At 43.1% G+C, this 72,089-nt stretch overlaps 1 protein-coding gene across 1 annotated transcript; it reads right to left on the bottom strand.

Annotated features, from left to right (window-relative positions):
• Positions 1-17,881: 17,881 nt before the first annotated feature.
• Positions 17,882-55,912, bottom strand: LOC114674380 (putative cyclin-Y-like protein 3). Its single transcript, XM_077984764.1, is given in 12 exon segments — positions 17,882-18,121; positions 19,918-19,991; positions 19,994-20,127; positions 22,136-22,182; positions 29,410-29,434; positions 30,919-30,944; positions 33,540-33,702; positions 38,054-38,220; positions 42,281-42,400; positions 42,997-43,048; positions 48,312-48,412; positions 55,892-55,912. Coding segments are annotated over 12 exon segments (1,170 nt in total).
• Between the last annotated feature and the right edge of the window lie 16,177 nt (positions 55,913-72,089).

Here is a 72,089-nt window from a genome sequence, read left to right as displayed (position 1 = left end):
CTAATTTATATAATGAATAAGTTACTTGTACATTTTCTTTAGTATTGAATTACCCTCCCCTCCCATCTCAGGTATCTAGGTCCATAGTCTAAAATTGTAACACTGTTTCCCTAAAATAGCATGTAGGTATTCTCTTACTTGGTCTTGAGAGACAATTTCTGTGTTATAATCCAGAACATTACTAAGCACATAACAACTCATGCTCTTTCTGGACTCATAGTCAAAGTACTCAAAGAGTGGATGAAAATGTTTTAATTTCAAGACTGTTAAAATATTATTGTAAGTGTCAACTGGCATTTTCAAAAGTCTGGTGAGTTCCTTTGAAACTGCACTGCTGGTAGCAACACTACAAAAAGAAAAACAGAAGTCTTAATGAATAAAATTAACTTTCTCTATGCACAAATAGCACTTATTCCATAAGAATTTGAAATTTTTCATTACACATTAAAGGAAATGGGTCAAGTGAATCATACCACCAGCAGAGTATAACAACCTCCTTTCAAGAGGATAAAAATGCTTATCTAATCACAAATATATGTTCATCTATTATTTTTCTGTTGATACAAAACTAGATACAGTTTCCAACTCATGAACAGATGGTATAGCTGGAGTTAAGATGACTGTCTAGACTTCGATGACATTTCTAAGGGAAGTATTTTAACTGGTAGTTTGGTTCCCAGGGGGCAGCCAACAAGTATTGTATATTCACGATGAAAACAAGTAGGAAGAAAATCCATGCAAAACCAGCAATTCGACACAATAGAAAAATATATAAACTATTTCTTCTGCATCAGGTGTTGGTGATTAAGGAAAAGCAGGCTGACTGACTTTTAGGTAGTGGTTAGTAAAATCATTCTGTAGATATTGAGGCATGTTGGGACATTTATTACAACCTCATTAGAGGTAGTTATTTCTAATTATTTTCTCTATTTTTACTTTAAAATTCACTTGGGTGGAAAGACATAAATACATCACTTAGTTTTTTTAATTTAAAATTTTTTAATTTTTAATTTTATGTTTTATTAGAGATGGGGTCTTGCTATGTTGCCCAAGCTGTTCACAAACTCCTGGGCTCAAGTGATTCTCCTAACCCAGTCTCCTGAATAGCTGGGATTACAGGTGCAAACCACCACACCTGGCACATCATTTAATTTTCTCTCACACTTATTCCGTATCTGGACTTGTTTTCAGTTCACACACACATAAAACCAAAAATGACTGAGAGAAAAAAGGTAATACAAAGCGGGGGAAAAAAGAAGAAATTTTCTTGATGCAGGTAAACCACTACAAAGGAGATAGAAAGGAGGGAGATTACGTGATGTAAAATTCTGTAGAATATGGGCGGGGGAGGCGGGCCTGGCTTAACCCAAGTCCAGAGCAATGGGGAATGGGACAGGAAGGGAACTGCTGGGGAGGGTAACAGGATCAGAGCTGCCCACAGTGGCCACTAGAGGACGCCATAGGCCTAGGATAGAACAGCTGAGGAGGTTTCAAGTTGGAAACAGTACTGTTGATAGGTTCTTGGAAGGTATCAAAATCAAAGCTCAAAATAGAAAAGATATTTAAACAAATTTAATTCTGCACCTTTAATATACATACGCCCCTCATTTTTCACCATGTATTCATTCATAGGAAAACACCAATTATGGAAATAAATACTATCTGACAAAGTTTCCTTACCAGTTTAAGAACCAACTCATTCATAAGAACTCATTTCATACTCAATACAGCAAGCTTGTCCAACCCGCGGTCCACAGGCCGCATGCAGCCCAGCATGGCTTTGAATGTGGCCCAACACAATTTTGTAAACTTTCTTAAAACATTATGAGTTTTTTTGTGATTTTTTTTAAAGCTCATCAGCTATTGCTAGTGTTAGTGTATTTTACGTGTGGCCCAAGAAAATGCTTCTACCAATGCACCCCAGGGAAGCCAAAAGATTGGATGCCCCTGATACACAGAAAGAGATCCAAATTGGAGACACTGGTCCCTGAAGACTTCATATGGTCCATAGGTACCACAATTTCATTAATATACACAACCAAGTAATTGGTCACCACTTTCTGCCCCTAGTAGTGCTAAGCATGACAATCTTAATGCATGATTAAAACAAGACCAACTCCAGCAGTTCAAAAAACAATTGAGAAAGAAAAGCAAATCTAGGACAAAAATGTCTTTATGAGGATTTTTACAAAAATGTAACTTACTGTTCAAGGTTGAGCTTATTGAATATCTCCACTGTTGTTTCTAGAACTTTATCAACATAGTCCACACGATCAGGGTAATATTTCATGGCAAGATTAATGAGAGAGACACGTAAAGATACAACATCCTCTGAAGGCATGTCTTGTCTAGACCGGAATGTTTAGAAAACCATACAATTTATTTTAAACAATCGTAAAAGGAAGGCAGAGAAGTTTCAAAGTTTTGAGAACTTAGGAGAAACCTACAGAAACCTGTATCACTGTAGCCCCCTGCTGTGAAAATACATCAAAAAGTTTAATATCCCCTTGGATTCCAGGTCTATCTTCACAGTGGGCAAATAAAGCTAATCTAAAAAAAACCAAAAACCCTTTATTTTAAAAGATATAGGGTTTGGATAGTGAGATCATGGATGACATCTTATTCTTTATTACTTTTCTTTATTTCGTATGAGCCCAAAAGATTTTTAAGTCGATCGTTCCCTCAATGTTTTGAGACAAAGTCTCCCTCTCTCGCCCAGGCTGGAGTGCAGTCATGCACTCTCCTCTCAAGGAAACCTTCACCCGCTGGACTCAAGCTATCCTCCCACCTCAGCATCCTGAGTAGCTGGGGCTAACAGCATGTGCCACCACGCCCAGCTAATTTTTGTGTTTTCTGTAGTGATGGCATTTTGCCACGTTGCCCAGCATAGTATTGAACTGGACTCCAGCAAGCCTCCCTCCTTGGCCTCCCAAAGTGCTGGGATTACAGATGTGAGCCACTGCACCCAGCCTCCTCAATTCATTTTTAACTAAACAGTTTTGCCAATGAAACGTTTTTACATCAGCATTCATATTTCATACCATACTAAGTAGATTTTCAACAAGATAATTCTCTCAAACTCTTTGAAGCATAATTAAGTAGATATGGACAGAAATGCATTAAAGTGACAAATATATTCAACAACCATGATTTAAATAAATAATCTTTAAAAAATAAGAGCACATAGACTATTTTAAGATACTGCATTTTTACTACTTAAAGTTTGAAATACAACTAAGTCTAAAATTCATAAAATTAACTTTTATTTCCCACATCTTAAATTACTCAAAATAATGTCTGTTTCATTATCATTATCTGTTTGTCACAGTCACAACTACATCCACATTTTGTTACGCCCAGAAGCATCACTACTGACAGAGATGGGTAAGTGACATTACAGGCAACACAGGAAAATCCAGTTACTAGCTTCCTTTAAGAGGGGGCCCAATCAATATGGGATTTTTGCTGCCCAGGATTGAGCTGATAATTTGGAAAATTTTGTAATCTAAATTCTCAGACTTTAAACCTAATTACTTAGTTTTTTAAAAAACATACAAAATGTGTCTGCAGAGACAAATCTTCACTTAGGTTTCTGGTTTCATGACAATGCTTACAAGTAGTGGGACAGACATTCTGTACTACTACACAACACAGCTGCAAAAAAGTCACCCATTGACCAAGCGCGGTAGCTCACGTCTGCAATCCCAGCACTTTGGGAAGCTGAGGCAGGCGGATCATTTGAGCTCAGGAGTTTGAGATCAGCCTGGCCAACCTGGCAAAACCCCATCTCTGCTAAAAATACAAAAATTAGCCAGGCATGGTGGTGCATGTCTGTAATCCCAGTTACTCGGGAGGCTGAGACACTAGAATCACTTGAACCCTGGAGTCGGAGGTTACAGTGAGCCCAGATAGCGCCACTGCACTCTAGCTTGGGTGACAGAGTCAGGCTCTGTCTGAAAAAGAAAAATCTAAGAAAATAAAATTTAAAGTGGATGTACTAAACTTATTTGATACTTAAAATTTTTTCTTTAAGAAAATGTGATGATAGAGTGATTACTTGAACATTTTCAATCATCTGTATCTTATGGCTACTCTAAATCAAATGAGTTCCCACTGCAAGATATGGTAAAAAACAAAATTTTGTTCTTCAATATGATCTTTGGATGTGTACAATTTAAACAATAAGTCTGTACAATGTCTTTAAATGTCAATTAAATGCACAGAATAAATATGTTGATTATCTTCATGTCTCCTGCACATTTCAGTTAAGCCTCTTTCATGTCTAACCGAGGCATGTACCTAGTACTCATACTCACAAAGCTACATTATTTATAGTATAATTAAATTAAGATCATTGGTATGATAAAGATGTAACAGAAACAAATAATTCAAAAAATGTTTAAAATTCATTATTCCCAAGTCCGAGCATGTGTCCTCCAGTGCCGGAAGGTCTTACGTATCAATTAAAGCAATGATTATGTTTTTCACGTTTACATTCTGGTGTAACTCAGCACAGGCCCAAAGAAAAGGATTCTAAGTCTGGAGGTGAAATTCACCAGGGAAAACCTGAGAATCAAGTGATCAATACAAGTAAAAGTATTTCACATAATATTCTGAACTCACATATGGTAAAGTTCACATTTGTGGGGAAAAAACACTGTAATCTTATACAACTAATAATAATAATCTTATACACATTACTTCTGAACCTCTCTACTAAACACAAGCTCAGACAGAAATATTCCAATAAACAAAGTGCACCTACAATTAAACTAAAGCTACAGAGACCGAGAAAACTCAGATGACTCATTCCTACAGTTTGGAGGAAAACAAACCACATTGATACAAAGACCAAGTTATAAGTCAGAAACAGAAAATCTTGTTTTTAAATTATTTTTAGAAGAAGCAAGATTACATAAAAAAAGAAGCATTAAAAAATGATTTCAATTTTTTATAGAAATGGCATCTTGCTATGTTGCCCAGGCTGGTTTTGAACTCCTGGCCTCAAGAGATCCTCCCACCTTCAACTCCCAAAGTGCTGGGATTACAAGTGTGAGTCACCACACCCAGCAAGGAAAGTTCTTTATTCAGGAAAGCTTATTTCCTATTCCTTCAAAATGTTTTCAAAACAATTAAATTTAATGAAAGATAAAAAAGGTCCTTTAAAAAAATGAAATAAATGTTCCCACCTACCTGAATAATACACTCCATGAGATATTCTTTAGCCAGAGCATCCGTACAGTTTACAACTTCTCCAATATGCCAGTCAAAACAATATAAAAGAGAAAAAAAACACATGTAAGAGTTAAAATCTGTTTTCAAAATCTTAAACTAGTAACACATTTGTACTACTAACTTGAACATCGTATTTGAGATTTTTCTCACCAAGACTTCACTTCTAAACTTTAAAAGCTATTTCCTTTTTGAGACAAGGTCTTGTTCTGTTGCCCAGGCTGGAGTGCAGCAGGACACTCTCCACTTAATGCAATGTCCACCTCCTGGGCTCAAGCCATCCTGCCACCTCAAGCCTCCTGAGTAGCTGGGACTACAGGTACATTCCGCCATGCCCAGCTAATTTTGGTAATTTTTGTAGAGATGGGGTCTTCCTATGGTGCCCAGGCTTGTCTCAAACTCCTAGACTCAAGTGATCCATCTGCCTTGGCCTCTCAAAAGTGAGTTTTTTTCTCCATGGCTTGTGCTTTTTTGTGTATCCTCAGAAATCTTTGTCTAATCCTAGGTCATAAAGATTTTCTCTGTGTTTTCTTCTAACAGTTTTAGGTTCTATATTTAGGTCTCTGATCAATTATTGTGTTTTTTCTATACGGTATGAGGGATGGGTCAAGGTTCAGGATTTTGTGTTTGTTTGCATATAAACATCCAATTGTTCCAGAATCATTTGCTGAAAAGGTTGCCTGTGTACTTTTATAAAAAATAACTGATCATAAATATCTGGGTCTATTATGGATTGTCTAGTCAGAGATGTGTAAACTGAGCTGCTGCTTGTTTTTACAAATAAAATTTTACTGGAACACAGCCATGCCCATTCACTTCCATATTGTCTGTGGCTGCTTTTGCACCATATCTGTAGTGTTAGTAGTTGTAGACCAGGGTTGTCCAATCGTTTGGCTTGAAGAAGAATTAGAAGAATTGTCTTGGACCACACATAAAATACACTAATAATAACTGATGAGCTTTTAAGACAAAAAAGCAAAAAATCTCATGTTTTAAAGTTTTCAAACTTGTGTTGGGCCACATTCCAAGCTGCCCTAGGCCGCAGGTTGGACAAGCTTGTTGTACAGCGTAAGTCTTGCAAAGTAAAAAACCATTTATTATCTGGTCCCTCACAGGTAAAGTTTGCCATTCCCTGTTTTATTCCCCTCCACTGATTTGTGTGTCTATCCTTTTCACCAATACCACACAGGCTCTCACTGTAGCTTTAAATCATGAATTCGGGTTGTTTGGATCTTTTAACTTTGTTCTTCCTTTTCAAATTTTTGTAGCTGTTCCAGGTTCTTTATTTCTTCATGAGTCTGCTGGGATTTTGACTGAGATTACATTAACTGAGATCAATTTTTTTTTAAATGCTATCTTGACAATATTCCATCTTCCAATCCACAAACATTGCATATATATCTTTCTGTTTATTTAAATCTTCTTCAGTAAAAGCCATTTTAAGATTTTTTTCAATGTAGTATTATATAACAAAAATATTCTGATTTTAAAAATCAGATTTCATTTTATCTCAGAACATAAGAAGAGGTAACAAAAAGATATAAACCTGTTTGTAACGTTGCACATTTACACCTTCCAACTGACTGAGGCGCACCACATTTGTTCCCACTAAAATTCTCAGTTCTTGTCTTTCTCGTTCTCTTTTTTCTCTATCTCGGCTATGTCCCTGATGCTGCATTCGCACCCAGAGTTTGTTCATTTCTGCAAAGTTGAGTAGTACAAAATCCATGGAATCACTGATGTCACCAGTTGTTTCTTCACTGCAAAGAAACAGAAAAGTCTTTACACAGTATTTACAGAACCAACTTACTACTATCCCTCTCCTTTGTGCATTTCCTACTTATCTCTGTAGTACACGAATGCTTTATGAAAAACCACTTTCAACTTCACGGGCTTAGTGTTAAATTTCAAAGGGAACAGACTCTAGGGAAAAAAGTACCTGGAGAGGACACTATAAATTTAAAGGACGAATTACTTTCCCCAACTCCCTATCCTGGGCCAACTGGACTTGCTCTTGTAGCAGTTTCCTTAATTCAAAAAGGCTAGAAGGATGGGCATGGTGGCTCATGTCTGTAATCCCAATGCTTTGGGAGGCCAAGGCAGGAAGATCACTTTAGGCCGGGAGTTTAAAATGGCCTGGGCAACATAATGAGACCCCATCCCTACAAACCAAAAGCAAAAACAAAAGGCTAAAAAAATTAAACCTTAGGATGTACTGCTAACTGCATCATTTTACTGTTGAATAATTTGTTTTTAATTGGAATGTAAGCTTTGTGAGGGAAGAGACTATAGATTTCCTGCTTTATTTTTCCACATCTCCTAGGATGGAGACGTCAGTAGCTTCCAAACATTTTTATTGATTGCCTAATTAAATGCTCAAAATGGACAGTCAAAATGTAATACAGGAAATAACTTCATCAATTTCTCTACATAGTTAAATTTTTTATCTTTTCTGTACTGTTTAAAAAAATTAATGCAGATATATTAAAAACCATTGAATTGTACATCTTAGGAATAAATGAAAATATTAAGAAGAAAAAACCAAAATCTGTTGGGGCAAACTGAAAAAGGATTAAAAATCAAAGAAAATAAATGAATAAACTCTTTTAAAAAGGAATGAAGTTCTTTAATTTGGGGACCCGTCATGAAAACAGCTCACCCACTGAGGACCACAATTGGCTGACCACCTGCCCCTGCTGTGGGATTAAAGAACAGTAGACTTTGATGCTAGAATACTGATTACACAAGAGACAGGAGTATCTCTGAATGGCTTTTATTTTTTCTTTTCTGGAGTTAATAGCTAACTTGTAACAGATAATTCAAATCACTTATATTCCAAGGTAACTAGCAGTCTATAAATTATAAAAACTGATAGACATTAAAGGAATAATTATGAAATCCAGCTGGCTCACAATTATATCATTACAAACTCAGTTTCCAAATATAACCCCCTTCCAAAAGTTGTATTTTCAAAGAATATTTAATGTAGTGGAAAAATGCTCAATTACATTACATTAAAAAGCAGATCCTAATAATCCAAAGATAAAATTGGCATGAGTACAATTTAGATCATACCACATATACTGAGGAGTTCTATATTACAAAGGAAATCTCTATACAAATGCTACCTAAATGCTGACTGGGTGGAAGAATTATTCATACTTTATTTCTGTACATGTTTCCACACTTTTATATATTCTATAATGAAATAAATAGTGCAAAAAAATCAAGAAAGAAAATCACTTATTCTGTTGGCTCTCCTTCATCAGGGAAGATATTTCTGGTACACTGAAGAAGGTAATTTCGAAGAATCGGACCCCTCAAGGGATGCTGCACACCATGGCACATTTCTACCCAATCTTTCAAAATGTCCTTCCTGGACTGAGGAAATGACTTGACATATACAACTCCACCTGTGACCAAAAGGTAACTATGAGAAGTATGAAGAAATGCTGATTAGAAATAAAATATTCAAATTAAGAATTTGATTATTTCCAAACACATTGAAGAAAACATTAAATAAGACAGGAACCATGTTGTTTTCTCCTGCATGATAAGGAAAATATGTGATTTAAAAGATAACCACTGACTGACCTCTATAAAAACTATATACATACACACATGCACACACACACACAGACATATACTGTATATATGCAAGATAGATACTACCTTTAAACATATTAGGAAGAGAATAATTGTCGTATTAATTTTTCTAACAGTCAGGACGTTAAACAAAATAGCAAGCACGTCCATTTTTCTATTTCCAAAATTCCTCAAATATCTCCAAAAACGTAAATCTAGTTACTCTAAAACAAATAAGAGAGTACCTACCAAAATGTTGGTCCTAATTTGTTAAGAAATTACCCTTAAAACATTTTTTAAACTGATAATCATAAAGGACATAACATAAAGTGGGAAGTACAGACACAAAAGTCCTCAGATTTGTAATTACTCACAGGCTTGGGATAAGGTTTCCAGCATATTGTACAAGTTCACAGAGATCTGCCACTTTCCTTCCTTTAGCAAACTCATCTGTCAGGCAGACCTCCAAGTAGCGCAGTTCATCAGAAATGGTCATATCTTTTAATTATGATTAAGGACTAAAAATAAAGATAAGTCAACCTAAGCAAAACTTTGAAACTTGTTGGAGTCATTATTAACTATTGGGCAGATATCTTAAGTTTTAGTCCTTTAAGAGAGTATTCAAGTGAAGACAGAATTTTAGCTAGACTTTTCTTACTTTAAGTATTTTAAAGCATGTGTGGTGAAACAAAGCAGTAAATACAATGGTTACCTGTCAGACTGTGAATAGGTTTTGAAATGGCAAATGGTTAAATTCCTGTCCATTTGAGGCTGCTGTGTAACAACATCTAAGTATTAAAGAACCAACTGCGTCATAGCCTGAATATCCTCACGAAGGGTCTGAAAATTGAGATGCACCGACAACACACTTAAAGACGCTGAAGCATAGGAAAGGAGTACTCTCAAAGTGTTTTTCTCACTTAGCACATCTGCGTGGAGAAGGAGTGCCATGTGACTCAGATAAAGAAGAATAAGATAACTCCAGACAAACTTCATACAGAACAAACAAAATTAGCCTTATCAAGAAAAAGGTATGGTCCAAATGTTTGCTCTTCAACATTCAAAAGATACAAAGTTGATAGTAGCTCTTTGGTGATAACAGAGAAGTCCAGAGTTCACCAAGCACATTAGAAGCATGTTTCAGAGCATCCATAAGCTTGTTTTTGTCCTACAGAAATACCAAGAGAATAGATGAGAATGCTTAATTTAAATAAACATTTATCATGGTTGTACAAACTCTTTACATCAAGGACTTGTTACATAGTTTTAAAAGTATACAGCACTTACATGATTTTAACCACATTAAAAAAAAATCAACTTTAGATCATTTCACCTTGCCGTCTCTACTAAAAAGAAAAAGATCCGTGATTCTTAGTAAGACTTACATAGCTAGGACTGCAAGCTTCTTAATACAAGGCTCATCTGTTCAGCCTATAGAGACTAGTAAACTAGCTCCTTTCATCACGTTTTACCTGCAATCAAGAGAACTGGCATACTGATTCAGGTGAGGCAAGATACTATCCTGACATGGCTTTGTCATGGGGTAAAGACTCTTCAGAGCTGTCTGAAATGACTATCCATGTAAGTTTGCTTTCCTCTTGCATTTTTCAAACCTTCACAATGCCCGTATGTTCCACTTAACTCAGAAATGCAAGCAATTCAGTGAGACAGAGGAAACACTATCCATATACAGGAAGAGAAAGAAGCAAGCAATAGCAAACCCATCTTCTCCATTCCAAGACATTTATTTTTCATTCCCAATTTGTTGGGAATGAAACCAATAAAAGACACCAGAGCATATCATTATGGTTTAGAAAACATAGGAAGACATTTTACAAAGATAAGACAGCATCATCTTCATCACAGTAATTTATAGCTTAAAGTACCAACCAATTTGGCTCAATTCCTTACATTTTAATCCAGAGAATCTACAGTATCTACACAGATTATCGCTTACTTTATCCTTTAGAATATGAAAATATATAAATAAGTTTTAAGTATAATTTTTAAGCTAGCTTCTACAATAAAAATATCTATTCAGGAAAGAAAGTTTTCAAGATATTTAGAAAAAAGCTGAATAATTCAATTGCAAAGCATTTAAATCCATTCATTCAACAAATATTTACAGAGTACCTATTATATGCTAAGTACTCCTCAGGTCTGAGCTATAGAACCAAGGAGGCTAGTAATTCTGGTCAGACACTGGTGTGGTAATATTACAGTAATGCGTAAATAAAAGGAAGGGTCTCTTGCTCTTATGAGCATGTATTCTAGTAGGGAAGACAGACAATCCCAAACCATAAATATACATGTGAGTAAACAGGGCTCTTTGTTGAAATTGCTCCACACAGTGCTTGAGGGACATGAGACTGAAGATACACACTGGTGGACAGTGAAGATTAGATTTACCAGAAATAGTGGTGCCACCTAACTCTAGAAAACACTGCACATGCTTCCTTAGGAACACACGAACTGCAACCGTGCCTCCCACATTTCCATTCTTACCAGGCATCACTTCATTTGGAATGACTGGACCTTCACAGCCTGTATGGCTTCATCCAAGAGCTTCTCCGGCTTATCCTGAGGGGACTGCTGCATTGTAGGCTGAAAAAATAAAAAATGCCACTGACGTCTCAAGCACATTCTTGTAGCAAATATGTTATTTCTATAGTTCTAGCCATAGTCCTTCTCCAAGACTGTCACAGAAGGATCAATCCAGCTCTATACCTCAGACCCATTTACCAATTATTAACAGCTGCTGCACGCAGAGCCTTGCCCCACCACTGAAGTTAACAGAGTAAGACTGACAAAGGAGAACAGTATGTGTACAAAGAATTGCCTCTCTCTCAGAAACGGACTCAACATTGTTGTAGTAGGCTGGCATCAAAGAAATTTGCAGTGGTAGTTCATGGCTGTGTTCTGCTAATACACTCTGAATCCAGCCCAGACAAAGCCATCTGACCAATCGAAATCTTGTGATAGGTATAGCCGAAACCAGTCTCTAAAGCCTCTCTTTTCCCCTAGACTACTTATCATCTGCATTTCAATCTATTAGACAAACTAAGGAACTAGTTTATGAGATCACTGACCATTAATATGTACTATTTACTATGACATTTACATCCTCATTACTATTATTTATTCCCAAGTAAAGATCTTTTACTTTAGAGAGTCATTGTGTGTTTGTTGTTTAGGTTTACACATATGGTGTCGTAAATGGGACCTGAAAAATTTGCTATGGGAAGGAATTGGTGATTCTCGGAGCACGTATGCAGTCCTCACTTTGCACCGCTGAGTGCTCTGCTCCTGTAAGTCACCATTTCTGCCCTGGTGAGTCTTCCCTCAGGTTAAGGATCTGTTACTTTGATACAGGATTTTTGACATTGTTGGGATCTGGTTTGAATAAGGCTACTTTAATAAAAGGCCGTCTATCCCTCCTAGCATAATAAAAGGGCTTTTGTCTATTCTGGTAAGTCCTTTCTGCTGTCAAGATAAATATCTTTCTGGATTGAGCACTCTCGTTTTGTGCCAGACTTACCTTCTGTCTGTGAAGCATTTATTTTCTGGTTTGCACGCCTAGTTTAATAGTTTGCTTGATTTACATATTTTTGTGAACATTTTAATCCTGGTTTCCTGTGAATTGGTTTGACTTTTTCCCCTTGCTTGTTTCAAAAAAATGGCACTAGTAAAGTAGTTGCCACTATTGAAAACACCAGTCTAAACTCCTGGTATTTTCTTACAAGATTTATAGGATTTTCTTTGCTCTCTAGCTATTAATAAGAAACAGAATGTGATTCTCAATCATTAAGGCATAGAAGGTTTTTCTGAACTCCTGATGATTACATATTATAATGTATTCTTTGGCACTTTTTAAAATTAATAGGCAAAATTACATCAGAAAAAAATGTAGGTCTAAATGGTCGTTATTTTTAAAACTCACAACTATAGAGTTAACATATGGAGTCCTCTAGGTTGTCTGTCTCTCTAATGTTTCCTGCCGGCTCTGTATCTGTTTACTTTTCTACTGAGATAAAACTCACTGCATATGGTATTCCAACCAAGATTTTTTTAAACTTTATTTCCATGTTTATTACATGTTTACAACTTGATGTTAAGTACATATTAGAATAGACTTAACACACAACTTGGGAGAAAAGCTGACATTCTCCACTGAATGGGTTGAAAAGGAATGTAAAACTACAAAATACTTAAGTGTGAGTTTCAAATTATAGCAAACAGAACAATGAATACCTTGTCATTTTTTAAATTTTCCAACATTAATTTCATTATAAAAATTGATAATTTAAGAAGGGAAAATAAGGGATACTCACAAAAGCCATTTTACTTTAGTTATAGGGCACAAATAAGAGTCTTAACACAGAAATCCTACCTCCAATTTAAAATGTAAATACTTGATGACATAATGAATCAAGGAGGATTAATTAATGTGAATTGAAAATCTAATGACTTAAATCCATAAATGCCATTTGTTTTTGTCTGAAAGAGTTAGGCTGATTTAAGGGTGACACACAGCAGAGTTCTATTTGACATTCGTGTTAACCATTTGGTGCTCAGAATGAAGATGGCCAAATACCAAGTGCTTAGTGACAGAAAGTCAGAATTAATCCGTTCCAAGTGACGGAGAGCCAGTAGAATTAATCTCCATCTCCTGATTTATGGTGAACAAATGGATAGCTTTTTTCACTGCAAGTTTCAAAATGAAACTCTGTTCTGCAGCTGGTGAAATTCACAGAACATAGAGAATACTGTCTGTAGTATAATTTCAATGTTTAAATGGTTTAAATACAAAATTATGGGTGATTATCAAAACTATTATTGGTAATAGTTTATTTTGATTCTGTACACACCCCTTAGCACATTTTGTGAAGAAATGTGTTTTTTAAAATACTACTTATGTTTACTCAAATACATTAAAAATCATTTTAAAATTATTTTCTACCATGGATTGCAGAAGACTCTTACTAAAAGTGAATAACGCTTATTGTTCTCACTGTTTATAGAGAATCATCTGAAAAACATATTCTTTCTAATACCACTTAGAAAAAACATTTAATGAAGATAACTCACTTCTAATTACATTATTCTAGCGATAAAACATTTCTTCATGTAGCTATTTGCAACACATGATTTATGGGTTTTCAATTTTTAAATTTCTCATTTAATGTCATGTTAAAACGCTTCTAAATCAGTGTTCCAGTATCAGATGCTTAAATGAGAAAAAAAGGACAAAAGAGAAAATTCCGTATCAATTATTTAGCCTCCTCCCTTCCCTAGAAAACATTTCCCTTTAAATGCAAGGCACACTCCATTTCTTAGAACAGAGATCAGGAAAATTTTGTGTGTTTGTAAAGGGCCAGATAATAAACATTTTGGTCTTTGTGAATCTCATTCGGCTTCTATTGCAGCTGTTTACCTTTGGCTGGTGTAGTGGGAAAGCAGCTGTAGACACACTGCACTTATTAAAAAAAAAAAAATCCAAATTTGACCTTCGGGCCAACTGCTGCCTCAGAAGAACAGATCTGCATATATAAAAGAATCATTTGAAAGAAACTGGTCTCTAGTCAGATGCGATGTCTGATTCAGATTCAGAATCTAGTAGCTAATCACTCTAGAACATTTTGATGTCAAGCACTTTGAATTTAGCCAATTTTCTGTTTTAGTTAAGATTCTTCTATTGAAACACATGTCATGCTTTTCAGTGGAGATAATTTATCTTTGTTTAAGAATGTGCTTAGGTATTATTTATTGAGGGGATTCTGTTTAAAATTAATAAATAGTGTCCATACAATTTAATATCCAATTTAATTTTTAAAGATAATAAAAATATAATAGAATCAAAACATTTAAAATAAGTACACTCAGTACCCACTCTGATAATTCATTTAAGTCACACCAACTATAGAATATGAAAAATAGGCCGGGCGCGGTGGCTCACGCCTGTAATCCCAGCACTTTGGGAGGCCGAGGTGGGCGGATCACGAGGTCAGGAGATTGAGACCATCCTGGCTAAGACGGTGAAACCCTGTCTCTACTAAAAATACAAAAAATTAGCTGGGCGTGGTGGCGAGTGCCTGTAATCCCAGCTTCTCAGGAGGCTGAGGCAGGAGAATGGTGTGAACCCAGGAGGCGGAGCTTGCAGTGAGCCGAGATCACGCCACTGCACTGCAGCCTGGGTGAGAGCAAGACTCCGTTTCAAAAAATAAAAAAATAAAAAAAGGAATATGAAAAATGAATTCAGAAGTGTAATTACTTTAAAGTACACTACTTCCACTTTTGTCAGTATTTTACATTTATGTATATATTCTATAGTGGAAGCAGAAATTCTCTCTAAACACATTATCTCCTAAAAATCTTGAGGTGCCTATTAGAGCCACAGGCAATCTCTGACATACAAAATTGCAGTACAGGCCTTTCAAACTTGGCATTTCACTGATACAATACAACGACCAAGATATTTAATCACTGTAAAGTGCCTAGACATTCCAGTAAGAATCATTATTTTCTTTAATGTGGCATGATTAGTATGTATTCCACAAGGGCCACTGCTGTTAGTAATTCTATAGGGTATGTCCTGATATAATTTTCAAATTGTACAATAACATAAACAACTTTGTTAAGGCCATGTTTTATTTGCTGATTAATGGACAAAAGGCAATGTAATTTATTTTCAACTATTTTCTTGAAAGTCTGTGCTCATAAAAATCATGAAATGTTGGAAGGACAGTTAAATTACTAAAACTTTAAATATATCTTACACAATCTTGTTTGTACAAAAATACAAGTTAAATATAAACAAAGCAATCATGAAAATTTTATGCAAATCTGTTTTATGTGAAACAGTTAAATATAAAAGTTATATATGTCAGTTATATATAAAAGTTTCTCAGTTCTGTTATTTGTGAAAAGATCAATACCAGATTGAATGACTATCTATTGGCAAAGGGCCCTAAAAAGCTTACTTTAGCACTAATCTTTTACATGGTTAAGGGCATTTCCTAATTTGAGATCACCTAAACATTGGGGAAAAAAATGAAAGGGCAGTATGTCCATAAACCAACAGATAATTTGGCTGGAGTGTATCATAAAACACAAAGAAACCCCACACATCTGTACAATAAACATGTATTACACACACACACGCAACACGCACCCAGTCATAAAACAAAGCCTAATGAGATGCTGCTTCCAGTTCCGTATTCACCTGTGCATTTTTTTTTTCATCAGTTGAGTAGCCTTTTGTCACCTTGCCATTCTTGAAGACAGTGTGGAGATCATGACCATATTCCTCACGGTCTCCTTTTCTTTCCTCCAGTGTAGCAAAATTCTCTGCTGGCATCCTATGTAAAGATAACTGTCCCTTTGGGACTTTTGTTGGAATTCCACTCGCAGGAGCCTCAGGCTGTATCTACCTGGCCAAGTTCACCTCGATGGTGGAGGCAACCAGGCCTGCCTTGGGAACCCAGGGACCTTAGCCTCAGTCTCTTCATATTTAGAAAAGGACTTTTCATATTTTGAAAAAACTGAACACAAGGAGACAGCAGCCCTTAGTGATGAATGAGGGCTGGAGCAGGTTTGGGGTGCAGCAGCTGTGTGCCAGGTGGGCGTGGGCAGGAACCTCTCAGACTCAGTTTCCTCATCCCTGAGTAACAACAAAAACAGTAACAATAAAAGTGTTGACATTTACAAGGTGTTCAAAAGATTATAGAATATTATGTGTAGAAATCAGCTGCACCATCCCTGATAAAGTCAGAACCCAAGAAATTCCAGCTCCTACTTCTTCCATCATCATCTCTAGGAAGTAAGGTTATGAGAGTTTTACTGAGCAACACTTTTTCCTCATTTCTCTTAGCAACATCACTAGTAACTTTTAAACACCAGCAAGCCAAATGTCCGATGCAAATGAAATCCTGCCCTTAAAGAACCATGGCTGGGTAGATGGGCCCAGGTGTGGGCTCCATGATGGTCAGCGGAGGGCAGGAGGCTGGATGGCCCTGGGCACTCTGCCCGGTGGGAAATTGAGCCCTCTCCTCCCAGAGACTCAGGCCAGAAGGAGGCACTGAGGTGGCCTTCCAGGAAGCAGAAGGCTAGAAGGCCTTGCAGGGGACCCTGACTAGCCTTCAGGGCAGCTGAGAGGGCTGGGCCTGTGCCAGCTTCCCTCACTTCCCCCTCTCCACAGGAGAACCTGGCAGCAGGTGGCAGTTGGGTCTGAGGCTACCAGTCACTCACCAGAGGCTGTGGGTACCTTCAATATGGCCTGTTTTGAAGAAGTGGCTCAAGTAGGAGCTTGCAGTGAGCCGAGATCACGCCACTGCACTGCAGCCTGGGTGAGAGCGAGACTCCGTCTCAAAAAATGAAAAAATAAAAAAAGGAATATGAAAAATGAATTCAGAAGTGTAATTACTTTAAAGTACACTACTTCCACTTTTGTCAGTATTTTACATTTATGTATATATTCTATAGTGGGGAGCAACTTTCTCATTATCTGGAACGTCTCACTCCAGGCCCAGGTGTGGAGGGGAGTGACAGAGGGAGACACGGGCTTGCCTGTGCTTGGGACCTCATCTGTGATGTGTTTTCTTCCACCTCCCCATGGACAGGCCCAGATGCCCTAACGATCAGCCCAGTATGGAGCCTACAGGAGTGTGAACAGAACCATCTGGCACCCAGGAAGGAAGCGGGTGCCTGGTGAACACAGGGCCAGGCCCCAGTCCCCTGTCCAGAAATGTGCTCCTTGCGGCCCAGTCTCGAGGTGGAGGTGTCTTGTGTGCACACGCAGTCCATGGTGTGTTCTCCCTGGGGGTCATCCAGCTGCACATCTAGGACAAGGTGGCCATTACTCTGGACACTGTGACAGGCAGGGGATGGGGAGATGGGGTAGCCCACGAAGCTCAGTGCCCTGCCTTGGGCCCCTTCTGCTCCGAGGCCTCCCTACTCTGGGTTCTCTGCACCCTGAGACACTGCCCTGAAGTCAGACAGAAGCAAATGAGCTCCTCTGCCAAGGCTGCCCTCTCCCATGCTGACTGATGACTCCCTAGAGGGAGACTCAGGCACCAGGGGCTGGGGACAGTTTCTTTGGGTGGATGCCCTGGAGTTCAGGCTGGCCGGTGCATCCCATTCCTCCATGTGCATGAGACAAGGCACGGCAGAAATGACACAGGCACCACCTTTTCTTCTGCATTCCTGTAAAGTGGTTTCTGCAGGTCCTGCTGATACGGTTAAGTAGCTCCACTAGGGAAGGGCTTTGGAAGCGGTGCTGGTAGGTTTGGGGTTGCGGTGAGAGGAACTACAAGGTGTCCAAAAGGTACAAGGTGTCCTACAAGTTTCCAGGGTACACCATGGAACTATAAGGAGAGGGTGGTCACTGAGCAGATGGCTGGGTGTCTGCCTACAGACCCAGAACCGATGACTTATCAGGGAGTCATGGCTGGCTGGCAGGGACTCACTGATTCAGGTGAAAGCCCGGTGTGTATACGGTGATGCAGCGTTGCAGGTCCTCAGCCATGATCACAAACAAGCAGGTGAGGTTTCCGTGCCTCCTGCAATCTTCAGAAGGTGGGTTTTGGCTGCTTATGGTGAGCACTTTCAAGCACTGCAAGGGATGCAGAAATGGCCCAGGGCAAATGCACCAGGAGTCCTAGAGTGTGGCCCTCCACCCCACCAAAGAGCCTCTTTCTTGCTCCCCCTGGCAGTCCTACATTCCAGTCACAGTTCTGGGACTGCAGGGGACACCATGGCTGCTCCTGGCTCTGTGGATGGATGGATGTACTCAGGTGGTGTGCCACTGAGGGGCTCCATCTTCAAGCCCTTCTGAGGGCCCCAAGGGCACTGTTCAGCACAAGATAAGGACATTCAGGGCCAGCTGTCTTTCTCCCCAAATGTGGTCCTGGACTTGGTACCTCCCCACACCACTCCAGTGGGAAGCCCTGGTCCTCAGCCCCTTCGTCAGTCCCTGGCCTCCATGCTCCCTGCTCTTCTGTCCAATTCCCAGCCCCAGTGCCTCGTTCACCTCCCATGTCACCCCCAGTGAAAATGCTCAGGAAGGACAAAAAGCTACCCTCAGCCCTGTTGGAGGCATCAGATGGGTCCACGTTTGTGCTCTTGTGCAGGTCTCCACCCTGGTCCACTTGGAGGTGGGCCTCACACAGAGTGTTGGGCTCTGTCGGGAAGTGGGGGGTTCCCAGGGCCCTGCACTCTGGAACAACCACCTAGCACAGAGCAGTGTTCAGGTGTGTTATCATGTGTGCTTCAATTTTCAGCTTTAGGCTTTCATTTTCACATTCCACCATGAACACTGAAATCCTGCTTTACACACACACACACACACACCCCTGCCTGTAGGTGAGCAGGGATGTTGTTTGCAAAGATCCTTCTATCAAATGCCTTTGGAGGACACCCAGGCCTTGGGAAGCCCACAAGGCCACCTCCTCTGTGTGGGCCCGTGTCTCAGGTGGGCAGGGCCGTCAGAGCTTCAGGCCTCCACACCCTCGCCCTGCTCTCCTGGGGCAGCCCCCCATGCAGCGGTGGCCTGAAGACTTCCCAGGGTCCCCAGCTTGAGCACTGCCCCTGCATGTGTTTTGTGGGAATTGGAATGGCAGTTATTTAGGGGGAGGAGAGAGGATCTATGATCAATTGTGTGTGCCGTGGAACTACAGACCTTTTCCACAATTGCTGTTAACAAGCAGAGAGAACCTGGGATCCTGAGTGACTTCTTCCTGAAAAACCTGACTCCAGTAAGAGCAGAGTTTACAACCAATGCAGTCTCACCAAACCCGCTGACGGAGCTGGATCAGGCTGACTTCTGCGCCAGGAGCTGCGGGGCTTTTTGGTTTTCTTAGGTGACTTGTCATTTGTCTTTACAGAATTCCATCGGGCTGATTTCCAGCCTGGCTTGGTACTCCCTGATATTTTTAGCATCAGGACTGTTTTTTAACCCGTGGGCCATGAATTTGGAAGGTGCAGGTGTGATGGCCTGAGAGGCAGAGCTGTGCTCCAATCCTGCCCCCACGTGCTCATCTGTGACACAGAGACCCCAGCAGGGCGGGGACCTCCAGGAGCCCTCCCCTGAGCAGGCCACCCAACTTCCAGACCAACCGCCACCTTGCACAGCACTGAGCCCTCCTGCAGCTCCTGGACACTGTGCGGAACTGAGAAGGCTCCAGTGTGTTGTCTTCTGGCTGCAGCAAGAAGCAGGTGTAATGACGCGGGACTCCGTGGCCCATGAACGCCTGGTGGATCTCCTGCTTCATCTCCTGGGGGAAGACTTCTGCCAGTGATAAGGCCCCTAGTACCTTGAGGAAGAGGCCATGTGGCAGGGAGAAAGGACGTGCTCCCTTGTCCCCAGCCCAAAATACCCAGATCCCAAGAATCAATGCCCAACATACTCAGTTTCCCACTTCTTGGCTTACATTCCAGGTCCTGGAGGTTCACACCATGCCCACCTGCTCGTGTGTGTGTGCTGGATGGAGCCTGGCCCAGCTGGCTATTCCTGAGGCCAAGTGTAACCTCTGAGCAGAGTAGGGGGACATGGAAGAACAAAGGGAGGGAAAAGAACAGCCTTATCTCCTCCCTAGCCCAGTACTCATGGCCCCAGGCAAAATGGCTTTCACCTTCCATTAGAGGAGCTCCAAGGCCCACCCCTGGAGACACAGAGGATATGAGAGGTCTTTGTCTAGTTCCCCTTTGAGTTAAAAGCATGCAAGACCTCTGGGCTGGCTCTGCCCTTGAAGACCACCCAACACCACCTCCCCTCTGGCAGATGGTGAAGTCATGGCCCAGAGAAAGGTGACTTCCCTGAAGGCAAAGAGCAAGAGTCTGGGGAGTCCTGGGACCCCTATCCCACCAGCCAGCCACTCCCACTCCTTTCCCCAAACAGGCCTGGCAGGTCCAGATGGTAGCTGTCCTCTAGCAGTGGGGCAGTGACTTAAGTCTGGACCCCATTCCCAGGTCCAGCACACTGGCTGAATGACCCTGGGCAAGGCACAGGACTCTCAGTTTCCTGCCTTTGATATGGGGTCAGAAGGATCATGGGTAAGACTGGTTATTTTAGCCTCATCCTCCCCAGCAGACTCAGGCCTGGTCTCCAGCATCCCTTCCTCCACCTCACTTGTGAGAGAAGGGCTCTATCCTGAAGGCCAGGGTCTTCACAGAAAAGCCCATGTTCTTAATGACAGTGACTTCCTGTCCTGGGGTCTTCTCTCCCAACTTGACCTCATCCAGTCTACCTTTTCTGAGTGACTTGGCTGCCCCAGCCTCCTTCTTTGAGTTCTCTGGGCAGTCCCTGTTCAAAAGCATGACTGATGGTGGCTCTGGGGGTGACAAGGATAGAGCTGAGTCAGATGGGCTTAGTTGGTGAGGGAAGGCAGTCCACCTCTCTCCCCCTCGGGGGGCATGTGCTTTATGGAACAGTGTCTGCATGCCCTCCTGAGTCTCTGCCCCAGAGTCCCACCCCACCCTTCACACCCCTGCAGTCCACTGCCTCCTCCCTCCCACATCCTGAGCCCTCCCTTCCCATCTGCTTCTCCTCCGCGCACCACAGCATGGCTGCCACCTCAGCACACTGCCCAAAGCACTCTCCCCAGGGTCACCAATGCCAGTGTTAGGGCCCAGCCCAAAGCTCTTCTCCAGCCCTGATGTGTGTGACTTCTCAGCAGCACCCCACGCCACTGCACACTCCCTCCTCCTCTTCCCTGACCAATGCAACACCCCTGTCCCTCCCTCTCCGGTTCCATCTCCTTACACCAGTCCTGAGCAGGGGATGGAAGGAGACAGCTGCCTCCCAGGCATCACATGTGGCTGGCATTTACGAATCACTGAAGACTCATCTTGTGGGGATGGGATTTACCTTCCTCCACAAACTGGCCGCTGCTCTGTGTGGGTCCCCCTTCCCTGTTGAATCACTCACCCTAAATCTCCCAAACGACTGATGGGCACCAACCTCTGTGGCCACAGCCCTGGGATGGGCATTTCTCCTGTTTTAAGAGTGCCGCTTGGAACCCCTCTAATAAGCCCACTGCTCTCTAGGTCAAGCTTGTTAAGCCAGCACTCTCAGGCACCAACCTAAAGCCAGCCTCAGTTCCTACCTGCTTCCCACCTAGCTTTAGATGCACCAAAGCACAGAAACCTGAGGACCCTGCCCCTGCCCTCCCACCTCTGTACTTCTGTCCAGGCTGCCCCTTATGTCCCATTCTTTCAGGCACACACACTCATCCTTCTAGGCCTATGGGAAATACTCCCTCTTCTCAAAAGTCCACCCGTATGACCACTGATGGCAGAATTACACCTCATCCCCCAACTTATAGGCTGTGAGGAGAACTGGGAGTAGGTGACAAAGCCTTCCAATCTTACCTAGGCACCAGGGGAACAATGACAGCCCCTCCATGCCCTTGGGACTGGGACCTCCTCTCAGAAACCCTCCAGCAAACACAGGCCTGCCTGAATGCCCACTGGGCAAATGGGGACCTGAGCCCCAGGCTGTGCCCTTCAGTCAGGCAGGCCTGCTTGGCTCGGCTGGGAGCTTAAAGTTCCCAGCTCTGAGCAGGGTCCGGGCTTCCTCCCAGACAGAACAGCTCACCTAGCTCCACCCATCCCAGCCAGCCCCACCTCCTCTTCCCTACGCAGCTCTCAGCAGTGGGGTTAGGGTGCTCTTCCCAGAACTGTGTGGGCCCAAACCAGACCCACTGGAAGCATGGAGCAGGAGCCTCGGACAAGGGATTCGCTAGTACTGAAAGGCACACCAGGGACTTGAAGAGAAGCCACTCTCCCTCCGCTGTATCCCATGACATAGAAGAACTAGGACCTCCAGGAGCTCAGATATGGTCCCCTCCCCTCCTCCTCACTCCATAAAAGCGTATTTGAGGCCCAGAAAGGTTCAGAGCCTGGCCCAAGGTCACCGGGCAGAAGAAACCCCAGATTCCCCCCCACAGCCACACCCCTACACTGCTGCACTGCCGGAAACCCTGGCCACTGCGGACCTTCAATAACTGCATCTGCTGTCACCCCTCCATGAAACTCCCAAGAACCAGGAGGATGCACAAGGGACTTCCTCTCCCTTCCGGCGACCGGACAGCCCCAGGCAGGGTAACCCCAAGCTCTTGGCAAGTGAGCAGCCCTGGCCAACAGTGAAAACCTGCCTGACTCTAATGACTGAGCAGACAGGAGGAGAAGGGGCAGCGACAGAACAGACGGGAGGAGGAGGGGCAGCCACAGAGCAGGCGGGAGGAGGAGGGGCAGCGACAGAACAGACGGGAGGAGGAGGGGCAGCCACAGAGCAGGCGGGAGGAGGAGGGGCAGCGACAGAACAGACGGGAGGAGGAGGGGCAGCCACAGAGCAGGCGGGAGGAGAAGGGGCAGCGACAGAACAGACGGGAGGAGGAGGGGCAGCCACAGAGCAGGCGGGAGGAGGAGGGGCAGCCACAGAGCAGGCGGGAGGAGGAGGGGCAGCGACAGAACAGACGGGAGGAGGAGGGGCAGCGACAGGGCAGACGGGAGGAGGAGGGGCAGCGACAGGGCAGACGGGAGGAGGAGGGGCAGCGACAGGGCAGACGGGAGGAGGAGGGGCAGCGACAGGGCAGACGGGAGGAGGAGGGGCAGAGACAGGGCAGACGGGAGGAGGAGGGGCAGCGACAGGGCAGACGGGAGGAGGAGGGGCAGCGACAGGGCAGACGGGAGGAGGAGGGGCTTGACAGGGCAGACGGGAGGAGGAGGGGCTTGACAGGGCAGACGGGAGGAGGAGGGGCAGTGACAGGGCAGACGGGAGGAGGAGGGGCAGAGACAGGGCAGACGGGAGGAGGAGGGGCAGTGACAGGGCAGACGGGAGGAGGAGGGGCAGCGACAGGGCAGACGGGAGGAGGAGGGGCTTGACAGGGCAGACGGGAGGAGGAGGGGCTTGACAGGGCAGACGGGAGGAGGAGGGGCAGTGACAGGGCAGACGGGAGGAGGAGGGGCAGAGACAGGGCAGACGGGAGGAGGAGGGGCAGAGACAGGGCAGACGGGAGGAGGAGGGGCTTGACAGGGCAGACGGGAGGAGGAGGGGCAGTGACAGGGCAGACGGGAGGAGGAGGGGCAGTGACAGGGCAGACGGGAGGAGGAGGGGCAGTGACAGGGCAGACGGGAGGAGGAGGGGCAGTGACAGGGCAGACACCAGGAGGAGGGGCAGTGACAGGGCAGACACCAGGAGGAGGGGCAGAGATCGGTTGGCTTTCAAGAAGCAGCAAGAAGAAGGGTAGATAGGAGGAGGAACTTCCCCTACCGGGTCCCCGAGAAAGGCTGCCTGACTGGCACACCCCTGGAACAAAGGGAGAAGCAGGAAGGGCCCCTGCCCATTGTGCAGCAGCGGTTTTGAGCTCTGAGATCCCGGAAGTAGGGAGGCAGAGACCTGGCCCTAGAGAAGCAGCCTGTGCTCCTTGGCCTGTCTAAAATGGGAGGCACAGAGGAGGGGAGGGAAGACAAGGCCAGGTGGCCACAGGCTCCATCCTCCCTCCCCAGGCCTGGGATCCTACCACCTGCAGAGGGCATCCATCCCCTGATCAGATTTCAGAGGCCTCCTTTTGCCCATGAGGGTCTGTGCCGCCTGTCCTCCTTACTTGGAGAGCCCTGAAGGTCTCCTCATCTCTGGGTGAAGGCCTGCGGACCTCCTCAGTGAGAGAGTAGCCAACTTGTTCAGGAGGCTTCCACTGCTCACCTGGTAGGACCCTCTCCTGGGCCCTGGGGTCTCAGGATGGCCATAGTAGCAAAGTAGCCAGCTCTGTGGCCCAGGACTGGTACCACCTGTGTTCCTCACTACTGTCTCTGCTGCTACCCTTGCCCTAATGCAGCTGGTGGGCCTGGGATGGAGCTCGAGCTGGCTTTGCACTTCAGTGGGATCCCACCTGCCAGGACAGCCCCAGGAAGGGTCCACTCCCCTTGCCTTGCATCCAGCTCTAGGTTGGCTAGAAGGATGGCTGTGGGCCAGGAGGCCACAGTGGCTCCAGGATACCAGGAAGGACAGCTATCTGCATTCGGGCCCATCTCCCTATACCCCCAGAAAGGAGCCACTGCTGGCAAGGCCACTGGGGGACAGGAGAACCCAGCGTTTGTGGTACCTGGACCCCTCAAGATTGAGGCCTAGGAGACTGATTGACAGGGCAGGTCCCAGTAGTGGGGTCTTCTGCTCAGCTTCCAACCCAGAGGGTCGGGCAGAACTGCTTTGGCAACAGTTCATGCAGACTGTGGCTCAGGCCCTGAGGGGCTGCCCCAGTCTGCCAGTCACAGGCACTGAGCATCTCCTCTGCCTTATGGGCCTAGTGGCTGGCTGGGACCTCTGGTTCCTGCTGCCTCCTGCAGGTGCCCTGACAGTCACCTCCTTCCTGAGAGTCACTGGTGCTGGTGAGAGGGAGGGGGATGGAACCCCCCATCCCTGTCTCCCAGAGGACAACTGCACTGGTCCCCCAGGCCACTGAGCTCCAACTGAGAAGCTGGTGGCTCCACCTTCCCATCTTCGCAGCCCCTTCCCCACCAGGAGGGAACCAAGTCTCTCCCAGGGGGACCACAGCTGGTAGCAAGAGACCAAGGGCAGCTCAGCTGTAGAGAGGGAGCATGCCCAGCTCACCAGGGTGCCTCGCCTGTCCCTCTACTGTGCTGCCAAGCCCCCATCAGGACAGCTCTGGCATTCATCCTAACCAGGTGAAGTGGGAGCCAGGCTCTCCCTCCATCCCTGCCCCTCCAGGCCCAGGGACCCAGGGTCCTCTCTACACTCCCACCAAGGGTTCTGGGCCTCATACAATGACCAGATGGGAAGAAGGGCCAGGCCTAGGCAGAACCCCTCTCCTACCCCTTCCCCAGATTGAAAAAGAAATAGGTCATTTCACATGTCATAATTTTGTATAAATATGTGTAAGAAATTTATTGAAAACCCATATGAATTAATAAGTTAATCAGATACAATCAGATACAACATCAAGATACAAAGTTAAATTGTACTATTGCATAAAATCAGTTATTCTAAACATTAAATGAAGACAAAATTTCCATTGATAAAAGCATCAGAAAGGAAGAAATACTCAGAAATAAATGTAGCAAAATAAATGCAATGACTTTATGGTGAAAAATTATTCCAAAATGCTAAAAGTAATCAAAAAACTGAATATGTTGAGTGACGTCAATATTCAAGAATAACAATACTTACTATTAACATCAAAATACTAAAAGCTGCTTCTATAGATTCAATGCAAATTCCCTAGTTTTGTCAATAAAAATTGTAAAGCTCTTCCTAAAATGCATGTGGATATGCAACCAAAATAAAATAAATGCAATTTTTAAAAAAAGAAAACAAAATTTAATGACTTGCCCTGCCAATATCTTTTTATTTTTGTTTTTTTAGCAACAGGGTCTTGCTCTGTCACCTTGACTGGAGTTCAGTGACACAATCACAGCTCGCTGCATCCTGGAACTCCTGGGCTCAAGCGAGCTTCCCACCTCAGCCTCAGGAGTAGCTGGGACTACAAGTGCATGCCACTCATTCTGCTAACGTTGTTTTTTCTTGTAGAGATGGGATCTTGGTGTGTTGCCCAGGCTAGTCTCAAACTCCTGGGATCAAGCAATTATCCTGCTTCGGCCTCGCAAAATGCTTGGATTACAAGTGTGAGCCACCATGCCTACACAACCAATATCAATCTTTATTGTAGTGTTATAGTCTGGTACTAACATGAGTATAGATTCATGTAGGCGAATAGGACAGAAGGGCAACTAATAAACATTAATTTATGATAAATTGATTGTGTCACAGATGCCAAGAAATTGTAATAGGAAAATAAATATAATTTCAAAAAATTTTGCTGGGAAAACTAAATATTCACTTTGCAATAGGATAAGGTGGACCCCTAACTCAAACCGCAGCTGCCCAAAAATACTCAAAAAAGGATAATCTATCAACATGTAAGAGGTAAAACACAAAATTCTTTGGAGAAATCATACAGTTAATATTTGTATTCTTGGATTACATAAATATGTCTAAGATATTATACCAAAGACACATTTTTTTAAAAAAAGATGAATTACACTTTATTGAATGGGAAACTTTTGTTCTTAGAACATCAAAAAGAAGATGAAAAGCTATGCTGCTTAATGGGAGAAAATATTTTAAATTGTATATGTGATTTGGGTATATTAGAGTTTATAAAGAATATTTTTAATACATATATATAATCTCATTTATATATGGAATCTTAAAAACTAAACCCAGAGAAGCTAGTGTGTCGAGTATATAAAAAACTCTTATTAGTCAACAATGAAACAACTATTGACCAACTAAAAATGGACAAAATATTTGAATAGACATTTTCCATAGAAGATACACAATTTGCCAATTTGCTCTATTTCATGAATTGCTAAAAAAAAATACAAGTCATACCACAATTAATACTAATTGGGACCCACTAGACAGGCTATAGCAAAGATACAATGACAAATGTTAGAAAAGAAGTGGAGAATATGGAACTCACATATGCTCTAAATAGGAATATAAAATATTCTGCCACCTTGAAAACAAAACAATACGAAATGAAATTGTGGCTATCCCTCAAAATGTTGCACATGAAATCACTATGGGACACAGAAATTCTAACCCAAAGTAAGTGTGCAAAGCAAATGAAATTCCTATAATCATACAAAGACTCTATGAATGCTCATAACATGTGGTTATGTCCATGCAGTAGAACGCTACTTGCCATCCAAGAAGAATGATATGATGCAAGCTACAACAGAAGTGAAACCCAAAAATATTAGGCTAAGTGAAGGAAACCAGACCCAAAAGACCACATAATTCATGATCCTGGCTATTAGAAACTCTGATAATAGGCTCATCTATAGAGACATAAAATTGATTGTTGTCTAGATCTGACACAGCAAAGGTGAATGCAAATAGGATGCATTTTCCTCTTAAAAGATACAAATATTCTAAACTTAGGTGGTAATTAAGCTCGCATGGCTCTGTAAGTATACTAAACAGCTTGGAGTTGTACTTAAAATATGTGATCATATTATATAAAATGTACCTCAGTAAAGCGTTTTAAAAAATCAACACTAAGGTTGTTTTAGACTTTCAGAAACCCCAGTCACAGATTGTGAAAATGAAATCTCTTTCTTGTCCATTTCAAAGCATAATAAAAGGGAGGCAGCAAGCTAACACGCAAAGGTTTGGTCACCGATGCAGGGGTATTAATGGGCAGGAACCATGTGATTCGTTTAACCAGGTCAGAGAAGCAAAATAAATGATAGTAATTTATTGAAGACCACTCTGACTCGCAGATTGTTAGCAATGTGAAAGCTGTACTCATAGGGCTGGGCATATTTCTTATCAAACACAGCTCAAAAGAGCCGTCTCACAGAAAGGTTATCAACGACTCTCCTCTCCGCAGGTGCCTGGAGTTTTACAGTTGTCTACCGCCAGTCCTAAAACTGCATCTAGTCATTCATTCGAAACCCAATGTAACACTCAAATCCAACACCAAACCCCACATTTCATGACTATCACATTCAATAATTTGCCTCGTTTTTTCTTCAATTTTTGGCCAGCCCTCTGCATTCCCTCTGTTTGTAGCCCTACCTGGCGCCGCTGGTTCTGGAGCAAAATTGTCCACCTCGGGAGCTCGGGCTGCGGGTCCGTGTTCTGCACGGGGCGCCCTCGTTGGCCTCGTTGGCCCGCGCAAGAGCTGTGGGGCTGGCTTGGCCCTCGCAGGGCACAGACGGCCCCTGACAGTCCCAGGAGCCCGCGGTCGCGCCCCAGGGGCTCGGATCTGCGCGGAAACTGCGCTTGGCAGAGAAGGAGGAGGGGGACGCCCATCCCACCCTCCGCTCTGCACTGTCGGCCAAGAAAACCCAATTCCAATTCCGAAATAAAAGGATGCAGAGGTGTGCCACTAGCTCTGTCCCTTCCTGCTGCAGGCCCTAAAGGGGTGGCCCCGCTATCCCCAAGGCTCTAGGAGCTTCCCCACCCAGGAGTCCCGAGACTCCCCCAAACTGCATTTGCCAAGCTCCAGTGAGGCAGGCGGGAGCCCAGGCCTCCTGGCCGAGTGGAGCGTGGCGGTGGAGAGCAGGGAGCCGGTTTCATTTCCTTCCTCCGGGACCCAGGAAGGTCTGGCGCCAGGAGAATACCCGGCCCCGGGTAGGGGCGACCTCAGGAGCTCCAAGCATCTGTCTCCCAGAAGCCCTACAGAAGGGCCCTGCAAGACCTGACCTGCTGAGGTCCCTTCCTTCCACCCTTTACCCTTCGGGGGACCGGTTATTCCCCTGTGAGCCCCACTAGGTTATTCCTGGGCACCCCGCATTGGCCTCGGTCTTAGAGCACCCTCGAGTTTTCCCAGCCCAGAACATGGGGACTCCACAATTATTCCCCTCCAAAGACTCCTTCCATACCTGTCTCCTGGCATCAGCGACGCTGACACACCACGGAGACCGCCCAGGCTGCCCCCTTCCCGGCCCCAGCCACCTCGGAGTCTCCACAATGACTTCCCCAGGTCAAGGACTGTGCTGAGACCCTGCACAGCGACCCCGACGCAGAGGATAACCCTCCAGCACTCCCTCAGACATCCCGCCCACCCTACAGGGGAGACCAGGCCCCACCCTCCACTCAGGCCATGGCTTCCTGCAACTACCCCTACAAAGATGCTTTTCCGGAGACCCCGCACAGGGCGGGTCACACAGGGGCGACCCTATGAATCCCTCCCCAGACATCCTCGGGCCCTCTCCACAGGGAGACCGCACAAGCGGAGAACTCCCCTGGAGAGGATCCCCAGACACCGTCCTCACAGCCACCACAACCAGAAAGACCCAAGGGAGAATCGTGGCCACCAAACCCGTGTCCACACACGCACTCCTCAAGGCCGCCATCTCCAGGACCCCCACTCATGGCCACCTCACCCCATGGTGACCTCAAAATGCTCTCCCTGCATTGCAGGGAAAAGAAAGGGAGAGTCCAGCCAAACTTCTCAAAGGAGAATCTATTTTCCTTTCATTTGTTATGCGCTGGAGCTCAAGTGCAGAGCAAGAAGGGTTTCATAGAAAATTTCAAGTTCTTATGTATAGGTTTGCATGGAAATTTAAACATTTAATGATAGGGATAATAGATAATAAACCCATCCTAAATACATTATCACCAGGCTTCAGTAATTCTTATTTTGCCATTTATTTTCAACTATCAACTCCAAATATCCTAGCAGTACTTTAAATCATATCATTAATTTTGGAAGAATTAAAGTAAGTATATCTAACAGGTGAAGATAAGAAAGAAAATATCATTATCACATCTAATACAATTTTTAACAGACCAATTTGTGTATTCACCAAAGAGTAGACTCTACAATCACTGAAGGCTTTGCATGAAGTGTTTTCATAGGTTTAGTCTAATATTTCATCTTCAGAGACAAAATGTCAATATATGAAAATATTCAATTACATATAAAGGGCCATAGATTATGGTTGGAAGAGGAAGTCACAAATCGATAGTGGGATATTCCAAACCACTGCACTGTGAAAGTAAACACAAGAAAGAAAATAAGGATTCCTATTGTTCCTGATAAAAGGAAAGGAAAGGTAACTCCCAGAGAGCCACTCCCTCACTTTGCCATATTCAAAAGTCTAGAACAAGCCACAGGTTTGGCCGTACCCAAGGAAAGATGAGGATTCAGGGTGTAACAAAAGACAGCAGGGATCATGGGGCATCTCAGATTTCTGCCCCCAACATCCACCCTTGCACTAAAACTTGATCTAACATCTCACATTGGTGGGGATCTGGTGTTCTTGTAAGAAAAAAAAATAGTCTCAGAAAGTGTTTCCCTTGTAGTCTCTGAGGCAGTTGATCCTCAGCACTTTCTATTTTGGAAGCCAGAAAATTCTTTCTTGATTGAAAAGGGGGGCAGTCCTTTGCACCACAGGATTCCCATTGTGGACTGCATGTCAGTGGGTGCCACCAGTTATTACAACCAATGTCTGGGCAAACTTCCTCAGGATGCAGAAGCCACTCCCATGAGAACCGCTGTTCCTCTCCATATTTGAACTGACTGACAGATGCAGGCAGCACCAGCAATCTCTTGAACCACTGCGGTGCACTGGAAAATGTGAGTTGTGGTGTTTCCCTGTGTTAAAATTATTGAGGGGCTTTTGTTTTGTTGACAAGTGCTGAGACCATACAATGCACCAGGGCAAGATTAGCTGGGAAAATGATCTTCTGATAACATTTTGAACCCAGATGCTCCTCCTCCTTTGTTGTTTTCCTGGAACTGGGTAAATTCAGTTTTCACTTCCGTAGCTCCCCTAACAATCCCAAGGTCAGGTCTTCTGCTGCTTCCCTAGGTGGTGTGACCATTATCGGCCTGGGGGAAGACGAGCTGATTTCATCTCTTCCTTCATAACCATGATATGGGGGCCTCATTTCACACACACAGATTCCCTCCAAAGACTAGATGAGCAGGCCTGAGCTACCCTGGTGCTTGGCGTAATGAGAGCCTTGCCCCGATGCCACTCTCTCTTCCCACAATTGTTTTTTGGGCCCTCATGCATTCAGTGCCTCAGTGGACAGAGAACCAAACCCAGGTACTTTCACAAATGTGGAGCCAATTCTAAAGTTTTTTGAGCTCCAGCTCAGCTCAGACCACTGACACCTGCTTGAGACTGTGGGTGACTGTGGACACCACTGGCACCTGCTTAAGACTGTGGGTGACTGTAGACTCTGAGCTGGGATGTGCTGTGTCCATGTGACACTCTTCCTCCCCAAGAGTTGTTCAGGAAGGTGGTGCCCTAGGAATGCCATCTGGAACCAGTGGAAGAGGAAGGGCAGGAAGCACCTGGCACCCACTGTTCATACCACCATGACCCATCCACACTGTGGTAACTGAGAGATGTTTCCTCTTGATGGAAGATGTTTCCTCTTGATGAAAATCCTAAACACTAACAATAACAACAAAAAACAAAAAAGAAAAAAAATAAAATCCTAATTTTTTTTTCTGGCAGGACAAGTATTTTCTCGTCTTTATAGTTGAGAAGTTCAGGATGTTATAAGGCTAATTTCTCTCTTTAAGATAAGATGGCATTAGGGCACCGAATACCAATGAAATTCATGCTGACAGCCCTTTTCATAGCAGCGGCATCTTGATGTAAGTCTTTGTATTCACATGGCCGTGACATAGCCTAGGAAAGTCATTCAAAGAGAAAACAGGTACAATGTTAAAAAGGGTTCCAACATGTTTTAAAAGGCATTGCTGATGAGAAGCCACACATACAGATTTCTTTAGATGCTTCTTCACAGCTGCTTTGGCTGAGGTTTACACTGCCAGGTCCTGAGGATGCTACTCCCTGCCCATTCACTAAGGTGAGCTCCTTTAAGGGCTATGAATAGATTGCCAGAACCAAGAGGAATTTATTTTATTAAGTTATTTTAAAATTGTGCTCATCGCTTGATGACACTGTCACAAAAAAATAAAATAGGACTCCCAAAGATTTCAAGAGTATTGTGACAAGCACCTAACAACAATATCTTCTGTTACCTGTGCACTTGTTCCTTCGACATAATAAACATGCACTTGTGCCAAAACAGCCATTTACTCAGCGATTCAAATTCTACCCAATCCTGATTAGTTACCAAATACTCAAAGCAAATTTTAATGAGGCAGGTGTGCTCTGGGCTGTCTTGGAACATCTAAGAAGTCTCATGAGTGGAACACCAAAAGGTGCTACTTTACTTGCACATTGTGGTAGAAAAGTGTATTATTCTAAAGTACCACCAAGATACCAGAGAAAGTGGCAATTTTAAAAGTGTCGATTTCAGTGGTAATTTTCCTGTATACTCACCAAGAGTCATAAGCCATAAATCATATGTTGCCCCATGAAAGTTACCATTTTCATTAAAAACCTATGTCCTTCCTACCCAGTATTTGAAACACTGGCACCTTATACAGTCTAAGTACAAGTCTCTCAGCCACTTCTGCTTTGTCTAATAAACTCATGGGACTGCACTGTGCTATATACAGTAGATGATAACATGAATTTGCAAACTGCATAAGTAAAAGACAGTCAAGAGTGGTAAGTGTACTGTGTATGTAGATATAATTAGGAATACAACTGCATTTATTCACATATTGTTATGTGAATGGGTAGAGGTTATAAATAAAACCCATTAAGAACAGACTAAATTTAATTAACAATGTGGTCACAGCATAAAGGATATCAATAAATTTTTAAGAATATGGATCCTTGACCGGGCATGGTGGCTCATGCCTGTATTCCCAGCACTTTGGGAGACTGATGTGGGTGAATCACCTGAGGTCAGGAGTTAGAGACCAGCCTGACCAACATGGAGAAACCCTGTCTCTACTAAAAATACAAAATTAGCCAGTGGTGGCACATGCCTGTAACCCCAGCTACTCAGGAGGCTGAGGCAGGAGAATCACTGGAACCTGGGAGGCGGAGGTTGCAGTGAGCTGAGATCTCACCATTGCACTCCAGCTTGGGCAACAAAAGTGAAACTCTGTCTCAATAAACAAACAAATAAATAAAATAATATGGATCCTTGTATAAACCATAAAAGGAAAGAAATATGTTGCCTAAGAAATAAGTTTTTTGGTCTGTTAATTTTAAGCCTTTCATTTTCCTAAACGCTACTTAATATGATTTTGTCACAGATGTTGGCTTCTGTGGCTGATGGTAAACTCTGCTAAGTGACTTCACATCCTTACCTTCAGTCTCCGGGCTTTATCTTTGTGAAGAAAATGAAATAGAAAATACACGTCATGGTCATTTGCCAAGGCACGCAGGTCAAAGTAGTATTTTACATAAACACTGGCAGACACATGAATATTAAACTCAAGTAGCTCCAAAAAACACTTCTCCATCTTGCTCCTGGGGTAGAAGAAACACAATTAAACCAACATAGGACAGTTCTAGTCAAGCGGGTTATCTTTAAAAATATCCTTCTGAGCTACTGGGATGCTCTAAATTCTGTTTTGAAACAAATAAAGGCTGCCTGGTTGGGTTCCCACACTAATGTCCAAGCAAGACACAGCTGCTTGGGGTATCTTCTGCCTCCCAGCACCCCAAGTTTGGGATGAGGGAAAGGTGGAAGCCTCTTCTGCATTCATGCTGCTGACTCGGGGCTCATTCTTCAGAGTTCCCTTAGGGCAGCTGCACAACTCAAACTCCGTGCTCATTCACGAGCCCCGCAATAGCAATCCCATGACAGGAATGACGGGTGCCATTTATCAGCTCTGAAGGACCTCCAGGCATTTTTACCAGGATGACAACAGGAAGGGGCTTACTGAAGAAGAGAAGCACCAACAAGAGGACTGGGCGCATCTCCATGGCCACAAGTGGACCCATGGAGAACCAGCCTATTATTTCAGAGGGGGAAAAAATCTAAGGCTACAGGGAGGATTCATCCCAAATAAATACATAAGCAAGCTACATTCCATGGCAACAAGAATCCCCTTCCCTCTGCTCCAGCACACAAGGCTATGTCAAGGGGGCATAACGCAAGATTCTGCTCATCTTAGTACTATGAAGAGGTGAAACTGCCACTATGACGGGGCAAGGATAATCTTTAATCTTCAAAGTCTGAAAGGCAGAAAAATCAAGGAGAGACATTTTGGCTAGACTAAACCCATTTTATGATGTGATTTCTAGGAGGGCCCTGGCCTTGTACACGCAGTGTTGCTCCTGAGTTGGGAATGCAACCCTGAAGTGCTCAGCATCTGTCACCCCTGGCCAGAGTGGGTTGTGGGAAGTTGAATGTACTGGGAGAGGAAAGGGTTGGGAGCCGTCCTCTGCCATATGGTCATCCAGCCATCCTCACCAAGGCTAAATTAATAGGCACACAGAGTAAATCTGGTTGCTTTCAAGTAACCTGTGTCATGAGTTAATTGCTTAAAAATAATCAGTATCTGAATAATACATTTAGTTTCTTGGTTTGAAAGCTTTGATATTTTACCCACTGGCTAAGTCAACAAATGCCTGATGTTTTCCTGTAAGGGGGACAGTTAGACCATGAGCCAAGATGTGGTGATCTCATTTGCTGAACTTAAAACCCAGCTGAACCTAATTCCAAAATTAATTTCCTGTTCACATGTCCATAAGTCTATAGAAATGTAAATCAAATAATATTTGAATAGACAGCTGATCAGGATCTGACTTACTACAGGAATTAATAGCACTTCATAATCCCTTTTTATTTTCTCCACCAGTACATTGTAACTGTGTAGAAATACAGTACTTTACAGAATTAACATGTCTCTTAATAGAGGTTTACTCACTGAAGAAAAGCATTCTGTACATAGAACATGCATCTTCTGGGCTTTGTGGTTTTTTATAATGGCTAGATGATTGAAGAGCATAACCTTTACAGACACAGCAAACTTTCTGAATAATGGCTACTCAGTTTAACTTACTCTTTAGAAAGGAAACATATTCTAGGAAGACATATAGATGTTGGAAATTTTTAAGAAAAATCCGACAGACACCAATTTTTAACTACTAAATTTACACTCAAAATGGGACCATTGCAAACAGTCAACAGCAGGGGCTGAGACAAATGTCTATTAAATGCTTTGACATATGCTTTTCTATGTCCCAAGATCATAAACAGAAGCAGCCTGTTCGGAGCATAGCTCCTGGTGTTTCTCCATTCACACAGCAACAGCACTGTTTGGAACTGGTCTTCTTGGAGCTGGGCTCTGCCCCCACTGCTCCTGGAGCTCACTTCTGTGGAAACCTGCACAGATCCCTGCATGCGCTCTGATCCTGTGACTAGAACTCAGAGCCCCAGCCAGCTGAGGTGCAGGTTTTGAGAACAATTCAGCTGTTCATGATTATAAATTTGAAACCACCTTTGCAAAAATTGTAACTGAGAAAATCATGACAGTGAAAGAGAGCTGATTTAACTGACTTTATCTTGCTTCTAACCTCCAAGCTGTCCTTGTTCATTCCTAGGCAGAGGCCAAACTAACTTCAGGAGAAACATAGTTTATAGTTTAGCTTGGAAACAAAGACAGTAACACCCCTTTCCCAAAACAAATCTGCTTCCTGCCTGGGGACTGGACTGCCTTTCCAGAACTAACAAATTAGCCACAAGATTAGAAAGTATGGTTGAGGAGTCATGCAGCTGAAGCCTGCAAGAGTCTGAACCTCCCCATATTGCTCCTGGGAATCACATCACTATTGTGAAACCTAAGACCAGAACTTGAGATATTTTGCAGACCCTGCACTGGGATCAGGTGGCACCACCTCAGTCAATAAACTTGGCCCATCCGGTTTTGTGGCCCCCACCCAGGAGCCGACTCAGTGCAGGAGGACAGCTTCAACTCCCTCTGATTCCTCTCTGATCTGACCAATCAGCACTCCCCTCTTTCTGACCCCCTACCCACCAAATTATTCTTTTAAAAACCATCCCAGAGTTTCTAGGAGACTAATTTGAGTAATAGTAGAACGCTGGACTCCCATACAGCTGCCTCTGTGTGAATTAAACTATTTATTGCAATTCCCTTGTCTTAATCAGCTCTGGCTAGGCAGCAGGCAAGGAGAACTCAGGCAGTCACAAATCTTGCTTTCTTCAAGGGACCAGTTTACAAAAGGATGACTATGATCAAAGCCACTTTAGCGTTTGGAACTTCCAAAGTACTTCCGTTTGTTTCAAATTCATTTGCTGTCACACTCTTTGTTAAAATGGCTATCAGAAATATCACCATGATCACTTGGTTTACACTATTAGCAAAGTGGTGGCAAAAATGGTTTTTTGTTTTTCTTTTTGAGACAAGGTCTGGCTCCTTCACCCAGGGCTAGAGTGCCGTGATGTGAACACAGTTAACTACAGCCTCAACTTCCCAGGCTCAGGCAATTCTCCTGCCTCAGACTCCCAAGTAGCTGGGACTACTACAGAAGCCTGCCGCCATGCCCAGCTAATTTTTTTAAAAAACATTTGGTACAGACAGGCTTCACTGTGTCACCCAGCAGGACTTCAACTCCTGAGCTTAAGCGATCCACTCACCTCAGCCTCACGAAGTGCTGGGATTACAGGCATGAGCCACTGAGCTCAGCCGCAAAGGGGTGATTTTTAAACATAGATATACCCTGAGGTATATCTACAATAGACACTGTATCTTCAATTGTAGACGTACACTGAGGTGATTGTGAATGACAGTCTTATCTGGAGTCATAAGTAAAAGTCACAACACTAACTCGTGCCAATACCTGGCATGATCTTGATCTGCTGCTGCTGCTCAATGTAAACAAAACTGCTCCCTTGTCTTGCACAGATGCAGCCCACACAGCTGACTTGACTGTTTAGTGGGCATCCACGAAGGCTCTGCTAGAAATGCCTCCCTGCTCACCCTGCCTCCCAGCTCCAGGGCCCTTCCCTTCACAGCAGTCATGAGGCCGGATTGGAAGGGAGCCCTGGTGAAGCTGTGTTTCAGTGTCATGTTGGTGCATCTGGGAGGAACCCCATGACTCTGCAAGGCTCCTCACATGGTCATGGACAATTCCAGGCCCAAAGAGTGCTGCTGCAGATGTCTGAGTACCCATGGAGACTTGAGAGTGTGGTGGGCATGTGGTGATGCCCCAGAATGCTTCTCAAGCTGCGTGGCGAACGCTGGAGCTTCTAACTCATCAGATCAATTTCAAAACATATGTAACACTCTCAATGGGTAGGGGCCAGGGCACAGGAATCTGTGGCTATTTAACTTCATATCTCAAAGATCCTATGAAAATAGATCTTCAGATAAAAGGGGGAAGAAAGGACCAGCAAAAGCAAATACCCAATGGGTGATTGAAGTTGAAGCCATAACTTCCCCATAGTCCAGAGGCCATATGACCTTAACAGTGGCCAATTATTTCAAAGGCCAGATGTTTTCCCCTTAAAAAGGGACTGAAACTAGCAGGCAGCTTCTCAAAAGCTATAAAGATATTTACTCTACCTTATCATTCTGATAGTACACTTGTAAGAGGTTTGCCAAAAAACAACCAGAAAAATACTTTTCAGTTTATCAAGCAAGTTATTACAACAATAACACATCAAGACCTACTCATTAATGCTGGAAAATGCAAACTGTTACACTAAAGCTGGATAGAGAGAAGTCTGTGGTCTTATGCTGATTTCATCTGCACAATGAAACCTATAAAGATATTTCTTAGAGTGTTAATTTGGAGAACAAACGAGGCATGGAAAATGGTTACAAAGATCGCCACAATCTGACAAACTCACATGTTCTCAACTGCAACGTCCTGGGGATTTTGGCTGTCATCCTCACTCCACAGACCACGGTTTCTCCAAACCTTGGAGGCAAGACGCATGGCTCCGAGGACAATCTTTTTCCAATTAGTAGGACAAAGATCGATGTTAGCACTAGTTAAAAGTCGTTCAATGTACACCTGCAAAATAAAGCACTGGTCTTTGATTTCAGTTCAGTGTAAGTGTGGTGATAAGAACATTTAAGAATGATAGATTTCTTCTGGTTTTGACCAGAAAGTAAGTGCCTTTTATTCTTATGTTCTGCAGAGACTTTGCTCAAAGTAAGAGGCCAAATCACAGTCATAATCAGATACCTCTGCAGCCTACTCTGCCCATAGACATTTCCAGGCCAACTTTGGTCACAGGGATGACTGGACATTCCTGGGCATGAAGAGAGGCACCATCAGCACCTTCACACTCATGAAAGGCAGCACAAACTCAGGCCCAGTGCAGATTAAGGTTGTTCAGGAAACGCTCCAGCGCCGTCTGTGTGCTGGGTCACACGTGGCTGGCAGGTAGATAGGAATTTTACAGGTGTGCCATGCTTGAATGTGTAACACCCAAGTGATACTGAGGACACTGCTGTCTTCTCCTTTTCACAATAACTAACCCACTCTTGGGACACCCGCTGAGCAACGGTGGTCAAGAGCGCTTCCCAATGCCTGCTGTGCAGACAGCATGACAAGTGCAGGTCTCTGTGGCTGAGAAATAATCTCCATATTCAGTGCTTCATAAGGAACGCATGTGTATGAAAGGAGGGTCCTGCTCACAGCCCCTATTTTCCACATCTCTGCAATCACTTCTTGAAAACTCATTTCTTGTCCTACAGTAACTGCATTCAGTCAATTTGGTTGACTTGAAGGCAGAGACAGCTGTTGGCCTCTGCATCCCTGGAGTTCCTCTAAACCTGCAAGCAGTTTGTGAGACAATCTCAGGAAGTATTTTCTATCTATCCAATCTCTATCCTATAAAGAACTGGGTGAGGGACCAGCTGAGTGAAGGTGACAGAGGTGAGCTGGGAGGCGTTCCTATCCCAGAGGGTGCTCTGCAGAACAGTATGTCTCCATGCTACTTGACGTCTTTGTATCAAGACCAAAGGAAAACATTTCATTTTAAGAGAGTTCATTTCTTGTCTGAAGGTTATCAGATTGACGGCTCAGATCTGGCAAAGTTCTCCGAACTCAACTGTGTTTTCAAAATCAAATGGATCTTGAACATGATACGTTCTTATGAGAGATTCTGCTCTCTTTCCCCCTAACTCTGCTCTATCGAGTATCCTGGGAATGACCCTCCCTCCCAGGGTTCAACTCCACAGCACTCACTAGAGAGCACTTAAACAGCATTGGCGAGCCCTCAACTTCCTGTCACCTTTACTGGTAAGCTGGACCTGCTGATACCGATACCACTTGTCCTCCTGGGTCAGTGAGGAAGTTCCTTTTTTAACACCAGCTCTTCTATCAGCATGGTGGATCCCATCCCACTATTGCAGAACACTGTTCCCCAAATCACCTCTTCTTGAAGACTTTCTCGCTCTCTGCCAGAGATTTCCCCCAATACAAATGTGTTTCCTGTTCCCATCCTGCTCCCCGCAGCTCCCCAGAGGCATCCTCTCATTTTCTCACAGCATCAGGCCCTGTTGCCAGCTCCTCACCTCCCATCTCTCCTTAACCCACCTCACCCACCCCCAACACTTGCCTGAGACTCCTTTTGCCAAGGTCCTCAGAGTCTTGACACCTACAAACCAGAGCCCTTCACCCCAAGGCTCCACTCCCCAAGCTGGCCCTCATCTTGTCCAGGGAATTGTCATTGGCCTAGCTCCTGGGGACTAATACTTACATGTGAGTTACCCTGCTCCAATCTGGGTGCAAACACTCTGTGCCCACCTTCACTGGTAGGCTGCCTGCTTCAGATTCTGAGCTGCCATGGGTCACGGCTCACCTGTATCACCCTAGTTGTTTCTTGGTCTTCTTCTCTGTCCCAACCTTCCTCCCACCGGTGGTCTACTCTCCCCAAAGCAGTCACCATAACCTCTTAAATTAAGAACACTGCACTCCGCTGCTCAAGATCTACCATGAGTCCCCTCATCAAACTGGAACAAAACCTGAACTTCTTCCCATGGCCTGCAAGCCAAAGGGCTCTGTGAGCTGTGGCACTGCCTGTGCGGCCTCACCTCTTCCATTCTTTCCTTCATTCGTGTCACCATGCGGGCCCCTGCTGTTTGTTCCTTGAACACACATGAAACATGTTCCTATCTCAGTCTTCGCTCTCGTTCCACTGCCTGTCATGCCAGAACTCCTTATCATCCTCACTTTATAGTCATGTCACTGTTCAAATGTGACCTCTCTAGAGAGGCTCTTCCTCCTCATTCTCAATTAGTGAGCCCCTCCCATCCCTCTCTCTTTATCCTGCTTTATTGTTTTGCTATTTCCTATTACCTGAAAAAAATACTTTCCTCATTACAACATAAGCTCATAAAGACAAGGACCGTTTTCAACCTGTCATCTTCTCCACTCCAGCACTTAGAAGAGTGGCACAGGGTCGGCATCCAGGGCATGTTTATGGAACAGACAACTTCTTGGCAGCATTTAGCACTGTGACCACAGCCTTTCCTATCTTGAACCCTTTGTTCTTCTTTTATTATCCTCTCCTGCTCGTCCTCCTCCCCCTCTAGCCACTTTACTGGGGGCTTGTCCCTTACATGCTGGCAGCCCTTACAGAGCTATGTTCTGTCCACCTTCTTTTCTTTTCCTTTTTAGAGATGGGGACTTGCTATGCTGCCCAGGCTAGACACAAACTCCTAATCTCAAGTGATTCTCTTGCCTCAGCCTCCCAAGTAGATGGGACTTTAGGTGTATCCCACCATGCCCGGCTTCTCCACTTTCATTCTAAACACTTTCTCTGCATTTGAGCAGCCACACTATTTTTTTTTTTTTTTTTTTTTTTTTTTTTTTTTTTTTAGAGAGAGTTTCACTCTTGTTGTCCAGGCTGGAGTGCAGTGGTGTGATCTTGGCTCACTGCAATCTTCGCCTCCTGGGTTCAAGCAATTCTCCTGCCTCAGCCACCCAACTGGCTGGGATTATAGGTGTCCACCACCATGCCCACCTAATTTTTTAGTAGAGACAGGGTTTCACCATGTTGGTCAGGTTGGTCTTGAACTCCTGATCTCAGGTGATCCACCTGCTTTAGCCTCCCAGAGTGCTGAGATTACAGGTGTGAGCCACCATGCCTGGACTTGAGCAGCTACTCTTACTCCTCATTTCTTATTTCCAGCTCAGACTCATGCTCCAGTCCTATAGATCCAAATAATGACTGCACACGGCCACTCTCCTATCTCACAGGCACACCAAATTTAGCCTGTCTACAGGGAACTCCCCCTTCTTTCAATCCAGCTTTCCCTCCTCCATCAGCTCTCTCTCTCTCCAGCTGGAAGTTCCATTCCTGCTTCCCACCAGCATGTGCTGAGCATTCCAATGGGCCTGCAGCTCCGTGAAAAGGCCTGCCTCTGATCCACTGCCCACAGTGGGGTTTCCATGCAGGTGCCCAGCAAAAGCCTTCTCTTCAAAGTTCTAGCCAGATGCTAAAGGAGAGGGTACTGCTCTAAGTATCTTTTCTCTCCTGGCTGTATGGTTGACATTCCTCTACAGGTTAGTGTGGGGAGGGGTAAACCAATCCCAGCCATCTGAAGAGAACTTCATATTCAGAATGAGTCTCACCACAGGAATTCTGTGAGAACGATGTAGAGGTGAGGACACCGCTAAGGCCTAGCAGCTCACTAGCAAAGCCCATGTCCAAGTATTAACCGGTAGCACATTCCTGGGCAATTTCCTGAGCAGGCACAAGAGGTCAGCAGGAATAAGGAAACATTCAGAGCAGCAGCTCCCAGTCACAGCGTGCATCAGAAATGCCCGGGGAATATGGCCTGGGACTCAGCTTAGACCTACATTGGAATCTGTTGAAGGAGAAACCAGAAATCTCTCCTGCTGCCTTTAATAGTAATTATTCTGTGATAAGAAAAACAATGGCATCATTTTAAACCATACTGATGATTAAATTCAAATATGTGTATTTACTTTGCTTGCACAGGTTTCTCTTGAAAGATCTGATGATAATTTCAGGAATCTACTTTTGGTTAGAAACATGGCCATATCCTGAGTAGGAGACCAGTTGTTAAAGATGCTTTATAGATAAGAAATATCTTACCAAAGCTACGATTGCACATGGAGCTGTTAGTTTTGTGACTTGAAAAAGAGTACAGAAATATCTGAAAATACAGTTGCGTTTGGGATCATCCTCGAAGGATTTCCCTGGAGAATTTTGTTGCTGAAAGAACAAAAAAAAGGCAATATAAATATCCACACAAGAAAACTTTTTAAGTACTCTTAAGATGGCAGTGTTCCCATTTGTGCCAACATGCTCCTTAAAATAATTTTGATGGGATAAAATGTCTTTTAGTTTTCAAAAATATAAACAGCGGGATCTTAAAATATTTTTGGTTTCCTGTAAACAGAGATGCTAAGGTGGTCCTGTGGCTATCATATGTCTAAAGAAGGAGATTTTAAATTTTTTATAGCATTTAAACTGATTTAAATTTAAACTGTTTTCTAATTCTATTCACAGACATTGTGCATATTTGTCAGGACTATTTACAAATATTTATATTGTTTGCTGCTATAGAAAATTATCTTTTAAAATGACGCGTTTTGTTATCTGGATGGTATATTTACTCCCCTTAGCGCACTAATTAAACAAAACTGCAAGTCAGCTCTTACTCCAGCATGCCCACTTGACAACACTCCTTATATAAGATGATTAGACACAACAGAGGCGAGACTTAAAGGTGGGTGATTTTGAGTTTAGCATGAACTAAACACAACTCTATGAGACAAAAATAGAACCTCAAAGAAAGTGTCACTTACTGAAAGTGGATGTATTGGTTCGTCAAAAATAGCCAGAGATCTATTTGCGTATCTATAAAATAAGAATGTGCATTTAAGAAATTAATTTGGGAACTGTCAACATCTTAGTAAAGTATCTGCTGGGAGTAGGGCATGGAGGGTGGAGGGAGATACATCTTGTTTGCTTTGGTGAAATTTGTTCACCAAAACAGTTTTTGCAAATTTTTCTCCCGGATCCTGGCCTTCAGAGGGTTTCTTGACCTCTTTTTCTTCAGCACATGATGTCCTGAACTGTGAAGTCTTTTCTACATTGATGATCCAGATTTGCCTTTAAATATTGACCCCTGCTAACAGGCAATGGTAATAAACTACATCTGTTTTCACCCCTCTACCCTCATGCTGGAACACAAGAACATTTTATAAAGCAGTAGTGGTTGGCAATAAAGTTTTAGAGCTTTTATTAAATGTGAATGAGATTCAGATTTCCCAACTATTTCTTTATTATACTTTTATCATATTTGTTTAAGTAGTTTGAGTTACAGAATTAATTGCCTTTTTATTTTAAAAGAGGCCAGTCTTTAATGAACTTTAAAAATGTAATATATTGTGTGCTCACTTAGGAAACCAGTGGTTCTCCAAATGTGGTTTGTGGACCCTGAGATTCCCTAGGAGGCCCATGATGTCAAAACTTTTTTTTTTTTTTTTTTTTTTTTTTGAGACAAGGTTTTTCTCTTTCACCCAGGATGGAGCACAGTGGTACAAATATGGCTCACTGCAGGCTTGACTCCCTGGGCTCAAGCGATCCTCCTGCCTCAGCCTCCCAAGTAGCTGGAATGAAATGTGCACACCACGATGCTCAGCTAATTTTTAATTCTTTTTTGATACAGATGGGGTCTTGTCACATTACCCAGGCTAGTCTCAAACTCCTGGTCCCAAGTAATTCTCCCATCTTGGCTTCCCAAAGTGCTGGGGTTACAGGTGTCAACCACCACCTATGGCCCAAAATGTTCTTATAAGAATACTAATTAAACCTTAGAAGCTGCTTGAAAATAAAACATAAAAATAATTTATTACTTTCTAAAAGTAGTAAGACATCGCTTGCTTTCTCACTGTTCAACACTTGTAATAATTGCATAAAAGCAAAAGTGGGTAAAACGGCTGGTTTCTCAGTATGAATAAGGGCTGTGGTACTGAATTATACTAGTATTCATTCCACTCTTCACCGTCCCTTGCAGTTTTTATTAAAGTAGCCAGCTTCGCTTAAGAATGTCCTTGATGAAACAGTAAAAATTAATGGTGCTATTAAATCTTGACCTCTCTTTTTAGTACTCTAAGTAGAACGTTCACATAAAGCACTTCTGCATACTGAAGTATGGTTATGTTAAAGAAAAGCACTTGTGATTTAACTGCGAGCTGAACAAGCCAATTTTTCACAGAGCACAATTTCTATTGAAAGTATGACTGACTGTCATTCTCAAAAAGAAGCCAAGCGAGTCTGTCATTTCAAGAAAAATAACAAGTATTTGTTGTCCATAATAAATCTAATGCTTTCAAGCTAAAAATCAGGAGTTGGAAGACTCATACCTACTACTGTGAGCTTGGCAGCATCTCAATCTGTGAAGACGTGTTTATAATCGTGGTGATGCTAATGAAAGTGTTTTTACACTATACATAAACATGAATTAATATTTTCCAAATAGCCAATGCATAATATAAAAGCCAGCAAGGGGAAAGATCCATTCAGTGTACACGAAAGATCAGTGAGTATTAGTGGAATGAATTCATTGATAGGTACAATCCCACCATAGCTATTTTAATAAATCAGCGCTTGTGGAGCTTTGGTGTGGTTAAAAATACTCACAATTACCTGAAAGCTTTAAAAATACATCTTTTTTGTACTATATATTTGCATGAGGCTAGGTCATTTTTTAATTGCTTCTTTACAATAATAAAGTGATGAGCTGGAGTAACAAGGTAGGTTTTCAAAGAGCTCACCTGTGCTTTATGTTGTAATATATTGCCAAAGTCACACTGTGGAAGGAAAAAAAAAATATTTTTAACTACTGATTTTGTCACTTGTTTGGCCTGAAGATATGTTTTAAAAGGGGGAGGAAGGAACCTTCTCAGCAGCCCTGAAATCCTCTCATTCAAAGCAGTACTATATGAGCACTTTTCTTTTGTTTTAGCTCTCTGGCTTTATAGCGAAAATAGGAGAACCAAAGTGCTAGGCAATGTGCTGTTAGAAGACGTTTCTGCTGATGGTTAGTACATATACATAATTACATATTTTCCCTGTCATTTGCTCTTCTACCCATAGAACCTGTAATCTTGTGCAAGTCACTTACATCCATGTGTACATATGCTTATATTTAGACCATACAGTAATGTTTTGCTTTTTAAGTGGCTAGGCCCTGCATTTCAACTGATTTAGTTCACCACCACCTACTTACCCGTTTGTCATTATTTCCCTAAAAGCACATCATCAGTGTGCTTTATACCAATTAAGGTAATTTAAAATCACCTATGCATAATTATTAGCAGGAAATTTATTAGTAAAGATAATGCACAAAAAAATGAATGACACTAGTAACTATCCTGAAATAAGTGGCACTAAACACACAGTGTAACACTGCATCATACAATATTTATGACAGATATTTCCACGTTAGTTTAAACAAAATATTAGTGAACAAATACAACTCTTCAGATGTATGTTACTGTGGTCCTAAGTCATCCTCAATGTTGTATGTCGGCAAACAGGAGCTTCTCCTGGATAAGTTCTGTGCTTCCATTTGCCCTCAGCATTTAAAATGAGGCTCAGAATAATTTGAGGAGGCAAACTTGAGTTGTAAAAAGTAGGCCCTACAACATTATTAGCATCTAAGATGGATATTTCTATAGTGCCTCAAACAGTTTCCTCTCCAAATTGATTTTAAAATCACAGAATTGGAAGTTACATGCTGAAAAGACCACTGAACCTTACATGACACTCCATGAATTATCACCCATTTTACAAATAAGAGAACTAAGGCTTCAAACTGATTTGCCCAAGGTCCCCACATAGTGTTTTTGTGAACTGCAGGTGTTCACAAAATCCTATGGTATGGTTTCAATTGAAGCATATACACACATACATAGAAATGACTCACACAGAAGAAAGGCTCTATGGGTAGAAAGAACAGCAAATGACAGGGAAAACGTGTAATTTATACGTTAGAACCATCACTCCTCCATGCAAAGGAACCAGTGGCCCCCATGTTTGCTGCACACTGGATCACCCAAGGAGCTTTAAAAACAGCCTCACCACCAGCTGGAGACATTGTGATTTAGTTGGCGTTGGACATGATTCGGGCATCAGGGTTGTTGGTAAAGTTCCCCAGGTGATTCCAATGTGCAACAAAGTTTGGGAATGACTGAGTTAGGGTTAAGGTCAGAATCATCTGGGATGCTTTTATTCATATAATGATGCCTCACATACTTAAGCATTTTTCTAAAAGGCTTGTGAGTGCCCAGAGATGGAGGAGATGTGGAGCTGGGAAGACGCATGTGTTTGCAGACACATCTTTTGAAGAAACAGGTATACATGATTCTAATATGGCCCAATCATCCCTTTGAGAACAATGGACTAGTAACCATGAAAAACATTCTTCAGCCGGGCGCGGTGGCTCAAGCCTGTAATCCCAGCACTTTGGGAGGCTGAGACGGGCGGATCACAAGGTCAGGAGATCGAGACCATCCTGGCTAACACGGTGAAACCCCGTCTCTACTAAAAAATACAAAAAAAGCTAGCTGGGCGAGGTGGCGGGCGCCTGTAGTCCCAGCTACTCGGGAGGCTGAGGCAGGAGAATGGCGTGAACCCGGGAGGCGGAGCTTGCAGTGAGCTGAGATCCGGCCACTGCACTCCAGCCCGGGTGACAGAGCGAGACTCCGCCTCAAAAAAAAAAAAAAAAAAATTCTTCAAAATCTTTCGAATAAGCCAATTTGCTGTATTAATTTGCTTAGTAAACCTTTATTTCATCAAAAGTAAATATACCAAATGATCCCTTCTAAAATTTGAGAGCAAATTAAAACTAACTGTACTTCAAAAATAGACTTCTAGGTCAGGCGTGGTAGCTCATGCCTGTAATCATAGGACTTTGGGAGGCTGAGTTGGGTGGATTGCTTGAGCCCAGGAGTTTGAAACCAGCCTGGTCAACACAGCAAAACCCTGTCTCTAAAAAAGAAAAGAAAATTCTATTTTAAAAACACTTGTAGGAATTAGGCTATGCTGGAAGAAAAAGCAGAACCTCTACTTGTTTGAGCAAGGTGAAGCTTAAAACTCCTTTTGAATGGCATACTGAAACATCAGAATCTTTTGAAATCAGAAGAAACCAGGGACTCTAGCCAAAACAGAGTGGGTTTTTACTTAAGGCTGAATACAAACATTAAGTGATGTTTTGGCCATAGAGGCCAAAGTTCAGGACTTTAGACATTGGTGGAGTCCAGTTCCTGCTGAAACACAATTTGATCTCAATAATTGTTATACATGAGAGAGAAAAGTGATATTATTATGAGCGTAAATTTACCATTTATAATTAAAGTAGAAGTTACTGACAAATTAGCTTAAAAAGGTAGTACAGTGGAAACAAAATTAAGCTTGTAAGCTAGTCATGGTTATAGACAGGAAATTTGCTAGGGATAAGGACATTAATATTCTAAGGGAGTACCTCTCAAACTGTTTTCCCAAAAATCAACACTCATAATCTAAGGAGATGTTAATAATGTTCCTTGGACACATCCAATGGAACTGGGCTTTGTTGTGGTTTTTTAAATAAACTCGAACCCTTCGTTCGAGGGTGCTTTGAAAAGACATGTCTGATTGTGGTCTATGAAGTGCTCATGCATCATGGGAACAGTTAAATGCAGATACACTGTGCACCACTGGAGGACAAGCCGTTCCTTCTTCCAAGAGTAGTTTCCAAAGTAGCACCCATGGTCTTAGGCCTGTAGCCCATAAAGAACTAATAATTTTTCCCAGAAACATCCAATAAAAGGCACCTCTCCTTCCCATTGCGTTCAACACTGTCATAACATAAATGCATCAAATGAATAGCTATGGATTTTCTGGGGTTGATTCTTTGGTAACTGGCTTTCTCTTCTACCACACAGTGTCTAAGATTAAAAGAGAAACAGAAAATTCATATTTAGGTCCTGGAAATCCATATATCATTGAAATCAGTTTCTTAAACTGCTTGCTGAAAAGGGCAACCAAATGGCTGAAATGATAGAGGATGGCCGGGATGCTTTTAGCATATGGGGGTTTGTCACTCAGCCCTCGGCAACCTCATCGTACTCACCTTTCCAGTGTGTGTCTAAGATCAGGTTTGCTGACTGTGCTGTTATCTAGCAATATGGTGGAACATGAGCTGTATTTTCTATCAAGATGCCATGGAGGTATCTGAAGGAGAAGGAAGATAGAGGAAAATGTTTACAGCAGGCTGAACCTACAAAAGTATGGGCTTTTTACCTTAGTAAAAATGTCAAACAATAAAGCATTAAGGTATTTTTTATGTCCTGTGACCTGCCTGAGTGTGGTATCATGAGCAGCTCTATGGGACACTCATTGGAGGTGCGTAACTTCTGCAGATGATGTTTGAGGACTGGGTTATGAAATTCTGCCCTTGTTATGATACCAATCATCAAATCTGGAAAGCCTCCATTATGAATTCCCTTTACAAATAATGTGAAAAGTTTAAAATAAGATTTCCTGCTTTTTTTTCTATTATGCAGTAAAAAGCAGCTATTTTCTATTTCTTTTATTCATTAACTACAATGAAATGTCGTACATTAAATAATACTGGCACAGGAGCATTTTTAGTGCAGTAAATAAAGACCTCATACTACATTCACTAAATTACTAATCCTAAGTCACTCATTCAAGAGACAGTGTGATGGAACCAGCGTTTTAGAGTCAGAGACTCTGTGTCCCAGGGCGGCTAGTGACCAAACAAGTCAGTGGCCATAGATTTCTCTGGGCCTGCTTCCTTGGCGGAAGATAGAAAAAATACTGCTTTAAGATGCTCTCACATCTAAAAATCATATGATGGAAAAAACTTTGAGAATTTAACTTTCACTTCATGTTTACATAAGACTGCTGTTACATTACTCGAATGAGAACTTCAGAGAATACTTTGCATTCATTTCAAAAGTTGATTAATTTTATTCTGTAAGTTATTTGACACACATCATGGCACTGTCCTGCCTCACTCATGCTGCTCTCTGCCCAGAATGCCAATTTCTTTCCCCCTTGCCCCAGCAGGCTTCACCTCCTCTGCCTTCTGGGATCCCTCTGCCAGCAGCCACACCACAAAATATTTCCAATTTTGTGTACTCGTCGGTCTAATGCACCGTGTGTTACTTGATAGCAATTGTCTGCAGAGTATCCCCCTGGTGAGAAAGTAAGCCTCTCCAGGGGAGGGAGAGCCCTTCCTCTCCTACCTGCAGCTGCTGAGCACAGAATGTGGGAGAAATTAAGGCGTTCAATAAGTGCTTGGCAAATTATTTAAATCAGTTACAATTTGGAAGGTAAATCTTCCTACAGTTACAAATCAATGAAAATTTATCTGCAGTGCTATCAGAGAGATGACAGTGAATCTTTTGAGCCTTCTAGAAAATAAACTATCTCTAAAACACTTTAAAAGTATCTATTCACTTGTCAAGAGTGCAATAGTCAATATGGAAACTGCCTCATCTATGTTAAGAAAATGCATTTCTTGGCCAGGCATGGTGGCTCACTCCTGTAATCCCAGGACTTTGGGAGGCTGAGGCGTGTGGACCATGAGGTCCAGAGTTCAAAACTAGCCTGGCCAAGATGATGAAATCCCGTCTCTACTAAAAATACAAAAATGAGCCAGGCATGGTGGTGGGCGTGCCTGCAATCCCAGCTACACAGGAGGTTGAGGCAGAGAATTGCTTGCACCCGGGAGGCAGGGTAGCAGTGACCCTAGATCATACCACTGCACTCCAGCCTGGGCAACAGAGCAAGACTCCATCTAAAAAGTAAAAAAATTAAAAAATAAAACTCTCTTAATAATAATGCCAGTAACCAAATCCCAGGCACCAAATAGTTGAAAAGATCAACAGCATTATTTAAAACCACAAAATACCTATTATTTTAACTTAAAAAAAAAAACCTCAGATGAGCCTTCTTCCCTCCTGGTGGGATATGCTTGTCTGCATCATGTTATCACCCTCTTCCGTCAGGGTCTCCCCCAGGTACGTGAAAGACAGGGTAGGGAGAAGATCTAGTGGTTGTTTATAAAAGTACACAGCATTTGAAAACTGCCTGTAGCCAATAATCAGAAATATCCATACAGTCTAACACCATTTTGCTTGTTTCAGATGCTTCTTACTATAAATTCACTTATTTCTTAACAAAAATTCCAGATGTTTTTGAGCAATATTACTATTTGAAGGACCAAATTCTCCTTCAAGGTAGAAATGTTTTAACTCTAGCTAAACTCTTGTGTCTCTTAAGCTACTCTATTAATGTATATACTTTATATTAACAGTGTATTTGTGTCAATGAATATACTTCGATTGTCTCAAAAAACAAATATAGCATGAAAAATGAAAATGGACTCATTCAGATACTTCTATTCAAAGTGAAAGAAGGTATCCCTTAAGGTCACTACTATTAGGGATAACAGAGCATAATACTACATGATAACAAAACTCAATTCTGAGAAAAAATCCATTTATGAGAATAAAAAGAAGAGCAAAATAATACATCAAAACACAAACTAATTGGTATAGCTTTAGGTGATATAGGTCCACATTTTCTTCTATTTAACATTTCTTACAATGAACGTATATTGAATTGTGGAGTTTTTTGAGAGGAAGTCTTGCTCTGTTTCCTAGGCTGGAGTGCAGTGGCCTGATCTCAGCTCACTGCAACCTCTGCCTCCCACGTTCAAGCAATTCTCCTTCCTCGGCCTCCCGTGTAGCTGAAATTATAGGCATGTGCCACCATGCCAGGCTAATTTTTGTATTTTTAGTAGAGACAGGGTTTCACCATATCGGCCAGGCTGCTCTCAAACTCCTGGCCTCAAGTGATCCCCCAAAGTGCTGGGATTACAGGTATGAGCCACCGACATGGTGGCTCTCAAGATCACTTTTTTCTCCCCACTTTTATACAAGACATGTTTCAGGTATTTTTTAAATAATTAATGACTTTTAGCTAACTTAAAAATTTCTAACACTTTGTGCACTAACAAAAACAGCTCCATCTATGCTGCACAGCAATGGGACCACATGGCATGTATGGAGTTTGGATAGAATTCTTACACAAGGCCTGAGTGGAAAAGTGTAATATGCTTATTATAGGTATAAGCAGAAATTGTCTGAATTAATGTCATAATTGTGTCAAATTTAAACTTAGATTTACACTTATATATAGGTTCTAAATTTGGATTAAATATGATGTATTGACGAGAAATTTATTTTCTCTTCTTTCTGAAATCTCATTAGCATTCGTCATAAAATAAACATTATACACAGGACCAGGAGACAGGATTGACGGCAGATGATTCTGAGTCAATGCTGCAAGGTGAAAAGCAGACAGAGGAGTGGCAACTGACATGGAAGCACAACTTTGGAGCTCACAGGGAGTGACTTGAACAGAAACAAGCAATATTGTTTGTTTTAAAGAACACAACCCAGGCTCCAAACTCAGAGGCACATGGTACCTGGGAAGGTAGGGTGAAACATACAACAGAAGCCAGCAAGGTCAACTGTAAATCTGTGCTTAGAGCCATAAGTCCACCTCTCCTCTCATAAGGAATTTGGATGTGTATTATCTGGATATATTATACCTGAGGATATCTGGGCTCAGAGCTTTTATTCCCAGGACTAAAACCTGGGAAATGGGAACAAATTGCACACACAAAGTGAAACTGCACCTTCCTTCCCAAACCTGCTTCTGGAAAGCCAGCAGCCAGGCTTGCACTGCCAAGGCAGAAAATTGGGAGACCCTTCTTGGAAGAAAACTGAAACATCATACCCTCACATAATACACTGATGTCCCCCAAATGAAAAGCTGGCTCGACTTCCAAATCCCCACAGTGAGACCCCTCGGGGAACAAAGGTCCTGCTTCCAATTAGAGAAAGTCAAAGACCACCACACATTTGAGAGAAGCCTCCAATGAGAGATCAAAACAATAGGAGAAAGGAATTCCCGGGACCAGTAAAAATTCAGGAGCAAAACTATTTTAAAAAATCTTAAAATGTCCTTAAGGAGTTAAAAAAAATCAATAGAACAGTTAGTGAAGAAAGTCAAAGAATCTCTAAGAAGCAGAACAAAAGACAAATTGGAAAATAGGAGGGGAAGAAATTAAAGATCAATACAGAAATACTGGACTAGGAGGCCCAACATCTGAATCATAAGAATACTAAAATAATAATAATAATAAAACAGAGAAAGTAGGAAAATTCTCTAAAAGAGATAGTCTGCACACTTAGTGGCCACAATAAAATGTCCCCTCCAGGCTTTATTATACAATTTCAGAATGCCAGGGATAGAGAAGGTCCAAAAAAGCTTGAGAAATGTAAAAATTGGTTACGTATGATGTACCACACAATGGTAACAGTTTCAAGAACAGTATAATGAAAACACAATAGAAAATTGTCTTCTGAGCCATGAAATTTAGTTTTCACTCTAGAATTTTATACTCTATAACAAAGGAGGGGTTTTGAGAGAGGCTAGAATTCTATATATGTGTGTCCATGAGCCTTTCCTCGGAAACTGTGCTCCAGCATCACTGGGAAGTAACACAAGACAGAGGGCAAGGCACAGTCTAGGACTCAGGGATCCAACATGAGTCGCAGAAGAGTTTGAAGAGGGCTTCTGGGCAAGCAGGCCCAGGACAGCCTAGGGAAACATAGACTATCCTGGAGGAGGATAACCAGAGGCCAAGGAAAGTCACTTCAAGAAAAAACATGGAACATATGTTTTAGTAGGTAAAATATTATTTTTTGATAGGCATGTAACAAATGTTACAACACTTGGGGAAGAAAAGCTGTTTTTTAAAAACGGAAAAGGAACATATTCAGAAAATGAATTCCACGCACAAAATAATGAAGGATGTGAAAACAAGGAGGCCAGTTGGGGTCTAATGGTCGCATTTGGCTTTATGAGCTATCACGGGCTAGGAAAAAGGGGGTTATCTGGGGGAAGTGCAGAAGTGCTTAAATTTAAGAGAAAGAATGAAGCATGTACAAAGATGAGGCACAGTCAGAATACTCTATGACTCAGCAGTGAATAATATGTGCTTAGTCATAATCATGTAAATACCAATTAATTATTTAATAAAAAATGTGTTAGAGGTGGGAGAAAGAAACAGGGAGGTAAATAAGGTTACAGTGGAGTGAGGAAGTTACGCTTTCACCTGCTATGACAAGAAGTCAGCAGAAAGTGTTGAAGAAAAATGGACTCAGCTATTTTTTATTTGATTTGATTTAAAAGGATTAATTTTTTTTGAGACAGAGTCTCACTCTGTCACCCAGGCTGGAGTGCAGTAGCACAATCTCAGCTCATTGAAACCTCCATATCCTGGGTTCAAGCAATCCTTTTGCCTCAGCCTCCCAAGTAGCTGGGATTACAGGCATGCACCACCACACTTGGCTAATCTTTGTATTTTTAGTAGAGGCGGGGTTTCACCATCTTGGCCAGGCTGGTCTTGAACTCCTGACCTCGTGATCCACCAGCCTCGGCCTGCCAAGGTGCTCGGATTATAGGCGTGAGACACCGTGTCCAGCCAAAAGATTAAATATTTAAGGCAGATCTTTATATCACAACCAAATTATGTAACTTAAATATCACATACCCTTAAAAATGGGCACAGTAAACCAATGACTTTCCTGTATAAATCTGATGCTTAGGAAAATAGAAGAGATTTAGAAAATCCACCAAAAAAGGATCATGCTAACAGCACTGGCTCCCTGTTAAATTTTTAAGGAATCTTGACAGAATTTTAATTCAAACAAATGATTTCTTCACTTTTCAAAAGCTTACTTACATGATATAGGCGAGAGGTCCTCTTTTCTTGCACTAAGAATGAAAAAATAACAAATCAATTCTGGTGAAAATACCATAGAATAAACATAGTTGCTAATCATCTGATTATCACTATAGAAAATGCAACAAAATTCCATTTTAAAAAATTCTTACCAACAAAATTTATAATTTAAATAATGTAGCATGATTAATCTCATAAGGTAAAATCTGAAAACATAGTTTTATTTTTGACCTAACAGATATTCTATTACATAAAACTGAAAGAATCCCCATGTACACAAGGAAAGGCAAAACAAATTAGGCAACGTGTGTGCCCTGCAAATCTCATGTTGAAATGTAGTCTCCAGTGTTGGAGGTGAGGAAGTGTTTGGATCATGGGGGCAGATCCCTCATGAATGGCTTAGCGTCATCCCCTTGGTGATGAGTGAGTTCCTGCTCTGAATTCATGCATAGTCTTCTTGGGTTTTTGTTGTTGTTGCTGTTGTTCTGAGACAGGGTCTCACTCTGATGCCCAGGCTGGAGTACAGCAGCGTGATTATGGTTCACTGCAACCTTTACCTCCTGGGCTAAAGTAATCCTCTCACCTTAGGCTCAAGAATAGGAGGGCTGCAGGCATGCACCACCACACCTGGCTAATTTTTAAATTTTCTGTAGAGACAAGGTTTCGCTATGTTGGCCCAGGCTGGTCTCAGACTCCAGCCTCAAGTGATCTGCCTGCCTCAGCCTCCCAAATACTGGGGTTACAGGCATGAGCTGCTGCACCAGCCTGATCTGCTTATTTAAAAGCATGCAGCACCTCTCACTCTCTTTTGCTCCTTCTCTCACCGTGTGAAAAATGACTTCTTCACCTTCCACAGTGATTATTAGCTTCTTGAGGCCCTTGCCAGAAGCAGATGCTAGCACCACACTTTCTGTACAGCCTGTAGAACTGTGAGCCAATAAACCCTCTTTTCTTTGTAAATTATCCAGTCTCAAGTATTCCTTCACAGAAATGCCAAAATACAGGACAGATGAGAAATTCAGCTAATAAAAAATTTACCTATTGTACATCTGAACCCCTAAGTAGTAGTGTTTTCTGATTCTACATTTACACACAGTTTACTTTCATCACCAGGATCTAATAGCTGACAGCTCTAAGAACCAGTTTCTGACCAGGAGCCAATCTCCAGATGCACTAGAATCCCTGCAAGTATCCCAAATGACTTATCGCTCATCTATTAATATGTTACTGAAAAAACAAATGGGTCTTTACATAACTGGAAAGTAGCCTATCTTAAATTCAAATGTTAAAATGAGTGTGTCAACCTAATTGAACACGGCATCCTTAGCACACAAAATCATTTTGTTCTAACACAGGTCCGAAGAATAAAAGCTACAAGGGGGAATTGGGCCACGCTTTGTTCCCTACAACGCCTCCTCCTTTGAAGTTGAACTGGTCTCACGGACACACATTTCTCACTGCTGAAGAGACGGCGACATGGGGTAGGTTTTCTTCCACTTCCATATACTCCATGTGTGAGAAGCCCATGGCTCTGGAAGAAACTGAGAAATACAACAATCCTAACCGGAAGTTACCAGCTCAAGACAAGCAAAGTCCACACAAACTATGAAAATGCAGGGGAGAAACCCATTTTTTATTGTGCGACATTCCTTCAGATGTTATTATAGAACCCCCACTTCTTCTATTCCTACTGTTGAAATTAACTGAAAAACATGGTGTATGGCTTTTTTGAAAATAAACTAAGATTTAGCAGAATGTTACAAAAATAAGCAGTAGTGCAGAAAAATCCTACAGTTCTAATTATCTTCCTAAAACAAGCAGGATGTGGAAACTTTACACTACTTTCACACACTAAGGCTAACCTGGAAAACAGCACAGGCCATGTGCACATTTCCATTACATTCGAGTGAAAAAGTTCTGAGTAGTATGAACATGGATGTGATAGGCTCGTGCGGTTAGAGCATTGTGCAAAAAGGAGGCCAATAGCACAGATCCAATCTAGAACAACAAATTCTTTCGATTTGTTCAAGTGAAATCCAAGCTGTAGCCTAAATCCTATCACTCATCATCAAAATGTACTCTTTGGAACAAGGGAAAAACAGCAAAGACCTATGAAGAAAAAGGCATAAATCCATGACTACTACACTAAATCATGTGGCCAATTAATTGCATTGATAAAAATGTTGCCAACTGTGTAAACACAAAGTCTGCAAGTTTCCATGAACAGTGACAAGTAAATTATGTCACATATTAAAATAAGACAAGTAAATATATTAAACATTAAAAAATTGTAACTGCTATCTGAGTTCCTCTAAATACTTTCTGTAATACACAAAACAGAAAGTTTGTAGTTTTTTGCTTGGAGGAAGAAGCAATATTGTCTTACCACTCATTTGATATTTTCTCAGGAAGAGTGTGCTTTCCCTTGGATGGTCAGAACCAAAATCTGTACAGGAAGAAGAAGGAGCAATGTAATAATTAGATGAGTAGAAAAGATTCTTTTTAAAGCTGCACATGCATTTTAATCACCTTTAACAGTCTTGAGAAAAGTTTTTAGTAATAAATGTAAAGAAAATAAATGCCACAATGTCCCAATTCTACTGGAGAATGCAAAAATCACAGAAGTTCTCCACATATGGGGAATAAAACCAGGCTGTGTCTGGGACTTCTTTTTAAAATTTGCACCTAAATAAACTGATGCAACTTATAGATGAATCATACACATGCCCTCCTCCTTCTTCTTATCAAATATGCCCACCCTCCTCTATGCTGCTATTACCAGTACATTTCAGGGAAAGTCTCAAGCAGCAAGTGAGGATGTGGTCAATTACTGTCAGACACCGGCTCAATATGTCAAATATGTTAAAACAAAGAGCTATTTTGGGCAAGAAACAGTTTTTTAAAGAGACAGGGTCTCACTCTGTTGCCCAGGCTGGCGTGGTGCAATGGTGCGATGGAGCCAGCACAGCTCACTGAAGCCTCACACTCCTGGGCTCAAGAGATCCTCTTGCAGCTGAGACTATTGGTGCAAGTTACCACATCTGGCTAATTTTTGACCATTTTTTTTTTTGTAGAGACAGAGTGAAATGAGACGTACATGGAAATGTGCTGTAATCCTAAAGAATGATATAGTCTATTTTGGACTCTCATCCAACACTACCCATCTATCACCTAGTGTGTAAAACCACTGAGAGGCTTACCTTACACCACCAAACAAGGAACAACATTCACAAGTACTTGCATGCTTTGTGTATAAAGGTACAATTCATTCACATACTATTTTTGTTCATTCTTTCACATTTTTTGAATATTCCGAGAGTGCAGTACTTTCCAGTTACAAAGGCATATCTCTCATGAAGCTTAATTATTCTAACGTTTAAATTAAGAGGCCAACCAAAGTTGGAGAAGAGCTGTGAGACACTTACTCTACAGAAATGAAATCTGTAGCATACATTTTCTATTTTGAAAACTTAGTTTTCCGCCAGCCTGGGGGGATGAGAAAGGGGCCAGAACTGGGCACTGGGGCAGGGAGGAGGAGAGAAACCTCTAGATGCTGCAGGGAAAAAGAATGAGGGAGAGGGTGGGCAGGCACGAAGCAAGGCCAGTCCTCTTGCCTGGTCTCTGGGCCTAGGAAAGCTGGCTAGAGGCAGAAGGCAGGAGCCCAAGGCTGTGGATGCCTCTAGTGGGGACCTTGGGTCAGCAGCAGCCAGAGGCGCGCCTGAGGGCAAACAGTATCAGCCGCCTCCTTACCTTTGGGCATCTCCTGGTCGCCGATGTGCTGCAGGTCATGGCCCTCTTGGGCTCCGAAATCAGACTGGACAGGCTCCACAGCAGGGGGGTGTGGTGCTAGTGCCACCTCCGCCTCCGTGATGTTACAGCTGCAGGGCGGTTCTGTCCACTGCACCCGGGGCTGGCTTTGCTTGGGGCTGGCATTGGGGAACAGCAAGTTCCATCTGCTGTGCCTCCGCTCCTCTCTGCCTTGGCCTGCACCTCTGCTTGCCACCGCCTCATAGATGTCAGAGCCGCAGTACAGCTCCGCAGACCCCCTGGACAGACCCTGCCTGGGGCTGGGGTTGGTGCCCAAGCAACAGCTCAGCGTGTTCCCCATGGGGTAGCCCCGCTCTTCTCCAGCAGCTTGGGCCTTCCCTTGCTTCCAAGTCTGCAGAGCTCAGCACTACCACCTCTTCCCAAAAACGGCACGCTGGCAGGGCCAGCCCCTGGCTATGGGACTGCACCCCACTAGCAGCCCGCACCCCGCCTCTGCCGCCTCCCCTGAGCTGACTTGTCTGCAAGGGTCCTTTGGGAACCTGCTTGCTTTATTTAGAATGGGTCTAGATGCAACAAGCCTGAGAGCTGTGATTGCGAAGAGAGCACATAGGAAGCTCCTCTTCCTTCCACTGCTTCCCACCAACTGAACAAGGTTGCCCTGCCAACCGCCAGAGCTCCCTCCTGGTTCCCAGGAACCAATCAGGCCCAGAGTCCCCTCCACGCGCCCCCGCCCCCATTGTGATGTGGGAGCCTAGGCCCCTGGCTCACTAGGCCCCGCCCTGCTGGCAGCCCCGCCCCCACCTTTCATTCATTGCTGGCTGCTGGGAGCTTTCAGGTTGCTCCACTGTGAGGAAGTTCCTAGAGATCATCACTTTACAATGAATTACGCTAAAATTACTGTAACCAAATATGCTTCATGCATTATCTGGCATCCAAAGAACGCCCTTTCCCCTGTGGCCTGTGAGGTTTTTAGAAACTAGAGAGACCCAGGTGCTTTCAGAAAAAGCATTGCCATGAACTAAGTCTACTCTGTGATGTCAACTTATATTTTCAATACATATATGGATTCAACACATATATATTCAATTTACATTTTTGGAAAATAACACACATATTCAACCAAAGAAGAGTAATAAAATTTACTCTTAAATTTACAATAAATAATAAAAATAATAAAATAATAAAAATAAATACAAAAAATAATAAAATTTACAAAAAAATTTATGCACTAAGTATATCACATTTTTCTAATTATCACTTTGATAGAGCAACTTAGAATCTATGGTTTCAGCAAACGAAGAGGCTTATATAAAAGAAAACCAGGCCAGACGCGGTGGCTCATGCCTGTAATCCCAGCACTTTGGGAGGCTGAGGAGGGTAGATCATGAGGTCAGGAGATCGAGACCATCCTGACTAACACGGTGAAACCCTGTCCCTACTAAAAATACAAAAAATTAGCTGGATGTGGTGGCACATGCCTGTAGTTCCAGCGACTCGGGAGCTGAGGCAGGAGAATCGCTTGAACCCAGGAGGCGGAGGTTGCAATGAGCCCGGACTGCACCACTGCACTCCAGCCTGGGCAACAGAGTGAGATGCCATCTCAAAGAAAAGAAAAGAAACGCACTACGTAATACAATCTTTTAAATGTCATTATCATTGCTAATTTTTTTTTTTTTTTTGGACAGAATCTCACTCTTGTTGCCCAGGCTGGAGTGCAATGGCACCATCTTGGCTCACCACAACCTCCACCTCCTGGGTTCAAATGATTCCCCTGCCTCAGCCTCCTGAGTAGCTGGGGTTACAGGCATGTGCCACCATGCCCAACTAATTTTGTATTTTTAGTACAGACAGGGTTTATCCATGTTTGTTAGGCTGCTCTCCAACTCCTGACCTCAGGTGATCCACCTGCTTCGGCCTCCCAAAGTGCTGGGATTAAAGGCGTGAGCCACCGTGCCTGGCCATTGCTCCTTTTAATTAGCAATTACTAAGTAAATGTACTGGGGACTGCTTTGTGACTATGGTAATTTATGTAATCTTTCTCATCCTTGGTTGTTCTAAAAATATGAATAACACAAATTTTATAAACTTTCTCAAAAAATTAAATGAGGGGACTAGAATACTCCTCCCTCCATATATTGAACACTTACAAAATTACAGGCATTGTGTCTAGATTTATACACATGTACCATATGTAAGCCTCATAACAACCCCATCTTTTGTAGGTGAGAAAACTGAGACTCAGAGAAGTTGAAAACACATTCACGATAGTATATTAATGAGCGATGGAACCGGCATTCAACCCAGTTCTGTGTGACTCCAAAAGTGGTAGATCATCTTAACAAAGACCAAGTTATACTGGGCACATGTAGGTACTCAAAATATGTGGATTGCCTTTTTCTATCCCCTTATGTGTGAATTTCAGTGGCTTTCACAACCTCAGAACAACCCCACACACCCTCCCACGTTGCTTTTCAGTGGTTCCCTTCTTCTTGGGGATGATTAGGAATCTGTATATTTTGACTACTTCTTCAATCATCTCCTTATAAACATGTGTGGATGAAGTAATGAAATTTTCCAGGCCTTAGGTTACTAACTGAATTAATTGTCTAGCTTATTCATTGCAAATTTGTTTGTAATACAATTTATTACATGAAAAAAATCACAGGATCCACTGAATTTGTGCAGAAAGATCCCAAACTAAACTGCAGGAACATCTTACTGATTACATAGGAAGACCAGCCCGAACACACAAAGCAAGAGTCCCTCCAAAGGCCAGGTGTGGAGTGGTTCTTGCCTGTAATCCCAGCAATTGAAAGGCCAAAGTTGTGGATCGCTTAAGGCCAGGAGTTCGAGTCCAGGCTGGCCAACACAGTGAGACCCTCTAGGGAAAAGTGAGGATTGCCTGGGCTCTTTGTGTTCCTGAGGCCACTTTCCAATCAACTTTTTTTTTTTTTTTTTTACTTAAAAGGTTGCAGAATTCTCAAGAACAGTCAGGTTCACTGTGGAAGGACCTGAGTCCCCTGTGTTCAGCCAGTTTAGACCATCTCCTTGTTCTTCTGGGTGACCTGGCCAATGGATACTGCCTGCTGTGCAGGCTGCTGCAGTGCTTTGTCCAGGCTGACAATGGGAGGACTATTTTGAGCTTTTTTGCATCCCAGGGTACCCAGAGGGGCGGTGCAGCAGCCAAAATTTCCTGGGATGTGGGAAAAGCCTGTGTTCTGAATGATGGAAATCTCATTCTTTACGGCAAGCTCCTGCGAGCAAGCAGCATGCTGGTTCCAAATATTGGGGTCGCCATTCATTATTCGGGCTGTCAGATCCTTCTGGAATGTTTCAGAGAACTTCAGGCCATCACTCCCTAGCAGAGCCATGGACTGTTCCACTGAGGCAACTCGCCTTGGGGGAGGATGTAGGGGTCATTATTCCACATGTGAGTGCCAAGTGTACCTGGAGGTTGCCTTTGCTGGTGCAGGCCCTGCTGCAGATGGCACCGCTGAATCGCTTCTCCCCAGTGTGGGTGCCCTCCTGGATCTGCAGGGCACCAGATCCAGACGGGTGAGGGGGCAGCACCGGCGCGAAGCCCGGGCCCACCCCTCTCTTAAGTCCAGCGGTGTCCTGGACTCCCCCCGCAGCAGCGGGTCCTGCCCGGCCTGATGGCCTTGCGGTGACCTTGAGTTCCATCTGTGATCATGGTGGGCGCGGCGCTGGAGACCCGGCGAGGGTCTGTGGAGGGCCCTCCTCTTCGCTGAGGAACTGCAAGCTGAAAGGGGACCGTCCCTGCCAACCGGCGGAGGTGGCCGGGACGGTGGTCAGGTCCCGAGCGCCTAGTGGCCAGCGGCGGGCGGGCAGGCTGTCCAGCCTGTGGGTCCTGAGCGCTATTCCCTGGGCTCCTCCAGGTTGCCCAGGCCGGGGACTTAAAGAACAAGCGCTTGCCCGGCACCAGGGCAGGTTCTGTGCCCAGGTCTTCCGCAGCGACAGGTTGGGCGCTGGCCCTTGCAGCGCTTCGCCAAGGAGACAGCTACAGCAGGCATTGGCTGTGGCGCGATGTCGAACAGCGGGCGAGGAAGACGTTGCCAGGAGAGCTGAGGAAGAAGAGGGCTTGGCGGGCTTGGCAAGCTTGGCGGCGAGCTCAAGAGGGACCCTGGCCCCAGCGCTGAGGCGCAGACGCCAAAGAGGCTGCAAAGAGGCGCGACCCGCGAGGTTGGAGGCAGGGGAGGGGGTCGGTTCCGCGCTGGAAGCAGCCAAGGCTAGAAGTAGGGAGGAGCCGCTGGGGAGTCGGGGGCGCTGGAGCAGGCGCAGGCTGGGACAGGAACCAGGATCGCGAGCCTGCGGGATCCACAGGGGCCCCTGCGGAGAGCCGGAGCGCCGGGCGCGGGTTCACTGGGGGCAGCTGGCTCGGCCAGGGCGGACGTGCTCAGGGCTGAGGGAGGGCGGCAGCGGCGGCGGTGCCTGAGGGCCCCGGGACTGTGGATCCCCTACACGAGCTGTCTCTGGGGACCCTGCCTGCGTGGGGCCAAGAGCCGCTCCAGGTTCCCGGCACAGCCACTCTGCCGCCTGCCTGCAGGCGCCCTGGAGGAACCGGGCCGTCATCTGGTGCTCAGCGCTGTCTCCAGCTCCTGCTGTGCTGGGCACTGGGGCCGCCGCCCCGCGCAGGTCCCCCTGAAGTCTCTGCTTCTACAGGCTCGGCATCCTTTTCCGCGGGCGTCGCCTTGCCTTCCTGCGCGGGCTCCTCAGAGACCACTCTGTTGGCCTGGTCGCTAGGCGAGCTGGTAGGAGAAGGTTCCGGATTCCTTGGCGAGTGGAGCCCTAGGCTGTGTGCAGTGAGATCATCAGGGGCGGGGTGCCCAGGCTCTTCTGCTCTAAGAAGTCCAGGGGCTGGAGCTCCGCACAGTTTCTCGCTGTAGTTCTTCTCTGGCCGGCTGCTGCTCGCCACCTGCTGTCTGGGCCCTGGGGCTTCCCCCAGTGGCCTACTGGGGAGTCCCCGCAGGGGGCAACAGCTCCTCCTCCATCTTGAGGAGTGGGGCTTGGCCTGTTTGCACCCAGACAGGCTGTCATTGGTGCCTCTCAGCCATCTACACACACACACATATGCACACACAACAGCTCACCCTGTGACATGTGCATGTGTCACACACACACACATATGTTCAGACACAAGCTGGTTGTCTGAAAGATTAAATGGCTCAGAAAACTACCAAGAAAAAAACAGTAGCCAGGGGACATCTCTTGAGTTAACAGAAGGGAAGATAAGAAATCAGGTTGCTAGAATTGTTTACATAATAAATATAAACCAAAAGATACATATTGTAATACATCCAATGTTACAGCAAAATTCTACCTTATGCTCCAGCATCCCTGCCTGCAGGCCATCATTTAGAGCATAGTGACTCTCCGTTTACACTGAATTCCAATAGTACTGGAAATTTCTCATTCACGGCAAATTGGAAGCAGCGATCACAAATCTCTATCTATGTTAGATAGTCACACTGTCAGGAGATTGACCTTCAGTAGAGACGGAACTATTTAATGTCAGAATATGGTATACTTCTGACATGATTTTAGTTTATAGTGTTTAAGAAGCAAAGAAAAGCCAACAGTTACAATTCTTTAAATTTGATTACTTCAAAAAATACATTCATCCTAGAAATTTCCCTTGTATGAGTTTCCTCAAAATGCTGAATATGTGAGACATTGCTTCATTTAATTCTCCTTCTTTCTCTATGTAATATATTTTAGAATTCTACCTGTTAATTTATTACTGTTTTATGTTTTTTAAATTACAAAGAGCTATCTGTAACCAGTATTAAAGAGTATTCCCCAAAAGGCTACAACGCCATCACTAATCTTTTAAAGAGCAATAATTCACTAACAGATGGTATTTTGACATTCCTGTTGTTCTATGATAAATACCTTAAAGATACATTTCTGGGCATCTCATTATCATCATGGATAAATAGTTCCAATTTTTAGTTGAATTACTCCACCTTATCAAAAAGTGAAAGATAAATGAGGAAAATTATTTCATTTTAAGAAGCGTACTGTCAATAATATTAATAAGAAAAGGAGTCAACCAAAGGTTAAAGAGGTTATTTGTATTTTTAAAGTCATTTGTGCTTTATATTCATATGTTGAAACCTAACACCCAGTGTGATGGTATTTGGAGGTGGGTATTATAAGGTGATTAAGTAATGAAGGTGGAGTTATCTAAAGTAATGAAGGTGGAGTTATCTAATGTTATATAACAAATTTCCCTAAAATTCAATAACTCAGTTGAATAATTTTATTATCTATCATGGTTGCCATGGGTCAGAAATTTGAGATCAACTTGGCTGTAGAATTATGGCTTGAGATCTCTCATGAGTTTTAAATCAGATATTAGTCAAGGGTGACATCACTGAAAGACTTGGCTGGGGTTGGAGGATCCCCTTGTAAGATGACTCAGTTACATGGCTGTTAGCAGGAGTTCCTTTCCACCTGGACCCCTCCACAGGTCCGCTTGAGTATCCTGCCTGAATTTCCCCCAGAGCTGGGAACCCAACACTCCTACTCAATTTTTGGAAATAGTTTTAGTAGGAATCTTACTAGATCTTCTTTATACACCTGGTAAAATTTGGTTGTGAATTCATGTGGTCCTGGGCTTTTTCTAGTTGGTAGGCTTTTTATTACTGATCAATATCAGAACTCATTATAAGTCTGTTAAGGAATTCAATTTCTTCCTAGTTAAATCTTGAGAGGTTGTAGGCTTCCAAGAAATTTATCAAATTCTTCTATGTTTTCTAGTTATGTTTGCATAAGGGGTGTGTGTGTGTGTGTGTATGTTTTTAAATTTCAGGATTTTTGTATTTCTGTGGGGTAGGTGGTAATGTCCCCTTTGTCATTCTTATCGTGTTTATTTAGATCTTCTTTTGAATCTTGGATTTTTTTCATTGGTCCAACTGGCAGTCTATTAATCTTATTTATTCTTTTAAATTATTTCCCGTTAATTTCAAAGATTTTCTAGATTTATTCCTTAATTTTATTCTTTACCCTAAAGTCATTCAGGAGCAGGTTGTTTAATTTCCATGTAATGGTATGGTTGTTAGAGATTTTCTTAGTACTCATTTCTGTTTTTATTGCACTATGTTTTCAGAGTGTGCTTTTGGTTTTTAAAAATTTACTAAGGATTGTTTTATGGCTGGATGTCTGTTCAATTTTAGATTATGTGCCATGTGCAGATGAGAAGAAGGTATATTCTGTTGTTTTGGGGTGGACAGATCTCTAGAAGTCTATTAGGACCATTAGGTAGGTGTTCAGGTCCCAAATATCTTTGTTAGCTTTCTGCCTCGATGATCTAATATTGTCAATGGGGTATTGAAGTCTCCCACTATTTTTGTGTGATTATCTAAGTCTCTTTGTAAGGCTGTAAGATGTTGGTTTATGAATCTGGGTGCTCCTGTGTTGGGTCCATATATGTATTAAGGATAGGTTTTTTTCATTATGTAATGTCCTTTTTTGTCTTTTTTGTTCTTTGTTGGTTTGAAGTCTGTTTTGACTGAAATTTGATTAGCAACTGATTTATTAGTTTTCTGTTTGCGAGGTAGATTTTTTTCTCCATCCCTTTATTTCAAGCCTATCGGTGTTATTGTATCTGAGATGGGTCTCTTGAAGATAGAGTTGGATCTTGCTTCTTTACCCAACTTGTTACTCTGCCTTTTAGTTGGGGGACATTTAGTCTGTTTATATTCAAGTCTGTTTTGTGAGGTTGAAAGTAACATCCAGCATTCTCAAGTTTAACATAGGAGGATTCACTTAGCCATGAGTTTGCTTATGTTTACAATTCAACCATTTTTCATTTACAATCACTGTGCGCACAAATACAAATGTAAATGTAAGTCATTTATGTGGAAAATAGCTCCTGTTAGCTATGCAGTCTGAAGCCAGTTATTCAAGCTGCCATACTTGAATTTTGTCATTGGTAATTTAGGAGCACAGTACCTACCCCCACTGGCTGCTGAGAGATTAAATGAGATGTGTCTAAACTGCCCAGCAGATGGGGAGTCTCAAATGATAGCTCTAAGACAGTAAGAGGAAAGAGAGTGGGAGGGACCCTGGTTGTGGTCCACTCACTCAGACGTGTGGGCAGGCTGCCTCCCATGACTCCCTCTCCCTCTGTACATCCCTGGCTGCAAGTGGTCCCCAGTTGGGTCCCTCTGCTTGTCCCCTGGGACCTGACTGCAGAGACTATTGTCCCTTGCCCCTTGTGAACTCTAGGAGTTTGGCAGATCTAATGAAGACCTGGTTTTCAGTTCTGCCAGCTCTAAACCTTGATTTCCTTGCATGATGTAAACCTTGATTTACCACAAGTTAAAACTGAGTCATCAAATCTGAAGCTGTGCTGTGACTGCCAGCCAGAGTTCTTAGAAGATTTCACAGCAACGTGAAAGCTCTTCCAACCTACTCCTGCTTCTTAAAGTGTCTGCTAGACACAGTGACTTCCTTTCAAAGTCCATGCCACATTCTGCTTTTCCCTGCACAGCCAGCCAGAAAAACCCAAATTAAAAGACCCTCAGGAGAACGACAGTGTGGATAGATCGCTGTTTGGGGAACATGGTCAACCTGCCCTATTCACAGAGTGGCACATTCAGCATGTCAGACACACACGTGCTGCTGCGTTCACTTGATGATGATTACATGAGGAGCAGCATTCTGAAGGAAGGGTCTGCCCAGCCACCTGCAGCTTATTTATATACAATTAAAGGTCAGGGTTCAAATGGATGCTGGCATATGGGAAAAGTCATTATTCATGTACAGATCAGACTGAATATTTGTCATTTCTCTGGTAACTTCACATACTACCTGTGCCTTGAGACTCAAATTATATTAAGCAGAAGAGATGCTTTAACTCTTTTATTTAGTTTAATTGTTGATCTTATTCCACTTTTTCAGATTATCTGAGCTCTTTTTAAATTAGCCCTTGCTTCTTCTTCATCTATTAAAATAGGAAAGGAGGGAAATTTCCTTTTAGAGCGTACTGCATGCTAAAGATGAATGCAAATGGTTTGACTATGATTCTTAATGACCCACTATTACCATAGTAGAAAACTCAGTACATTAATGCAATACCTCTTTTCACATCATTACTCCTAATGGAACTGTTACCAGGATAATAGCTTGACCTGTAGCTATGGATTTAGGTAGCAAAAATGCATTCTGTCTCCCCAATACCTCTATTCACATAGCATATTGACTGCAGATCAATGCAATGACAGTCTTTTGGCCTTGTTCTTGAGGTCTCATCTGCTGTCATAATGGAGAGAATAGGATTTCGTCTTCAGTAGGTAAATTCCAGTTAAAAGTCTCTTTTAAGTTTAGATGTAATCCATGAACTAGAATGTCAATTATGTGTCCGGTGGAAATATTTATTTGTATAGGTATGTTTTGAAAAGCCTATTGCTGCACCTTCAAAGATCGTAGACACAGACCCAGGAGACAGTGATTTTCTTGACTTCTTTCTATTGAAACTAAGTAAGTTTTCATTGAAACTAGAAAAAAATAAGCAGACATGGCTGCCCTTTTAGTGACTGAGAGAATATTTGAGCTCAAGGTTGGCGTAGAAAGGTCTGATCTGAACCTCCTCACGATGTAGGAGCAGAGAGCCCACAGTCTCCTTTGGCTTATCTTGAACTTGCTTGTCCACATGGGAATCATTCAGTGTGGTGTAGTACAAATCCACTTCATTAATTTGGAGCCACGACTTTCTAATGTGTGCTAATTTGGACACATGCATTTCACAACCCAAGAAAAGCAGGATTGCTATGGAAATTAACTATAAATAATATTACAAGGGGGGGGGCAAGATGTTTACCTGCTAAGACAGTGGATTGAGCCACTTTGAAGCACACATTTTTATGTACCTAAATAGGATGCTAAATGGAAATATTTTGTTCTGTTTATTAAAACATGACTTCAAGAACGTTTTGGAAATTATCTGATTAGTAAATGTTCTTGTGGACATTTGAAGTCAATAAGACCTTGCTTCTTTAAGTAGATCCTATTAATTAAACACTTCCCCCAATTAGTCAAAATTTGTAAGCTAATGTATTTGCTTCCATTAGAAACAAAAATGGAAAATATGTTTGCTTATTTATCAAATGCTTGAATTCTTCTTCAGAAAAAGGCACTATAGTAGGTGTTTGAGGGAGACAAAAGAGATGAAGACCCTGAAGTTACTTAGAATCTAGTGGCAGAGATTTGAAAGCATGCACACCCCCAGGGATAGCCTCTCCTCAGCACCTCCACACCTTGCTCTCCCGGTCCTCCCATATCATACATTGGGCAGCCTCGTTGATTTTCTCCCTAGTCATTAATTCTGCTTTCTAAGCATCACTGCCCCTCTTCTGCAGGTGGGGCTTCAATGGAACTTTTCCACTAAGACTCTTATCATAGCCCTACATCTTCATCTCTCTCCCCAGTCACACTGTCATCCTGATCACTTCTCTGTCCACATGACAGATGGCCTAGCCTATGTAGTCACTGGACCTCATCCACAGTGACATTCACCTCTGCTGCATTTCAGCCCTGCACTGTTGGCCACACCTTAGCATCCTCACACGTGGCTGCTCCTCAGCTGCTGCTGTATGCTCCGGTATCTCAGGGGACAATTCTTCCAGCTCTGTGACCCCTGCTTGCCAACCCATTGACATCTGCATTCCCTGATCTCTATAGATATCTCCAAGTCCACAAGCCTTTTTCTGTCTTCACATCCTTCCGTCCTTCCTAGATTTGGGGGGTGAAGGAGATGGGAGGGAGTGGAGAGGTGAGTTCATTCATGCTAGGTCACACCTTCAGCATCTTCAAGGGATTATATCTTTGTTCTTCTGCCAAAACTGCCCAGCAACATCCTGAGCCTAGACCAGCCCTGTCATCCATTGTCCTAAAGGAGCTGCAGGCGACCGAGGTGGAAAGCCTGTAGCCTGTGGCCACACTGCATAGCCCTACCCCATAGCTCGTCTGCAGCTTGGCAGCCGTATTAGTTGTCTGTGGTCCGCTCCCTCTCCGATTCTTCTGAGAAGATCCCTCACCTCCCCCACACCCTCCATCCTCCAGAGCTCCTCACCCCTGAACCCACTGAGGCCTCAGGAGTGTTTGCTCCAGCCTAGAACCACTTCTGAATCGACCGTCTTCCCTTCCCATGGGTTCAGAAAAGGACGTTTCCCTCCTTCTGTTAGAGGAAGCCCCTCCATATCGATTCCAGATCCATCAGCCCCAGCCCCCCAGGCTGGTGCCTTTGACCGTCTCCTCTTTTTCCCTTTATCCTGTTCTCTTCTGCCACACCGCTGCTCCCTCAGCCTGCACCCCACGCCCAAGTCCCCATCCCTCAGCACTCCTGTCTCCCCTCTTCTTCTGCCCTCCCCTCTGGGCCAGGTGTCCTGAGAGTGGCCACCCTTCCTGGCCCTTACTGACCTTCAGAGGGCACCAAGCCGTCTCTCCAACCCTCCTACCCCTCTTCTGCCCTGCAGCCTGCTGGTCCCTCCTTTTTATTAGAACCACTCACTGGCCTTCCCACCACTCTCCCCGCCCCTCCTGCCTGGCCAGCCACGCTTGAGCCCTTCAATGGACTCTTCTGCCTCCACCTTCTCCTTGGCAGCGTAGCATGCCCCAGGGTTCCCAACCCAGCCTATGCCCTTTCCACTCTCTGTGTTCTTGCTGGTGAGCATTCTCTCTCTCACTGTTTTGTTTTGTTGTTGCTGTTGTTGTTTTTTGAGTCAGAGCCTTGCTCTGTTGCCCAGGCTGGAGTTCAGTCGTGCAATTTTGGCTCACTGCAACCTCCTTCTCTCAGGTTCAAATGATTCTTCTACCTCAACCTCCTGAGTAGCTGGGACTGCAGACGCATGCCACCACGCCTGGGTAATGTTTTGTATTTTTGGCTGAGATGGGGTTTTATCATGTTGGCCTGGCTGGTATCAAACTCCTGACCTCAAGTGATCCACCCACCTTGGCCTCCCAAAGTACTGGGATTACAGGTGTGAGCCACCATGCCCAACCTCTCTCAGTTTTAACCACCACATGTATGTCTGTGCCTCTTAAAGCAGTGTGTTCAGTTTGGCCCCTTCTCTGAACTGTAGATTTCTCTGTCTAAATACACTTGGCCTCCTTGTCTGCAGGTTCCGCATCCACAGATTCAACCAGCTGCAGATTGAAAATGTTCAGAAGAAAAAAAAAATTCAATACAACAATAAAAAATAATGCAAATAGGCTGGGCACCCCTCCACTGCTGTTGTATGCTCCAGAGTCTCAGGGCACAATTGTACAAGTTGCTTAAGGTGTCGCTTGATTGTCCAGGCTGGAGTGTAATGGTGTGATCATAGCTCACTGCAGCCTTGAACTCCTAGGCTCAAGTGATCCTCCTGCCTCAGTCTCCTGAGTAGCTGGAACCACAGGCTTGTACCACCACTCCTGGATTTATCTATTTATTTATTGATTGATTGACTGGTTGATTGATTAGCTGAGACAGGGTCTCACTGTGTTGGCCAGGCTGGTCTCAAACTCCTGGCCTCAAGCAACCCTCACATTTTAACCTCCTAAAGTGTTGAAATTACAGGTATTACCCACCATGCCTGGCCTATATCAGGGATTTGAAGATCTGCAGGTTTTGGTACCTGCTGGGGGTCCTGTAACCAAGTCTATATCTGCCATCTCCATGTGGGTGCTCCACAGACACCCCAAACTCAGCATGCTCCAAACCAAGCCTGCGATGTTCTTTCAGCTCACATACCATCCGTTTCTTCTCTCTTTACCACATCATGTGATTAACCAAACAATGCCGGTTCTCTGAGAGGCCCTAGATGCTTCAGACTTTCACAGTAGCTTCCTGAAGGGGAGCCCCCACTTCACTCTGGGCTCCCTGAAATGTATCTGCCACACTACTGACATTAATCTTACTGCACAATTGGATTGTTTCCATGTGTTTGACAGTAGAGATCACATATAGCTGCTTTTCTTTTTCAAGTTATTTCCTTAAGATAAATTTCCAGGAGTAAGATTACCAGTCCAAAGGTATAACAGTTTTATGTCTTCCATTAAATATTACTTTTATTTCTCAAAAGAGTTTTGCCTGTTCGCATCAACGGTAATGTTTAAATGTACCAATTTTATCAGTATCAAGTATTAGCTTTCTAAATTGTTTTTCTAATTTTAGTAGGTATAAAATGTGTTTTGCAGTTCTTTGGAACTGCAAAATGTCCAAAGTAATTGGACATTTTTCCTAATATGTTTTATTAAATATTTTTTGCCCATTTATCTATAGGGACTTTTGAAGTTACTCTTTTATTTGAATGAGCTCTTTATCTGACAGTAGATAGTGAACCTTTCTGGTCACATTTAGTACAACTAGCTTTTCTCATTCTGACGAAATGTCTTATTTTTCATTCAATAGAAATTTTACCTTTTTCTGTAGTTGAATCTGTCAATATTTTCTTTTGCCTTTTTGTTTTCTAAGAGAAACTTTTTAAAACATTGAAATTACCAATATTTTAAATGCCAAGGAGGCAACGTGATGTGATGGCCTACCAGATCTTGACCTTACAAAAAACAAGTTGAAAAGACGAGTTGAAAAGTGCTCAGGAGTGAGTGTGAGGCAGAAATGTCAACCCCAGCGCCGCATGTGCAGCCACAGACTGTGCACAGCCTTCCCATGATCATCGTCCTGCCTCCCTTGTGTGCTGCCATGGGGTTCTCCCTTAGTTCCCTTTGTGCTCAATCGGGTAGTTCTTTCCTGGGAGCTCATGTGATGTACAAGGGGTTGATATGAAGTAGAATTCGGACTTTCATCATGACACCAACTGCATTATTATTTGAGTACTGATTGAGTTAGTAGAAATCACCATGAGAAATATCATCTTTCCATGTAATTTTGCATGCAATTTTGAATTGACAACAAAAAAAGTGAACTCTCTTAATACATTTGCTAAACCTTGTCATAACATCAGTAGACCCTTAGGAAACATTTTCTTCTCTGCTTATAAGACACATACACATGGATGTAGAACCAGTAAAAAGAGCAGCTTCCTTACAAACTACTTAGTGATTATCACCAGTTTCATTTTGAAGCACAACGCATTGGACCTAGCCAGACCTGCCAATCTCCATCTTTACCAAAGAAATATAATAGAGACACTGAAGATATATCATGCAGAACTCACATCATTTAGAAATATACTTTTTTCTTTTTAGAATATGTTTGTTTCATATCTGCATGTTTTACTTGTTAAGGTATTTAACAATATTTTACATTTTGTTTTTCAGTCTTCACAG

The sequence above is a fragment of the Macaca mulatta genome, chromosome 20 (genome assembly GCF_049350105.2).
Source record: "Macaca mulatta isolate MMU2019108-1 chromosome 20, T2T-MMU8v2.0, whole genome shotgun sequence".
NCBI classification, from domain to species: Eukaryota; Metazoa; Chordata; class Mammalia; order Primates; family Cercopithecidae; genus Macaca; species Macaca mulatta.
This window is presented reverse-complemented; position numbering and strand designations above follow the sequence as displayed.